The following is a 72089-nucleotide window of genomic DNA, read 5'->3' on the forward strand; positions in this document are numbered from 1 at the left end:
TGCTCGGGTCTGCTGGCCCAAATGTAGTCTTCAATATTCTACCTCCAGTATATATCCGTCCCATTTTTACCCTCTGTGACTCCTGTCGCACTACTTATATTAATTCCTGCATATGCTCCTTCAGTCATACATATTTCCTGAGCAATTTTCTATGTTACTGTGATACCTCCCTAAGGATTCTGTTAGTACACGTACTTGCTAACTGCTGCAAACCCAAAAATACCTCCTCCAACCTCCTTATCTCGTTATGGAACTCCCATACAATGAATGCTAATCTTAATGACCATATTTGGCTAGATAATAACACATCATGCTATCTGGCAAAAAAGACTCCTCTGTCCAGTTGATTATCTTGCAGCGCCCCCAATCCGCCCCAGGCAGATGCCAAAACTGATATTCTTCATCCCTCACCTTTTCTGTACGGCAGTCTGAGGATGGAGGCTGTTATCAGCTCCGCTGCCCCCAGAAGCCTGCTGTCTCCAAACAGCATGTCTCATCACACCAAAAAAAATCCTTACCCTAGCTCATACATTTAACATTACTCCAATAATCTATACGATACACAAAAGAAAATAACCAAAAACACAAAACATATCGACTACTTCCTTAGAGTTAATGTGTACCGTGCATGTGGTACATGAACCTTCTTGCTCCGTTGCTCATTCTCTCGTTTCTTTTCCTTCACTTCCTTGCACGTTTTCACTAATATTGTACATGCAACTGTTTCTGGTGCACTCTTGAACGGCCATAGATGCGTGACACGTACAATCGTTGACCTTGCTAGCAACTGTACCTTAACATTCACAGGTGATGTGGTATCAGTCACTTGATACAGACCTGGCTGGGCACCATGTCACAAACTTTTTTGTTGTTCCTGGCCGACTTTGTACTGCTTCATTGCTTCTCTTGCTTTTCTAATCCCTTGGTGTTTGCTTGCTCAACCTTCTTCCAAACCTCTCACCATTTCCATAAATTCTCAGACTGACTCTCCATTCCTGCTTCCTTTTGTGACTAATCATGTCGAATGTCGACGCCATTTTCTTGCCATACACCACTCTGAAGGGCGACAACCCTGTGCTAGCGTGTATTTCTGATTTACGCGTGCTCCTCACAAAAGATAAATATGTATCTCAATCTGAATGGTGGGCATTTATGTAACAAGTAATCATATTCCCAATCGTCTGACAAACCCATTCTGTCCTGTTTGCTTAAGGATGAAATGGACTAGTTCTTAACTTCTTTACCTTCAACAACTGACATAATTCCTTCATCAGGTCTGACACGAAGTTTGTCCCTTGATCAGTTATTATTGTTTCTGCCACTCCAAACTCCAGTATACATCTAATCACCATAGGTTGTGCTGCTGTAGTTGCCTGCAGGTCCATTATCAGCAACATCTCGACATAACGAAAAGGAATGATCCATGATGATTAACACCAAATTATTTCCTGCTGATATTCGGTTGAACGGTCCTAGCACGCCCCCCCCCCCCCCACCCTCCCCCCAAATAAAACTAAAAGGTTCTGGTGCTTCTGGCAATCTTTGCAATAACATCTGTTTCTGACTCAAATTCTAACCCTGCACACACTGTCACAACTCCTGACAAACTAATGGATCTCAGTTATCCCTCCTCTCCACCAGTTCTTCCTGCCATCCTCCGATTCGTCACCCTGCAGCCCCGTGGCAAATAAGATGTGGTCATGAGCTTCACTCAGTAATTTTTCCTTCAGCTTTGCTGGCTCAGTAATGTACATGCTACATTGCTGTTGCTAACTGTACTGTTTACACTCCTCGTCGGCGCTCTGTGTTGTTCGCAATTCAGCTAGGTCTTGATCTAATACTTACATCACTGTTGTTTTCCCGCTTAGAGCATCTGCATTTTCGTGCCTCCTCCCTTGTTTGTGAATTACTTCATACTCATATTCACTGAGTTTTAATTCCCACCTTGTCACTGTACTGGATGGGTCCTTCAAACTCTCTTTGTGCAGTTGAATACTATTTCTTCGCTTCACTCAACTATCTTAACTCAAAGGCTATAGGATGATCTTTCTCATCGACCTCTTGACTCAAAACAGGCTTGAGAGCATCGATGCATCACACACCAATACAAATTCCTTCTTAAAATCTGGAAACACCAACACTGGACTTGACGTCAATATTTATTTCAATCTGACAAACACTCTTTGTCACGACATAAACTTGATACTTTTCTTAAACAACTGTGTGAGGGACCGTGCTATATCTGCAGTTTTCTGTAATAGTTTTCGAGGCCCAGAAAATATTGTAGCTCTTTGCTACCAGAAAATCTTACACAGTCTGACTCATTCTGGGATCAGTTCCCACACCATCATTACTAAGTACATGACCCAAATAATTGACTTCTTCTAGTGCAAAGTTACGCTTCTCTGTACTTAGCTTTAAGTGAGCTGTCTGTAATATCTTATATACTTCCCTTAGTCGTTGTCTACGTCCCTGAAAATCTCTTGAAAACCCTATTATGTCATCCGGATACGCCAGACACTCATGGGGTTTCAATCCTTTCGTCACTTCATCCAATAAACGCTGGAATGTTGTCAGCACATGTTTCAAACCAAATGGCATTCTTCTATACTGATACTTTCCCCAAGGTGCTGAAAATGTAGTCTTCACTCTATCCTCTGGAGCCACTAACCACCTCTTCAAGTCAATTCTCGAGATGTACCGGCACTGCCCAAGATTATCAATCGTTTCTGTGATATCCGGAATAGGGTGACGGTCCATAATAGTCTTATTATTTAAATGGTAGTAGTCGCAACAGAAACGATATTTTCTCAAACTGTCTGTAAAATTTTTTGGTACAATCACAATTACTGCTCCCCCCCCCCCTCCCCCCCCCCAAGGAGCTACTGCTCTCTTCTATTACACAGTTGGTCAGTTGTTGATTGGTGATCTCCAAAATTTGTTGCAGGGGCCATGGTATTCTGTAGGGCCAGCAATAAACTGGTGCTTCATTCCCATTTGGATTCCTGTGTTGCGCCAGGGGTACTGCTGGCAACGGCCCTTGCAAAATAAATAAATAAATAAATAAATAAATAAAATAAAAATAAATAAATAAAAAAAATCTTGATATTCTAAAGATACGTTTACACTGGGATACATGTATCGCGACATGTCAATTTGACATGTCGCGATACATCACCTCATACAAAAATTCACGGAACTTGTATGCGGACCCTCGAGCTCATACATGTCACGTATACATTTTGTATATAGCTTTTTGGCCATATACGCGGAGCGACATTTGAAGAACTCGCGCATGCGCAGTACTATCATTTCCTGTCGTCTTGTCGCCTGCCGCTTATTTTGACGATTAGCGCTTGAGTAGTACCAGGCTCCTTGGCGGCTGTTTAAGTTTTGGAGGTGCCGACTGTCGTTTGTTGTGTAGGTATTTGTGTATTGTGTCGTGTGTTGTGCCCGCGTGTAATACTTCAAAATTTGCCATGACTTCTTGGTCAAAACAAAATACACTGCATTTTATAGAGGCAGTGAGCAGGCATCCCTGTATATGGGATGTGAAACTAGGAGACTATAAGAACACTCAGAAAAGGTACGACGAGTGGGAGGAAATTGCTAAGGCATTTAACGTGTCAAGGAAGGAATGTGAGAACTAGTGGCATAATTTAAAAAGCCAATATAGTCCGAGTTAGCGAAAAGAAAGAGCAGCAAAGGAACTGAAGTGCTACAAGCAGTGTGTACCACTCTACATGGTATGCTTTTGAAAGTATGCAGTTCATAAGACACAATTACAAACCACTCTCTCATAGGAGCACACATGAAGTAGTACAAGTAAGTAAATTCGTTATATAATTTTATTAATCATATATTTGGCAACATTTTTTCGTGCTAATGCTTTACATAATGTGAATATTTGCAATTATTTACAATTTCACTGAAAAACATGATTCTCCTATGGTTTGAAGTCCTGAATACTGCAGAAGAATAGAGCATATTCCTGTATGTCATCATTTTACAAGGATGTGGAACTTATATTCCATACTGCCATGGGATGGAGCCCTGAATACTGCAGAAGTATTCAGCATATTCTCTTCTGTTGTCATTCAGCAATGAAGTTCTTCGGCCAGTTCTGGGCAGTGGCTCCAGCACATTAGGGGAGTCCCTCCAGGACCAAGGTATTACGTTGCCATCATCTCCCTCTCTGTCGTATGTTCCTGCTGGACAATACCTTTGAGATTTTCTGTTTTTAAGAAAATTGTGTAAATAAACACAGGCTAGTGCCACCACTGTAGCCTTTTCCGGACTGAGAAGCATTTGCTTCCTCAGCACTCTGTAAACAGCACTTATAATCCCAAATACATTTTCTATTTCTCTTCTTGGTCGGCATGCTCTATAGTTAAAAATACGTTGCCAACTATTTTTTTCATGCAGACCTGGACACCACCATCTGAAATCCTCCCCTGTGTGCCAACATCAGCGTAAATTATTCTATAAGTAGCATCAGCAATTGCTAGCAAAACAACGCTGAAGCGCTCTTTATAATTAAAATAAACTGTTCCACTGTTGGGTGGTGCCACAATGTCAATGTGCCTCCCATCTATAGCTCCCAAACACCAGGGGAAATTTCATTTTTCTTCATATTCTTTGGCAGTTTTCAGGCATTCCTCTTCAGTAGCAGGAAGCTGGAAAGAAAATTGTTATTTTTTTAATTTAATTTACGCATGGACACTCAAAAAATTCTCAATACATTAAGATACTTTGATTATAACGTATGTATAACATATAGCTCACTTTACCTTAGAAATGTGTTATGTATTTTAAAGTTCATGGAAGCCCCATCCACAGAAGGGGATGTTGAAGCAGAAGGAGAAGGAAGCATTAGTTTCCCTTTCGATGTAACAGAAATGGAGGAGGTAATATTTGCCACGCCCCCACAAGACATTGTGGAAGTGGAAACCACTCCAGTCATCTCTGTGCCTCCACATGAAAGTGGATCTGCAACCGTGTCACCCTGTACCACTCCAAGTCCGAGTGGAAGTGGTAGATCAAGTGCACTGAAGAGAGCCAGGAGAGACCCGGATGAAGACCGAGAAGGTCTTTTACAGACCTTAAGAAAAGTTGGCGACAATTTAGCAGGCAGAAAAAGGGACCAGTTTACCCACTTGGGTGACTTTGTCGCCAATAAGCTCAGTTTTCTTTATGAAAATGGCCATACTAGAATTATGGCAAGACTTGAGAACGGAATATACAGATGTTTGCAGGAGGCAAACGATGAACTAATAGATGCAAATGCAACATAATTTATGGATTCTTTAAAAACATGTATAAATGTTGAAATATGCATGTCATGTGCTGTCAAGTACTACTTAATAAAACTAAATACAAATTAATGTTGTTGGATATCTTTACTGTGCAGAAAGTGTCCTCAGAAATTGTGATATTGTATTACTGAGTGAAGCATGTCAGTCGTTCCAAAGAACTAAAAGCTAACCCATTTCAGCAAAATTTGAGAAATTTATGGTGCAAAATGTATGTGCCGTTAAAATTTTAGTTCCTATTCCAGCAGCCTCACATGGTTGTGCTAGCAACATCAACGACGCGGTAGAAAATTTGTGCTGCTGTTCCTGGTTGACAGTTACTTGTATGTACCCTCGTGCGCTCGTTAAAAGTAATTGCCCTCGTAAAACGAAGATCTCATGACAAAACATTTCCATTGTCGCCCGATTGCTAATGCCAACGTCTCACACACGATTGTCGGCATTAGCATCCGTTGTCAACATTATCACGCGAGGCCGTCGGAATAATAGCAAAAAATTGATATATGTGCCAGATGCATGAAAAAATTATATAATGTGTTACATACTCTGATATATATAAAACTTTTACCTTCACTTCTTGGGATTTTTGATATTCTATGCAGATACATTAACGTCGAAAAGGAATCCCCAGTGGCCAAAAAACAGAGTGTTACTGCCAACTGATCCTCTGGTGGAATCGCTTCCCGAAAGTTCGTGTTGGTTTTGGACACAAGAGGAGCCACAAGAGATAACAAACGGTGGAAATCCTCCATACTCATCCTAACACAATTTCTAAAATATGCGCCATCCTCTACCGTTAATTCCTGAACGAGCATTGCGTAAGCTCCGTGAGTAGCGCGTTTGCGAAGAAACTCTCTCTGCCACCATCTAAGCTTCCTCCGCCTTTTCTTCCTATCATCTTCCAAAAGAGCAAGCGTACCAGCACATAAAAATGTGAAATCTTCCAAATCGTAGTCGGAAGCGATCGCACAGTGATACAAATCAACCAGTGTAAACGCACGCTCATACATGTATGAGGTTGATACTTGTCAACTCATACAAGTCGCGATACATGTCGCAAAGTCGCATATACATGTATCTCGTACATGTGCCGATACAAATCGCAGTGTAAACGCACCTTAACGATGACTTTTCCATCTGCCCTCTCGCAGTCTCCTTTAATTGCTTCACCTTCCCATGAAATGTAGTGCTACAAGCGTCCTCTGCCCTCTTACAGCCCACACCACCTGTGGAGCACTCTTCCTTATCCAGAATTTCCAACGTTGCGACTAATATTCCCTTCAACAACTTAACCTCCTCATCACCAAAATTATCCACATTGACAGGGTATCACGTTCGTTGTATGTGTACAGCATTATATTCCACTAACCAACGCGCCAAATTTAATACCTCATTATCTGTCAGTGTCTGCCCCTGGTAGCTGAGTGCTCAGCGCGACTGAATGTCATACCTAACGGCCTGGGTTTGATTCCCGGCTGGGTCGGAGATTTTCTCCGCTCAGGGACTGTGTGCTGTGTTGTCCTTATCATCATCCTTTCATCCCCATCGACACGCAAGTCGCCGAAGCGGCGTCAACTCGAAAGACTTGCACCAGGCGAACGGTCTACTCGACGGGAGGCCCTAGCCACACGGCATTTATCTGCCAGTGCTTCCACTACATATAACATACCAATTGGTAAGTCAGATTCCACATTCGCCTACAGAAACTTCCCTGTGGCACTTGACACACATTCCTACGAATTGAGCCTTAATGTCATTGTCTGTAATTTAATTGGATTACTTCGCACAACAGATGCTACTCACGACAGATAAAAATCGACAACCGCTTCCTGTAGCCAGAATGTATTCTCAGTAAGTTCTGCTATATGTTGTCGAAGGTCGGTTATAGCATGATGTTGATGCAAAGAATTTACCCCTATGGTCATACTGTAGCCCACGCTTACGTGAGACGCTACTTCCACTCCCTGCTTAAACTTGATTATCCCGAACGAAAAATATATCGATACCGACCCAGTGGTCGTATATCACTAACCCTACCCCAAACAACTCATAACATGGGGGGTTCCATTGCCTCTCAGCCACAAAATCTCTCGAGGCCACTGATGTATGTGCCCCTTTGCCAGACTAAAAGCTATGCTACCTATCACCTATCACACCCATTGCGGCACATTCTGCATCAGCATTTCTTTTAACTGCATTTATTTTTACTATGAATGGCTTTCAGCGGGTCTTGTGTCCATTCTTTAAGTTTAATGATTGCTTATTACCACTCAGATCATGCCTAACATTACTCCTATACCACGCTCAGGCTTGCGACCCTGTGCCGACTTGTCACTGACTGGATGCCTGTTGGGCCATTGTTGCGGTATCTATCGTTGTGCACATTGTTATACTATATGTTATTGTGCAGTGTGTACAGTTGTCTGTTTTTCGACATGTCTGGATTCAAACGTAAACACTTAACTCTTTCACTACATGAAAAATTAGCAGTGCTGCAAAGACTGGACGAAGCAGAATCGCTCCAAAAAATTGCAAAGGAACTGAACGTAGGTGTTACGACAATTAACGATTGGAGGAAGAATTGGAAAGACATTGAATTCTATACAGTTACGACTGATGGTGAAAACACTCTGAAGAATCGCAAAACATTAAAAAAGCCTAAACTTGAACTGTTTGATAACGCATTGTGGATGTGGTTTTGCCAAGAAAGAAGGAAATGAGCTCCAATATCCGGGCCAATTCTCAAAGAAAAGGCGATAGTTTTGCACAAAAAACTGGAAGCCGAAAGTAAATTTGCTGCCAGTGAAGGCTGGATTGATCGTTGGAAAACTCGTCACGGTGTCTGATTTGTTTCTATTTCCGGTGAAAAACAATCTGCCGATGCCGCAGGTGCTATGGAGTTTTCTGTTAAGTTTCAAGAAATTGTAGAAGAAAATGAACTGTTACCCTGCCAAGTGAATAACATCGACGAAACAGGGCTGAACTTTAAAATGTTGCCAACAAAAACTCTCGCAGCTTCAAATAAATCCGTGGTAGGAACGAAACTTATAAAAGACAAAATAACAGTCATCCCTTGTAGCAACGCAGATGATACCCACAAGCTCCCCTTGTTCGTCATTGGCAAATCTAAGAAGCCAAGGGCATTCAAAAATAAAACTTATCTTCCTTGCCGGTTTATTACCGCAATCAAAAATCTGCTTGGATGGACTGCAATCTTTTTAAATTCTGATTTTTCGACGAGTTTGCGCCATCGGTCGAAAAAGACTTGAAGCAAAAAAAGTCAGCCTGTTCGTGCTCTACTGCTGTTGTATAACGTACCATCACATCCATCTGAGGAAGATTTGGTGAAAGGGGACATAAAAGCTCTCTTTCTACCTCCTAATGTGACCTCACTCATCAAACCAATGGATCAGGGCGTTATCCCGTGGTTAAAAAGGCTATATCGCAAAAAGTATATCAGCTCAGTCTGAAAGAGGTCATAACTTATTTGAGGCAATGAAATACCTGAACATCAAAGATGCTATCTACACAATCGCTGCAGCATGGGATGAACTGAAACCTGACACACTGTGGAAATCGTGGAGTAAGTTTTGGCCACAAGTTATGGCTGAAAATGAGCATACCAAAGATGAGAAAAACAACGACGCACTGGAAATCGTTAAAGATCTACAAACTCTGGAGCCGAACGTTCCTGCCAATGAAGTTGAAGAGTGGATCAACGAATGTGACAAAGACTGTGACACTTTTGAAGAGCTCAATGACGACCTGATTGTTGCCACTGTTAGCCAGGAAACTGTGAATGAGGACTCGGACGCCGAAGACGAACCCCCCACGCGGATTTCACACAACGATGCAAAAAACCGTTTTGACATCGAGCAGAATCCAACTTCAACTCCAATGGACGTTTTGTGGATTAAAAAAATGAAGGGACACTGCAGGTAAATCTAGAATAACATCTGCTAAACAAAAATGTATCACTGACTTTTTTCCATGTAATTTGTTTTCGTTTTTACTGTAAAAACAATGCATACAGTATAATCATTTCTTAGTTTATACGCACAGTAGTTCATTTCTTTGTAAAAAAATTTTTGTTATATACAGTGCTATAAACATTTTTTAGTTTACAGTATATATCGTTTATACGTTATGAAGTACACCACAATACTGTAATTTGTTTGTCGTTTTTCCTTATAAAACCAATACATATTATAGTGTGTGTAGACGTTTTTTCGTTAGTATATTGTTTAACACTGTGTAAAAAACATCTTTTTATATTACCATAGACGTCTTTTAGTTCTTAAATCGTTTAATTTTTGTACTAAATGTCTTTTTATATTTTTTGCAGTAAATATTAGATTTTTCGGATAATCCGACCTTTTTTTCGTTCAACCATGGTCCCGGTCCCGAAGGTGACGGATTAGAGGGGCTCTACCGTACTATTTCCACTAACTGCTGGTAGTTCATACCATCCCTATTACTCCATGGCTGGTGGCATTGCCTCTGCACATGCCCTATATGCCCACAATTAAAACATCTTACACTTGATGCAAACAAATTTCTCTGGTCCCATACTTCAGTGCCAACCTAACTGCTGCATGCAGGATCCTCCTGGACGTCTCTGGTGCTAAATCCTTGAGGAGAGCATCAGGTGCCCATTGCTTCACTTCCTGTAGCAACACTTTATTCACCTCATCATCACGGTTAACTCATACATATGCACATCAAGTTTCCTAATCTTATCAATGAATTTCTCCACAGCTTCATTATGCCCTTTCAAAATTATGCTTAACTGGTCACAGAAAAACCATGCACTGTTTTGCTTCCTATATGTCTTTTCTAATCCTTTCCCAAGTTGTTCAAAAATCTCCACCTTCTGTAGTGCTTCTGTGTACTGCACAAATGACTACCTCTTCTAATAGACTCAACCTTGCTATATGTAATAACTGTTTATCTGACCAACCCTCTATGCCAGCCAATGATAATAATTCTCTATAAATGCCAATACATCCTCAAACGATCTACCAGAAAACATAGAAACAAGGTTTACAGGCGGTGGATCCACTCCTGGAATCTGCAACTTCAGTAATTCTATTTCCTCATCCTTCTCTGCTGGCTCATTTTTCACCAACGTATTCTCTGTCCTCAACAGAGCTACCTGATTAACCAATGATTGGGCAGCTTGTCTCTGATTTTGGTATTGCATCGCCCTTGCTCATTTTCATTAACCTAGAACCAACAGTTCAACAATCACACAGATAGAACACTCCATAGGTACTTCTGCTATCACATTCACTTCTTCTGTCCAGTGGTGAGCCACCTGGACTCGCTACATTGCCTCGCCATGCGGCCAAAACGATTGCATTTAAAACAAGCCGGCCATAGTAGCCAAGCGGTTCTGGGCGCTTCAGTTCGAAACCGCGTGGCTGTTACGGTCGCAGGTTCGAATTCTGCCTCAGGCATGGATGTTTGTGATGTCCTTAGGTTAGTTAGGTTTAAGTAGTTCTAAGTTTAGGGGACTGATGACCTCAGCTGCTAACTCCCATAGTGCTTAGAGCCATTTGAACCATTTTTTCAAAACAAACAACAGCCATAGATTTGACACAAGGGACAAAATGCCCAAGTAAATTGTACAGTGTAAATCATGCAGGCTCTAGCCATTCATCCCTAGAATTACCTTCAAACTGAGAGATATCCACAAGCTCTTCTGATCTCTCAAATGTATCTCTACGTTTATGATTAGTGGTGGTGACAATAGGCTGGAAGGCCAGTGGAAACACTGCTGACCAAAAGAAAGGCGTTTATTCGTCTTTAATTACACATTGCATCATTAGCTCAGTGAGGTAAACACAGCTCATTCTGTTTACCTTGCCAAGTGCTGGTTCATGGCTGGTTGCTTCCACTCAGTGCTGATGACAGGCCAGAGGATGGCTAGCAGCTTCAGTAGACCATGATCATGGCATTAGCAGCACTGCATGTTGTGCTATGATGGCATTCCATCAGGGAACAGCCTCTTCTTGTGACTCGGCATTGCATATGCTCACCATGGCAGTGCACGATGACTGCTGAGGGCAGAACGTGACCCGCTGTTCTTCGACAGGAGTCATATGGTGGCTGGTGTTGAGGCATAAAATTCTGCAAGGAACTCAGCGCTGGTGTTGGCTGGTGTGGGCATGCGTCAACAGTGCTGTGGTACCAGGTCCCAGAAAGAACTCATTGCTGGCAGTGACTGACCCAACCTGGACTCAAATTCATGACTGTTATTGATGATGTCCAGTCGTCCCTTTGTCTGGGGTGGTCCTGGTGTCATGGCAGTGCTGCTGGACTCTAAAGAGGTAGTTCTGCATCAAAACTCGGAGCTATGTATAAGGGGCATTCAAATGAAACCCAGTCATTAGTGTAAAGTAACGGTAACAATTTTCTTAACTGAAAAATGAAATTATACACAATACACATACTCACCACATAGTCACCAAAACGGTTGGCACATTTATCCCATTGCGAGACTTGCTGGTCGGTTCCATCCTTGCAGAAGCTAGCAGGCTGCTGTCGGACCCAGACCTGGATCCAGTCACACACTTCATCATTCGTTGCGAATCGATATCCATGAATAGTTTGTTTTAGATGTCCAAACACTGATGGATCTCGTCCACATTGATTCTGCAGTTGTCCATGACTAAAGCATTCACTTCCACAACCATTTCTGGTGTGATGACATGATGAGCCTATTCAAGACAAGCATCATCTTCCAGTGACTTGCGCCCCTCAAGGAATCGTTTGCGCCTTTCCACAACACTTGAGCTACTCTGACTGTACTCACCATACACAGCCTTCATCCATCGATACATTTCACGGCCTCTGACTCCCTCTGTCACCAAAAATCGATTAACTCCTCGTTGTTCGTGCTTACTCGCCTGCTTGTTCAGTAGTGGATGATAACTTGTGACCTCCTTCTCTTCGCCGTGAAACCACACTGGCGCTATAGAACATCAAACGGTGTGCACACTTCAGTCTCTCTACCAACAGATGAAGCCACCATACCCGCAGTTACGTGGTGCTACCTTAAATGCAAGGCAAAGGTAGATGCACTGACCAGGTTTCATTTGAATGATATACGGCTCTGGCATGCACTTAGTCACTTAGCCCACAATAAGAGTCTTGCCCTGGTGTGGTGACATCAACCTACCTACCATGGCTATTACCTCTGTGCTTTGGAGTTTTCTTCTGAGTGCAGCTACCCCTTCTTGTAATCTGTCTGCATACATGTTATTCTGACCCACATTCACCACACTGCGTTGTCAGCCCACGCCCACTACTGCAATACGCTAAAGTGGCTTTCTTACCACTTCTTATTAATTATACTAAAACTGGTTAGATGTCATGTTGAAAATTTTCTACATCTGCTTCTGATATGTGATAGGGAGCTGATGTCTAGTGGTAGAACACTTGGTCATAATTTTTTTAAGAAATTTAGTAAAAACAAAAGATCTATAATTCTCAGAAACTACGACCAGAATTTAATTTACTTGTGACGTTTTTCTTTTGGAAGCAAGGCAACTTGTGGTAGAACTTACAAAACCTCTAAAATAACATTTCAGTAAAAATTTTAATAAAAGGATCTTACTTGACATCAACTCCAAGCCTTAACACAGATGTTTAATAACATCAATAATGTGACATTTAACGAGAAATTCTAAATTTAAGCTTTAGAAACCTACAGAAATGATCCAAATCCACTGGAAAGTAAAACGGATCACATGTAATTAGGAAAAACGAGCAACCCAAGTAAATAGGCTGATGACAAGTTCTCATAAAATACAATAAGCTGGCCATGCAGACAAGGTGCCCATTGATATTCTGTCCTTTTGTTTATGAAAACTCTACACCTAGTTGGCCAGCTGAGATTTTAGACTCTCGCTTTATTACAGTTAGCAGAGAGAGCAACCACTTAAGGATTAACCATTTCTTTTACCCAAGACCCTTTTAGCGGAACTCACAATAATACCACATGTGTACTAAAGCTATCCTGTAACATATAAATTATTAGATAACAATTTTAGAAAAAATTACGACGTCAAAAGACACTGGAGAAAATTTGGAAAAAGTGAGCCATGCACTGAAATCACGTTATCTACTGTTTAATTTAGATAACGGCAGTTAGCACAGCCAAACCCAGATAAGAGTCTTCCACACTGTCCTTTTAATAGTCCAAAATACACAGTAAAATGACTTGAATGTGATTACTTCAAATGTTCACAAGAACTGCTTTACAGACGACGATTGATAACCACGATGCCAAGTAAGAGAGTAGCCTTTTCACACATAAACTATAATGGTAGTGACCGTAATTGAATACTCACCATAAATTCCAGGAAGTATGAATATAAGTCAACAGTCAACAACTGCCCGATCAATGGCTGCAATCAATTGACCATATCCACCAGCCGCACTTGCATTTAAAAAAAAAAAAAAAAAAAAAGAAAAGAAAAGAAAAGAAAAGATTGGAACTGGCTGAGAGGAAACCAAGCCAGCTCCACAGTGCACACAGGTTTCTTCTAAGTGATCCAAATCCAAGTACAGATAAGTGCATGAGCAACACACCGACACAACTTCTACATATGGCAGTCTCCACTGATACGGCCAACACAGGACATCACGAAACCCACTCTGACTGACATCCCAAATGCAGCAGCAAGCCAATGGTCTTCTCACCCGTGACGTCACGGCGCTTACTACCCACCATCGCCACAAAACAGCTAGACACCTGAGAGAGCAACCGTCCTCGCTGTTGCGCTTAAATCGACCTCGTCTCCACTTCCCTCTGGCGGCGGAAAATCGCTCCAACTCTGCCACCGCCAGTGATGCTGCAAACCAGATGGCTCTAGCTATATTTAACTACGCCACGATGTACCCGCACGAAACAGCTTTGTATTCTGTGAATGACTGAAATATTTCGTTCCTGACTTTTTGTAAATGTATTATCACATGTCTAGACTAATCATCAATGAGTGTGACAACATATTTCGCTCCACGACGTGATTGTGGGCCAGAGATACACATTACATCACTGTGTACCAAACGTAACAGTTCATTTGTTCTGTTTTCAGTCTGTGTGGTGAAAGGACTGGCTTTCATCTTGCCTTCAGTGCACACACTGCACAGCTGATTTATCCAGTCATCTAACACTTCGAGAGTTATTTCACTATTGACCTGTTTCTTAGCTTTATTAATGTCAATGTGGCCTAGCCTTTGGAACTATAAATCCACTTCCCGACTAGTGGTAAGATACATGACAGGGTCACGTACTCGCATTGAAATAGTGGAGTTATCTTCACTAACATAATACAAACTGCCTTTCTTTGAAGCTTTCGCTATTATTTCCCCACTTCATTTGATGATTCTAGCTTCAGTTTTTGTTAAAGATAGCATCACTCTTTCGCTGGTAACATGAGAGACTGGTATCAAATTACACATGATGTCTGGAATGTACAACGTGTTGTGCGAGTCGACTGTTTGCCTTCCACAGTCTTCTGTTACGTGTGTGAGCACAGTTGCAAAACCAGTACTTTGCAAATATCCGCCACCAGTTACTTTTGCTGACGCTTCGTGTTCAGTGACGACTTTTCACGCTGGGAAGTCGTATAGTCTGATGCTCGACTGCCCTACCCGGAACTCACACGTCTTTCCTTTCGTTTTCTCAGAAAGTAGTGAATGTCACATGTGAATGTGCAACAGTGCCCAAAATGGACTACATTCAATTTCAAGGTGACATTTTATGTCACTGTGTTTGGGGGTGTTAACTGGAATGAGTTCGTTGTCAGAGCAAACTAGGGGTACTGATATGTTCCTTCGACTCTTAGAACAAGGTGTCAACAATGATTTAGATCTTGTAAAATTGGCAGGTATTACAGCTGATGAAGCGCCCTCTATTATGGGAATTAATTCTGGACTGGTCTCGTTATTCAAACAGCATTGAGGACCATACAGAGTTGATTTGATACTGTTGTAATGTATAATCCGTCAGGAGATTTCATACCCAAGGAAACTAAGTTTTGAGTAAATCATTAAAGCTATGATTTCAAGAATCAGTTTCATAAAATTTCACGGCTTGAATCATCGACAATTCAACAACTTTCTTGAAGATATTGACAGCAAATAGGCTGATTTGATTTTTTTACGCAGAAATAATGGGACTATGCCACAGTAAAATGTTAGAGCGGATTAGCAATGCGTAATAATTACATATAGTAGCAACTACATATCACGGTAACTTAAAGAAATATCAACTGAACTGTTGCAGGGATAACGGCAGCGGACTTGAATATGGAGGCTGGCGACTTAAACTTCTGAATGGTCAGCCAGGCTCAGATATCGATAAATCACTTCACGGAAACTCTGGAGTGATTGCGTTCAATACGCCACGATCGATTTCCTTTCGGATCGTGTTAGCTGATGATCCACGCTAATGACCGTACGTCGACGAAACAAATACTAATACTGAAATGCTTCGCATTGGAACACGAAATAAACAGTCAAACAGGTATACAAGTCGCCGGTTACCAGCCAACGAAATGTTATTGGCACCCTTATCGCTGCAGTTTCCCAAGCATAAAATCAAAAATCTCGCTGTCAGCTCCTGAAATTTGCGTACAAAAAGTCGCCGTCACTTTGAATTTCTCGTACCTCAGTTACTGAGACGCTTTTTCCCCTACTGTCACCTTCGTGTTTTCTTTTTCTGTCTGTTTCTTCGCAATAAACACAGCACAAACTCCCGAGCAAAGGGAGCACACAGCTACTACTTGCCCAATGAGGATAACGTGTGCTTAGGCTTGTATTCTCGTGCGTCTGCGATTGCACCCGAGGACGGGGGTATCGTATGGAAATACCTTTACGCCATAAAGAAATGAGGAATGTCACTCTAAAGAAAAGAATTTGTTTTTTGAATATCCTTAATATCTGTGTCACCTTTAGTCTAACGATTTCTAAGAAAAAGATAGTAAGGAAAAGAAGGGAGCATCAACAGTGTCGAGTACAAATTAATTTTCGCCCTCTCATTCAAATGAAATAGATGTTTTAAGAAATGAAAGCGCGATCTGGTTTGGACGACAATAACAAAAAGCAGTGCGCTTATATTACCACCGAAAATGTGTTACCCGTTCTCCATTGTTGAAAGTGGTAACAGCGAGAAAATTTGGTTTTAAATTTCGCCTTTTTAAAAAAAAATCAAATACTTCTCCACTAATGATACTTCGAAAATGTTTATACAACTCTCGTCCTAATACAGCAAAGTGAATCTGCTAAATTTGGTACCCCCTAGCTGAGATAAAACAACGCGATAAATAGCGAGTTACTGGTACAGAGGCACTGACGCGGGTAAGTTCCGTTGGAGGAATGTAAATAGCGGCATAAGTGGAAGGTCAACGCACTCTGACAGGTGATAGCTTTTAACGCAACTGTTGTGATGTGACGAAGAGAGGGCCGACTTCCAAGGAAGTAAGTCTAGGTCGTTTTTACTTTTTTCCAGTTATGATAAACAGATATGAATTGTTATTGCCTATTTCGTCATAAATGGTGCCGGTTTTTCTGTAGTCCTACAGATTTCCTTTACTTATACTCCAGCCTTTCTCACACTTAAAGATCTTGATTCATTAGCATGTATTCACATATCGCTTTCTTTAGGCATAAACACCGTGACATGAGCAGTTAAATGTTCTGTTTAACACGCACACGTCACGCCCACTTCAGTACAGAAAAATTAAACAGCTGGACCTTACTGATAATACGTTTTCATAATATCTTTGTGTACAGATAGCGTGATGTCAACGGCATCTTCGTGGTGTTTGTGGAGAGTAAAGAAGTGGAAGTTTTCCGGCCGGCATGCAGAGATATTTAAGGGTTGCATACCACCTGCGCGCGAATACATTTCTACAGTGAGATTACCAAGGCCAAGGATAAGCAGATTTTGCCCCGCACGAAAGATTCACAAAAGAATTATGGGACCACATGATAGTGCAAAGCAAGCGGCAGCCTTTAAAGCAGTGGATGAATACGTGAAAGTAAGTGATACTTTCTCCCGTAAATATTTATCCATGTAAAGCTATAGTTTACAACCCAGACGATAGGTTAAGTATAAGGTGCTCATGACGACGTATTTTGGCTGTAGCCAAGACAAAGGGTATGTTTCTTTTATGTGTTGTTACTAAATGACATACTAACACAACGTCTGTGCCTTGTACGTGTGGTACCAAATCGCATCTCTAATTTTGAAATTTGCATCACGGGAAATGTTGATACGGTTAACCGTCTTATAATGTAGCAACTTCTTCTCATGTTAAACATCCAAAGTTAAAGTGAGCCGTAATGTAATGATATTTAAAACCAGATAGCGCTTTTTTATGTATTCTTGTTATTCACGTATTCACTAAGAAATATAGCAAAACGGGTTCCAAATATTAACAGAGAGTCGTTTTTGACGAGCAGCCTAATTGTTTCATCCTTCCAGCAAGCAAAATAAGTGAAGCAAAAAGCCGTACAGATTGGTAGTGTCAAAATATTGAGAAGAATCAGAATGTACTATTTACTTGTGGAATGTAGAATTAGTTTTCTGTGGGTGAAGAGGAGGGGAGTGTTTCCTCGACTGCAATAAAATTACTCGCCCCCCCCCCCCCCCCTCAATCCTCCTCATTCTTAATATATATAGGTAGATTGACTTAAATATTTTGTTTGTATTGTGCTTAATGTATCTTAGCATTTTCAACAAATACAACATTTAGATCTTAATGTTAAGTTCAAGAATGTGTAGTACTATTTGGAAACAGTGCAATTAACAAAATGAAAAAGGTATAATATCAATGAATCACAGTTGGAATTGACAACTCTACAAATACCTGGGAGTAACACTTCGCAAGGATATGAAATTGAATACCAAGTGAGGTGGCACAGGGGTTAGCACACTGGACTCGCATTTTGGAGGGCAACGGTTCAAATCCGCATCCAGCCTTGCTGATTTGGGTTTTCTGTAATTTTCCTAAATCACTTCAGCCAAATGCAAGGATGGTTCCTTTGAAAGGACATAGCTGATATCCTTCCCTAATCCAAACTCGTGCTCTGTCTTTAATGACCTCGTTGTTGACAGGATGTTAAAACACTAATCGCACTAAACTTGCTAATGAATGATCACATAGCCCCTGTTGTGGGTAAAGCAGGTGATGGACTTCGATTTATTGGCTGCATACTATGGAAGTGCAATCAGTCTACAGAGGATATTGATTACAAATCACTTGTATGACTCATCCTAGAATGTTGCTCAGGTGTGAGGGACCCATACCAAATAGCACTAAAGGGGGATGTGGAACGTATACAGAGAAGCATAGTGTGAATGAATGCTCACTGATTTGTTTGACCTGTGGGAGAGAGTTACATTGATGCTGAAGAAACTGAACTGGCAGACTGTAAAAGATGGATGTAAACTATCCCAAGAAAGCCTGCTAACAAAGTGTCATGGACTGGTTGTAAATGATGATTCTAGGAATATAATACAACCAATATGTATCGCACACACAGGGATCACGAGGACAAGATCAGAATAATTACAGCATGCACACAGGCATTCCGTCAATCATTTTCTCATGCTCCATAAATAAATGACTGGTACAACAGTTCATACCCCCGTCATGCACTTTGCGGTGGTTTGCAGAGTATGGATGTAGATGTAGGAAAAATACATATATTCATTGCCATTTGTATCATTTTCCCTTTGGCATCTTCTTCAATTTTAATATAATTGTCATGAATTATATTATCGTGCTCTTCCACTGAGGTAAACAGAAATTAGCCCAAAGAAATCTTCCAGCACAATTTTGGATCATTTGTAGTTTTCTTAATGACAATTTCACTGGAATTTGTTTACAGGATGATTCAAGAGGCCCCAGACTTTTTATTCACACCCCTATGTAGCCATAAGACTGCAGTAGTTTCGTACAATTGTGATACATTTCTTATGTAAGAAAGTGTGGGCTTCCACAGCTATTGTCATCTTCAGTAGCCTAAAGTATTTCTGTGCAGGTACATACATTGTCATGTTTATAGAACCAATGTTTTTGTTGCTGTTGCAAGTGGCGTTTATCACCTAAAGCTACTCACTAGTCTGTAGCATAGCCTGAAGTCATAGGTTGGAGAGGGACAATTGGCAAAAGCGGTGAATATAAATCGAAAATAAGAGATTGATTTGCAGTGTAGCCTAATATATATATTTGTACCGTATTTAAGTGGCTTTTCTTATATAAAACAAAAAACTAGGTCAGTTCAGAAAAGACACATTACATAATAGCAAAATCCCTGGTGTCTATTTTAATGTAGATTATGTACTTATATTGGACATGAAGTATGAAAAATGCAACATGGACCCTTTACGCAGCTTTTTCTGTTTCTCCTGTGAATAGTACTTAAACACTGATTAGTGATTTGTAAACTGTTCAGAGATTAAAGAAAATGTAATCTATTTATAGGTACTGTCATCATGTGTTATCTTTCTTAAATACTTACTAAATATGTATGAGTTTTCAGCTTAAGGCGATGTTAATTGAGCACTGTTTATAATAAACTGCCTCAATCTGTTTCCAAAATGACTTATTTAAGAAATCAAAAGCTGAGCATTGAAGTTGTTTTGGGACTTACCGCACTTGATGCAAAGTAGGACTTTGGAGGGTATTATAACCAATAACTTTCTTCCCTATTCCACAGCTCCTGAACAACTCAATTTCATTCATGTATTCATTGGAGAATAACATGCTTTTTGCTCCAGTGCAGTTTTGCAATTCATAGACCTAATCTTGTGCATTTAGTATGTGCAGTTACCCACAGGCACTCTTTGTAGGCCTACAGCTTTATCAGTTGGCAGAGTGTCTGTCAGCACATCAGAATTTCACTTTACTGCATTCAGTCAGTCATGTAGAGCAAGACTAATCATGAATTAATCAGCACCCAGTTTTGAATCTGCATTGGACAATGTGCAACATAATTTCCTGTTGCCACACAGTTACCACTCTCTGCTTTCTTCCCTTCCAGGTCCACAAATGCACCTGCATCAATCTTTGTATTTCAACAGTACTGCATTTTGATATCTAAAGCATCTCTTGACTGTAAAAAAAGAGAAATTTTCTTTCTTATAGATTGATTTTTGAAAAGTACCATGAATATTCCATGCTGTTCTTGAGAGACAACATGCGTAGTTTAAATATTGTAGTTCTCCTTCATTTCAGCCATAATAAACTGGCTTTTGAGCTAAGTTTCCATATATTTATGAGTGGCTGCTTAATTTCTAAGAGTTTAAATTTTCAGCTCGGTGTACCAGTGTTGCTTTGCTGGTAACATCATGTGTAGCTTACAAGAACTCACAACTAAATGTAGATGTTGTTCTTTAAGTGGTATAAAGAATTCTCATTGCTGCTGATTAGGACCTGCCAATCTGAAAGTTTTAATAATGTTGGCCAATAACTTTTTTTTACAATTTGGTAACCCATGGACTTATTCAGAGTGATACTGGATGTTGGCTTCATACCTTGACACATTGATTTTGAGACATGCAATATAATACACGTGCAAACAGGAAAAGAACAGAACACTGGCAGTTTTATTTACTTATTTTTAAAGTAGGTTTTACTTATATCTGGATCGGCTGTGTAGCTTGATGTGTAGATTAGGTTGTGAGATGGCAATATGATTTTGAGGTGGCAACGCCAACAAATGTGAATACAGAATCTTATTTGTAGTGACATACTGATCTGCAGCATAGCCCAAGCCTATGATTAATTGGAAGGTTTCAGTTAATGCTTTCTATCAATAGAACCCATGGTATGCCAAGACGTCAGTAGTTTGTGTTGATTCATAGCAGAGATCTTTTGCTAATAATTTCAAAATTACAACTATCCAGCTTTGACATGCACTTACTTATTGCTACAAATGAAGCTCCCATCTCTCATATTTCTGCTATATAATGGAAAAAAAAGTATTGAAAACAGTAAAGGCAACAAAAAATTGAAACTGTGAATTTTTAACTTTCAATTTTACTAGGACATGCTGGGGAAATATATGTGGATAATGGCAGTCCCATATACAAACAAAAAAAAAGTTAAATGCTCAAGACTATCATGGGTTACAGCTTCAGATCTATACACATGTACCACTGAAATTTTGTGATTGTAATGTGCATCTGATGATATTCTGCACCCAACTGGTCCAATGGAAACAGAGAAGCTCAAAGATGTTTATATTATTGCAGGATAAATCAGTTATTGGAGTTGGAAGTGGATCTACTATAGTGTATGCAGTTGAAAGGCTAGGTAAGTTACATAAAATTTTACTATATTACTTTGATGAAACATCTAAAGCTCTGTGACCTTCTATAGCTATTGTATAGATGTTGCTAACTCCTGAGATTGGATAATTTGATCACATCATTAATGTTGAAGAAAATGCTTTTCTTCATTTTCAATCAATTGTGATGAAGATACAGAGTTTAGTGTAATGGAGTGGCCCTGTGTCATTTTTCACATGTGCTATCCTGTCTTGTAAGTACATGTGATGTGAGAGAGTGATTTTTAACATGACTCTGTCATACCTAGAGATGTATCCCAGCCTGAAAGGCACTTTGTTTCTTAGACTTAGACTGTAATTGTGCAAAATCTGTTTCTTGTTACAAAACAAGTTTCCTCAAAAACTGCAGTAATTCAAAAAGTAAAGTTACTGTCTCAATTGTCGTCTTGCATGTTTTGAGGTATCTGCACAAAGAAAAAGTACAAAATCTGGCATATAAAATGCATTTCAGAAAATAAATGCTATAATACGCTTAGATTCCAAAGTATCAGAATATGTCTCTGGACAAGTTCTGATAAAAATTTGTATTTGAACCTGAGAACCTGTTACATAAAATCCTGCAAAGACAAGATTGAAAATAAACCTTCATCACTTGTACGTATGTTAACTAGACTTCCTCTGAGCTGGTAGATAGTTTGTATTTTCTTAGTATCTACTGATCTTGGACTTTCTTAAAGTTAGTCATCTATGGTATCCCAAATGGGATTATTAAAATCTCATCCAAATACATCGTTAAACCCATGATTAATATGATTAACAAGTCCTCACAGAAGGAATGAAGGACTGTATCCAGAGAATTTAAAAATTGCTTGGGAAGTGCCACTGTACAAAAGGTGACTTACAAAACCCAAAAATTACAGACCTGTTAGTGTTATGCCAGTAGTGTCGAAAATCTTTGAACACATTCTTTAAAATAGATTAATAAGCTATCCTAACCAGAAAGCAACTTGGATCCCCCCCCCCCCCCCCCCCCCTGCAGGCCTGAGGTATCCCTACCTGTCATAAGAGGTGACTAAAAGGAGTCTCACACCTTTTGGCCTTTATGTGATGGTCCCCTGTAGGGTTTGACCTCGATTTTTCACTATTTTCCCGAAGAACGAGCCGACTGGGGAAGGGCACCTTACATGGTGCATCGTGTCCATCATGCATTGAGATCTTTAGCCCACTTTCTCATTGTGGCATTGCAGTCGCGCTCATCCTCCATCTCTTGGGTGAGGACAACTTCCTGGGTGCGTTTTCTTCTACCCACTATGCAGTGTCATTTTCTGCACCGAAGATAAACGTGGAATTCTTTGCACATCATATCCAGCATGGTAGCCAGTCCGTTGTGGTGGGGCTGCTGTGTACCCTGTTGGTTGTAGCCCCCTGACTACACAGGGATCACTCTGCTGATGCCTGCGCCCTGAATTCCCCATGTATACCATGGAGTAGATTCCTGTCAACGTGGATATCGGGACTCCCGACAATGGCCATCCTGCCAGGTGACCTTTGCTGTGGCTGCGCTGCGCCCATAGGAAGGGTCCCTGGTTGGAGTGGGTGGCATCAGGGTGGATGATGTGCGACGAAGTGTGCCACGTCATCACTTGCAGGTGATCAAACGCCAGCAGTCTCTAAGCGTTCCAAGTCTCAGTACAATGCAAGGAAGTACAATCCTAAATCGTTCCCCTCCCTGGCCACACCGTCGGAGGAACACCAGGCTAAGGATAGCAGCGAACCTTATTCGCCCCAGTACCTTGTGTATGTACGAGAGCTGATGGGGACTCCTTTGTCTCGACAAAGCCTCAGTATTTTGTAAACCATTTAGAGGACAAGTTTGGGGAGGTGGAGGGCTTGTCCAGAATGCGGTCAGGGTCAGTCTTGATAAAAATGGCATCCTCTGCCCAGTCACAGGCATTACTCACTTGTGACTAGCTGGGAGCTGTTTCTGTTACCATCGTGCCTCATAAGAGCTTAAATATGTTCCAGGGTATTATATTCCACATGGATCTTCTTTTGCAGTCTGACGATGAGCTGCACACCAACTTAGAGTGGCGAGTAGTTTATTTCATCAGGCTTGTCCATCGGGGTCCGAGGGATAATCAGGTTGCCACCGGTGCCTTTATCTCGACCTTTGAGGATGACACATTACCCGAGAAGGTCAAGGTGATGGTCTACCACTGTGATGTCAGGTCATATATCCCTCCCCGAATGTGGTACTTTTAAGTGTTGGAAGTTTGGCCGTATCATGTCGAGATTGTGGACGTCCATGCTATCCCAATACTCCATGTGCCCTGCCTCCCATCTGTGTCAACTGCAGAGAGCCTCATTCCCCTTGCTCACCAGACTGCAGTATTTTACAATGAGAAAGGAAAATGATGGAATACAAGACCCTGGACAGACTGACCTGCACTGAGGCTGAGAGGAAATTCGAGCGCCTACATCCTGTGGCTGTGACCTCCTCTTATGCTGCTGCTACAAAAACAGTTGTAGCCCCATCAGTTCTGCGAGTTCCAGTCGGCTCTCAGAGCCGGAAGACTATGCCTGCCCCCTTGATGGTGGGAGGGCACTTCCCTCCTTGTTGCTCCCGCACTACCTACTTCGGGAGCACTGTTCCCCCAACCACCGCGGACACCAGTCCCCACTTCTCAGGTGGAGAAGCGTAAGTCTTCTTTGGCTCCTCTTGCTAGGAAGGGGTCTTCTGGGTCACTCCCTTCCCAGGTTTCTGCTAATGGGAAAGATGACACCTGTGCCATTGGCTGAAGTGCCCAAAAGCAGCTGGTCGTAGGGCTTCACGATTATCCTCCGTCCCAGAGATGGAATCAGTGAAGCCCTCCCAGCCAGAGAAACCCAGGAATCAGTGAGACAAATCCAGAAAGAAGACCCCCAAAACCAAGGGAATTGCAGTGGCACCCTCACCATTGCTGCCTACAAGCTCTGCGTCTGAGGATGAGGTGAAGAGTCTGACGTCCGCTGAGGACCTAGATCTTGCCAGACCCTCAGACACTATGGATATAGCCTGTTCAGAATATAAGTCGGTGACAGCAGGTGACCCTGAGGTGTAGACTGCCTCATTGAGTGTTTCATGCCTTCCCAGTCTCACGATCATGTCATCCTACAGTGGAATTGCGGCAGTTTTTTCCACCACGTGGCTGAGCTACGGCCACTGTTAAGTTTTACACCTGCTTTCTACATTGGCCACCAGAAAACCTGGTTCTCAGGAATGCGGACCACTGCCCTTTGGAGCTACAGGGGATATTACAAGAACCATAGCGAATATAATAGTGTGTCAGGTGGAGTTTGCGTCTTATGTCCTGAACTCAGTATGTAGTGAACCTGTGCCCCTTCAAACTCCCTTTGAAGCTATGGCCATCGGGATATGAACGATGCAGGAAATAACTGTCTGCAATGTATATCACCCTCCAGATGGTGCGGTACCCTTGAATGTATTGTGTTGTAGCACCATGCTCACTGGCCATGGCAGAGATGTCGAAAATTTACTGTTCCAACTCGGACCTCTGCCTCTGAAATACTGGGGCCACCACACATTTCAGTATGGTAGTTACTTGGCCATTGATTTATCAATTTGCAGCCCAGGACTTCTCCCATCTATCCACTGGAGAGCACATGATGACCTGTGTGGTAGTGACCACTTCCCCATCTTCCCGTCACTCCCCCGGCATCGTGCCCACGAACGCCTAGCAGATGGACTTTAAACAAGGCTACTGGGTAGCCTTGACCTCTGCTGTCACCGTTGAATCACCCCCACATGGTGCCATCAATGTTGTGATTGAGCAGGTCATTACAGTGATCATTTCTGCGGCAGAAAACGTGATCCCTCGTTCTCTGGGGTTCCCTCAGTGAAAGACAGTTCCTTGGTGGTCGCCAGAAGTCGCTGAGGCAATTAAAGAGCATGGGTGAGCTCTACAGCGACATAAGTGGCACCCTCCTTAGAGCACCTAATAGCCTTTAAGCTGCTCTGTGCCTGCTTTCACCTACTTATAAAATGATGGAAACAGGAGTGTTGGGAGATGTACTTGTTGAGCATTGGGTGCCATATACCACCTTCCCAAGTTTGGACAAAGATCAGATGTCTTTTTGGGTACCAGATGTCCCTGGCGTTAACATCGATGCAGACGTGACTGCCGAGCACTTTGCTGAGCACTATGCTTGAACTTCTGCATCAGAGAACTACCCCGCAGCTGTTGCACCTTCAAATGGTGGATGGAAAGGAAAGTCCTCTCATTCACTACACGCCACAGTGAACTATATAATGCCCCCTTTACACAGTGGGAGCTCCTCAGGGCCCTTGCACATTGCCCCGACACAGCTACTGGGCTGGATTGGATCCCCAGTTAGATGATTAAACATCTCTCGTCTGACTACAAGCAATATCTCCTTGTCATCTTCAACCAGATGTGGCGCGATGGCGTCTTTCCATCGCAATGGCAGAAGAGCACCATCATTCCAGTGCTAAAACCCGGTAAAAATCTGCTCTATGTGGATAGCTATCGGCCCATCAGTCTCACCATCATTCTCTGTAAGCTGCTGGAACGTATGGTGTGTCGGCGGTTGGGTTGGGATGGGTTGGGTCCTGGGGTCATGCAGCCTACTGGTTCTGTGCCAGGGTGGCTTCCGCCAGGGTCACTCTACCACTGATAATCTTGTGTCCATCGAATCTGCCATCCGAGCAACCTTTTCCAGTTGCCAACACCTGGTTGCCATATTTTTTGACTTACGTAAAGCATACGGCACGACCTGGCGACATTATCTCCTTGCCACATTGTTTGAATGGGGTCTCTGGGACCTGCTCCCGATTTTCATCCAAAACTTCTTGTTGCTCCATACTTTCCATGTCCAACTTCGTGCCTCCCATAGCTCCCCCTTTATTCAGGAGAATTGTTAGTGGCCATTAATGGCTTATTAGCAGCTGTAGGACCGTCGGTCTCCCCTTCTCTGTATGCAGATGACTTCTGCATTTTGTATTGCTCCTCCAGTAATGGTGTTGCTGAGCGGTGCCTACAGGGAGCCATTCAAAAGGCGCAGTCATGGGCTCTAGCCCATGGCTTCCAGTTTTCAACTGCGAAATCATGTGTCATGCATTTCTGTCGGCGTCATACCATTCATCTGGAACCAGAACTTTACCTTAATGACGATCCACTCACTGTAGTGGAGATATATCGATTCTTAGGACTGGTTTTCGGTGCCCGATTGACTTGGCCACCTCACCTTCTTCAGTTTAAGCAGAAGTGCTGGCAGCACCTCAATGCCCTCTGCTGCCTTAGCGACACCAACTGGGATGCAGATCACTCTATGCTGCTGCAGCTCTACAGAGCCCTTGTTCAATCCCACCTTGACTATGGGAGTCTTGTTTACAGTTCGGTGGCACCCTCAGCGTTGCGTTTACTTGACCCAGTGCACCACTGTGGCGTTCACCTAGCGACGGGAGCTTTTAGAATGAATCCGGTGACCAATGTCCTGGTGGAGGCTGGAGTCCCTCTATTGTGAATCCAATGTGCACAAATGCTCGCCAGTTATTTTGCACATATTCTCGCATTGCCGGCCCAGGTCAGGGTTCACAATTGTGGTTCATGTGTGATCCTGTCTTTCCCTTTACCACTTCTACTTGAGGTCCATTCACATACACCTCTCGACCACAGCTTTGACTGCATGGCCATAAGGACTCCTTTAACCCCACCGCTCTCCGCTGTGTCTTCCTCTCGATTCTTGATGTTTTCCGGGGCTCTGGAGTTGTTTACACGGACAGCTCGATGGCTGATGGTAATGTTGGCTTCACCTATGTCCACAGAGGCCATATTGAACAGCATTCCTTACCTGCTGGCTGCAGTGTATTAGCTGCAGAGCTTGTGGCCATATCTCGTGTACTTCAGTACATCCGTTCCTGTTCTGGTGAGTCGTTTCTTCTCTGTTCTGACTCCCTGAGCAGCCTACAAGCTATCGACCAGTGCTGCCCTCGCCATCTTTTGGTAGCGAACATCCAGAAGCCCATCTCTGCCCTTGAATGGTCCAGTTGTTCAGTGGTGTTTGTGTGGACCCCAAGACATGTCGGAATCCCAGACAACGAATTTGCTGACGGACTGGCCAAACAGGCTACGCAGAAACTGCTTCTGGAGATGGGCATCTCTGAAACTGACCTACATTCTGTCTTACACTGCAGGGTTTTTTGGCTTTGGGAGACGGAGTGGTATAACAGTATGCATAGCAAATTGCATGTCATTGAGACTGTGAATGTATGGAGGTCTTCCCTGCCGGCTTCTCACGAGGAATCAGTTGTCCTTTGTCGCCTCCACATTAGCCATACATTTCACACACGTGCTTACCCCCTCCATCGCGAGGACCTGTTGCTGTGGCTCCCAATGACAGTCCTCCACCTCTTGCTGGACTGCCTGCTTTTAACCACTCTGCAGCGGACTTTTAACTTTCCCAGCACCCTCCTTCAGTGTTGGGTGACAGTGCCTCAACAGCAGCTTTAATTTTATGTTTTATTCGTGAGGGTGGGTTTTATCATTTGATCTGAGTTTTAGAGCATGTCCTTTGTCCCTCTGTGTCCTCCAATCCAGGACTTTTAGGGTGGAGGTTTTAATGTGTTGCATAGTGGCTGGCTTCTCCCTTTTATTCTCATGGTGAGCCAGCCAAGGTAATCTGCTTTCTTGTTTTTAATCTCTTCTTCCTGTTTCTTGCGCTTCTCAGTGGTTTTCTTGTTGTGTTTTGTCCGTTGTAGTTTTTGTTGTCCTTCTGTTCCTTCCTTTCTCTTGTTATTGTTCCATACGTCTTCTTTGTTTTCTTCTTTCCCTTGACTAATTGTTCTACTGGGAACAAGGGTCCAATGACCTCGCAGTTTGGTCCCTCCCCTCCCATTTTAAACCAACCAACCAAACTTGGATTCCAAAAAAATAAATACACTGCTTTAGCAACACGTGAACTTGTGGACAATGTGCTACAAACACTTCACAGGGAAGAATCAATAATTGGGATAGTATGTGACCTATCAAAAGCTTTTGATTTACTTGATCACAAGGTTCTAAAATTCTATGGAGTGAGAGGTATTGCATTCAAAGTAATAAAATCTTACTTAATGAACAGATACTAAAAAGTAGAAGTATTAGATGAAGAGAGAAATAAATACTACTCAGACATGGGGAAGATCCTAACTGGTGCGTCTCGGGGAAGTGTGTAGGGCCACTGCTGTTTTTGGTATATATTAATGGCCTTTCTCATGAAATACAACAGAAATCCATACTGTTTAGTGGATGACACAAATGTTTTAATTAAGAGGGTGGATCTAGAACAAGCTGCACTTGGAGCTGAAAGTGTTACATTGACTCGATAACTGGTTTAGAAACAATAAACTGATATAGATTTTTTTTTAAAAATCATAAGCTTTAGAAACAATTGACCAAAAAATAATGAGTTAATGCTAAAAATCAAGGAGAACAAACTTGATCAAGTACCTTGGGTAAAATTTCTGGGTCTTCGCTTGATGATAGATTAACATGGACAGAGCATAAACAGTAAATTAAATTTGTACTGCTGTGCACAACAGAAGTTAGCCAAACTGTTAGTATTTAAGTCATTGGAATGATTTACTTTTCTCACTTTTAATCCAGAATGTCATATGGAAATGAACTGTGGGAAAGCTCAGTAAATGAGAAGAAGTTCATCATACAGAAAAGGGCCATACACCGGCCAAAATTTAAGCTAATAAAATATTCTAACAGTAACGTGTGTGTGTGTGTGTGTGTGTGTGTGTGTGTGTGTGTGTGTGTGTGTAAGTGTAACACTAGTACATACTAAGAACAACATTAAATAATTTTAAGAGAAATGCAGAGGTTCATCAATATGAAACAAGAAACTGTTGAAAACTGAGAAAATCCAACACAGGACAAGTCATTGTGAGAAAAGTGTAACATACATGGGAATGGACCTATTCAATTGCCTTCTAAACAATATCAATCAAAGTAAAGAATATTGATGCTTTCAATCACACAGTCAAAGAAATACCAGAGAAAAATCTATTGTGTCCCTTAACTGAATTTTCTGATTATTACAAGGACAATCTAGGAATATGCCACAAGCAAAAGCAAGAAAACGGAAGTGATTCAGGGGAAAGATCACGTAATTCTACATGTGAAAATAAACCAAAAAAAGGCCTATGCACACGTCTGATTTTTTTTTTTTATCATTACGGAACTGGAGCAGGTTGAAGACTACACACATCCATGAATGATTATGAAGACAAGCATGACTGTTACTTATTGAAATGCTGTATATGCACTGTGGTGAACAGAAGAATGGTGGGGCAGATGACTGATCCATCCTACAAGATGTGTTCAAAAGGTCCCCCACCCACCTCAGCACACTTGTCAACATGTAGGAGAGTGTGCTGTGTTGCATATGGAACATCACCTCTACAGGCAACAGCATTGCGGATGCAGATGACAAGTTCTTCACATGTATCAACCTTTGTGACATACACATCCCCCTTTAAAGCCCCCCGTAAACAGAAGTCTAATGGTGTCAGGTGGGGTGATCTGGCAGGCCGGTTAATGGGTCTGCCACTGCCAGTCCACTGTTGAGCATATGTGTTATTCAGATACTGGAATACTCGTCTGGTACAGTGTATCAGTGATCCATCATGTTGCAGGTACATTTGCCATCAGTGCTCTAATGTCACGTCTTCCAAAAGTGCAGGTAGGTCTTCTATCGGGAAATGAATGTATGTATGCTGCTGCTGCTGTCATGTGATTTGGCAGCAACACAGGCCCTTTCACCAGGTCATCAGTCTTACGACATCAGACATTCACTGACAACCTGACCTGGATTCTTGTTACCCTAGTGTCATGTAGAGCCTCTATCGCCCATGTGTGATAATTGTGTGTTCATGATACTATTTTGTGTACATGTAACCTCATCTGTAAATGAACTGTATTGCTCTTAACTTTTCTGTGTACAGCCAATCATACACAGAACTGTTGTCTGCTTATTGAGAAACCTGTGAGCAGCAGTTGCGTGGGTTGCACATGGAATGGGTGCAAACCCTCAAGAGTGTAACTTACGCAACATTCGCATTTGTGGAATATTGAGCAGACGGCTAATGCGCCATGTACTGATGGTGAGACTCCATTGTACCTTTGCAGTAATATCTTCCCTTTCCTCAACTGACGGGACAACCTCTCACTGTGATAGTGCACTGGATAGTATTCCGGATTCATGCAATGTTTGCAAAACCCTGAGAAATACCCTGGCACAGGGGGTTTGTTTAGCAGGGAAATGTCTCTGGTACTCTGTCACAGCCACCCGGACACTGCTGTTGCAGTACCTGTACACAAACAACATATCTCCTTATTCTGGAAGGATGAATGTATATGGCATGTTGTTATTCATGGACACAATGGACTTGTTGAATGAAACAACACTCAAGCACGACACATACATGGCCTCATGACTGCTGACTGATCCAACCCATGATTGTGCATTGGGTACACTTGTAGCTGTTGCCTCGATGCTATGTCACAGTGCTGCCATCTGTTGGAGAGCCCTCATATCTCTTTTAGGATGGATCAGTCACCTGTCCCACTAATATTCTGTCCACCACACTGCCTAAGCAGCATTTTGGTAAGTAAGTTTCACACTGGTCTTTACATTCATTTGTGGATGAGTGTAGTCTTAACCCACTCCAGATCAAAAACTGGACACATGTTCATAGGACCTTTTTGGTTTATTTTCATCTGTAGAATCACTTCACAAATTGTGACATTACTCCTGTGTGTGTGTGTGTGTGTGTGTGTGTGTGTGTGTGTGTGTGTGTGTGTGTAAATTTAAACATACTGGAATCAGTCATATACTGTAAGGAAGAACTAAATAAGGTGTAAAGATATGTATTATGCTGTAATATATGCTATAGATTCAGTAAATTGTAATTGTTGTCATTGTATGATCATAATGTCAAGGCCTATATATAATGATGTATGTATCAACTGAATACATCAAATGGCTGAATAAGTAAATAAATTAAGACCTTCAGATGAGCTTTTCCTGTCATGCTGCAAAATCACAAAACCTTAATAAAGTAGCAGATTAAAATTCTTGAAAAGAACCCTTTACAACCAGTAAAACGGGTTATTGTGAACACTTAGTGAAATGTGTGTGGGAAACCGTTTCTGTCATGACGTTTACAGTCACTGTCTGTTAAGAGAAATGCACTTATTAATTTAGTCTTCTCAAGACACAGTATAATGTCTTTATTATTTTATGTTACTTGTTGATTCACTTCTGTTCTTGTGATAAGCATAAATGTTTATTTTAGCTGAGAGAGTTCGCAATGAAAAACTGGAAGTCACATGTGTACCAACATCATTCCAAGCAAGGCAGTTGATATTGGAAAATCAGCTACGACTTGGAGATCTAGAAACTCATCCCAAAGTAAGTGCCTTTTATGCCAGAGCTAATGTATTGGCTATTAATAGAAAAGAAGACAATTATACCTTTGCTTCTATTTATTTGGTTTCAAAATATTCTTTGTGAAATATAGTTTAAAAAATTATTGAAATCCGTGTACACAATTACCTCAATTGTGAGATTTTGTATGTCCTCATGGACATGATGGCTAAAATATTTGTCAATTCAAATCTTGAGTTAGATCCCTGTTTTCTCTGTATTCAATAAACTTTCCAAATTGCTGAATAAAAAATGAGGGTGTTAGCAATCTGACAATCAAAAAGCTCGGTATGTATATAACAGACCAGTACTTATTGTCAGGAGACAAAATGTATAGTACTGCGAGTAAACTCAAACAAAAGTAAAAGTTACACACTATCTATATTTTTGAACAGAGGTTGAAAATACCACTTCAGTTGTAAGGTTCTTTTTATTTTTCAGCTGTTAAAACACTGTCAGTTTTGGTTTTTTACATGCTCATCATCAGGTGAAAACAGACAAGAGACCAAAGCTAATAATATTTTTTTCATGCAGTTGTGCAAGCAAACAAAAAACGAGTGCCATATAACATTTTAGAAAATAGTGGTTGAGCTAGGTGCAGTGAAACCTAAGTCAATGGCCAAGTGACACCAGACAGTACTACAGATGACTGCCTAGATAAAGAAATACGCAATGAACACTGGGACACTTACACTCTGTGCTGTGACCCCAAGCACCACAATGGATGCGTACACGATGCAATGTATCACCAGTGAGAGCAGAGTATAGAGTTACATACACGAAGGGGAAAGCAAACTGGTAAACCAGAGTGGCAAATGTACTGCCATCTGATTGTCGACAGGAAAAACAAAATGGGGCCAACTAGCCCAGCCTGTTCACAATTTGAATTAGTGATTTATATTCAAAATGAAAAACCCATCACATAGAAAGTTACATGAAAAGCATTAAAGTACATTATGAGTGGTAAAGGAACATATTGAACAGGGCATTACTGTAGTAAAACTAACAGGAAGCCAGTGACATAAAATTTATGTATAAATTGTAAAACACATTGAATAACATGCCACAGACCTGAGTTAAAAGAAGATACATATGTGCCACTCCTATTAAAAAGCACCTTGCTGCTGAACAAAAGTGGAAGGTCACATCAAATTACAGGCATGGAAAGGGAAAAATTTTCATTGTGCTTGATGATTTATACATAAATTTTATGTTGCTGGCTCTCAGTTATTTTTACTAAAGTTCTGTACTGCCATATTCAATGTGTTTCCTTACCACTCATAATGTTCTTTTAGCACTTTCGGTGTAACGTTGTATGTAAATTTTTTTCCTTCCGTTTTGAATGTAAATCACTAATTCAAATTGTGAACAGCCGGGCTAGTTGGTCCTGCATTGTTCTTCTGGTCAACAGAAGGCAGTACTTTTGCCACTCTAGTTTACCAGTTTGCTTCCCTCTTTGTGTATGCTACACCATGCTCTGCCCTTGGTGGTGACACATTGTGTCCTGTACTCATTCTCCACAGCTCTCAGGGTCACAGCACAAAGTCTAAGTGTCATGGTGTTCACTGCACATTTATTTACCCAGGCAGTCATCCGTAGTATTTTCGGGCGTCACTTTGCCATTAACTTTTAATGCACCTAGCCCGACCGCTGTTTTCTAAAATGTTATATGGAACTTTTGTTTTGCTTTTTTATGTATGTTATTGTGTATGAAAGCTAGTACTAGCTCTGGTCTCTCGTTTATTGTCAGTATAACACCTGATGATGGGCATGTAAGAGCCCAAAACCAGTCACATATTAACGGCTGAAAAATAAAAAGAATCTTACAACTGAAGCAATATTTTCAACTTTTGCCATAAAGCTCATTTGTGGATGTTCCTCTGGCAGGATTTCTTTTGTATATTTTGGAATTAATAGTTCCTTTGTCAGGGAGGAGAGAGGGATAGGAAAGGCAGGTTACTTGGACCCCAGGATGAGAGAGACCCCTTGTTGTGGGAACAAGGCTAGACAAAGAGGTGTTAGGAGGAGTTTAAAGATGATGCATTGGTAAGAACTGTGCCAGCTCCGGTCTAAAAGATGATAATGAAAGAGTAAGAAGTAAAGGTTAGATTATGGGGAGAAGAGACGAACAGTGCAAATAAGAAATATGACAAGAAAAGTAAATCTGTCTCATATTTGGTAGTTTTCTTAACTGAATTTTTCTTTGGTACAAGTGAGTATATAAACACTCTCATCATGTTGAGTTTAATGGTAACTAGTGATATCTTACCTTTGTGTGAAACAATGAATTTTGAATATTATTATTCTGGTATTTATTAAAGGTAAGTATTGCTTCCAGTGCCAAACTACCACTTGATAACACCATAACTATGGATAATATATCAATATATTGCAAAACATTTATATCTTTCAGTTGGACTGTGCTATTGATGGAGCTGATGAAGTGGATGCTGACTTGGTTCTTATCAAAGGTGGAGGGGGTTGCTTAACGCAGGAAAAAATTGTAGCTTCCTGCGCCCAAAAATTCATTGTTATAGCAGATTACACGTAAGTAATGTTAGAAAATGTGTGTTTCCTCTTACTATGCCATTAATGTAAATTATGATTTAAGAACATATAAGCTCTTAACATTAAAGCAAAATAGTGAGTGGGAAACATCAATCACATAAGGACTCAAGGTGAAAAGCTCTCACCTTTCACATAGATAGAACTGATACCCAGGGAATATTCATTTATTGTAATGATGGTCCATGTTGCACAGCAATGTAAGTAAAGTGTCAACTTGGTCTGTGAAGTAATTCAAAGGGATGAACAAAGAATACTGTAATATTGTAAAATTAATTTGTTTTGGATTTCCATTGCAGTGCAAATTCATACAAACATCATGAAGGTTTACAAGGAACCTGCTCTTTCATGTTCAACAATTAAGGAATGGATAGGTAATTAAAACATAGTCATACGTCTCTTGAAGATGATCTACATAAAGGATATGAGAGTGAATTATCGATAAAGTGCACAATAAGAATCCTGAGGACTGGCAGTTGAAGATGCATCTCGAAAGAAATATATGATGTCATCGGGTGGAATACTTGTAAGAGATATACGACTATGCACCTACTCACAAAAGTGCTTTGCTAACAGGAATCTTAGGGTTTTAAAATATGAAATGTTGAAGCTGCCACCTTAATCAGACTGTTTGGCACCCATCCACCTTCTCTAAAGAAATTTCTGTCTGGAATATATTTTGGATCCAGTGAGTAGCTTGTGGTAGCTGTAGATATGTATTTTGCTGAACTTCCAGAATAGCACTTCAGGATGGATTCTGTTCACTGCAGAAACATTGAATACAGCATATAAAACCAGATGAAGAGCACATCAGGAAGATAATGGATTTCTTCTTATCCAAAACGAGTCTTTGACTATCAGTCCTAGAACTTATCACCTTGCTCCCAAAAAAAGTGGTGAGATTGTCTGTTCGACATTAATTTTACTTCAGAGAAGAAGCAGAGTTTACAGTGTAGGAACATATACCTGTATACACGTGCAGAAAATCTTTCCTTCCCCACTCCCTTCTCCTCGCCATACACACTGTGAAGGCCAATGTAGGTTTCAAAGGCTATGTGTCTGTCTAACAAAATGTATTTCTTAAAAGTAGGTGGCAGTCTTTTCTCTCAGTCACTTACATTCCATTAGCAGTAGGTGTAAGAGGTACACTGGATGCATGTTAAGATATCACTCATCCGCCACAAGTATTGTACTGTTTTCTTTCATTCTGTGTCCTTGCTGGTTTTATTTTGAAAAGAATCAGCAGTATAATATTTCGTCCCTTTTTTAAAAAATATATATATCTGTTTTCCCCATAACAATTTACAATATGGTCTTCTGAGTTTCTTTTCATCACTGCCTGTCTCAAGTGAAAATTTCATAAGGTATGGGAAAGTGTATGAAAGAAAAGGAAATAGTTGTAATGAATCGAGTCCATTGAACTTTAAATTTAGTTTAGATATTAAAGTTTTTCCAAGTCATTTGTAAGGACTAAGTGGGATTAAAATAAACTGTCTTTCAGCAAAGACTCCAGTAACTTGGGAGACCAGTATCATAAAGGAATACCAATTGAAGTTATTCCCATGGCCTATGTTCCTATCCAAAAAAAGATAGTTGAACTTTATGGCGGTCCCACAGAATTGAGAATGGCAAAGGCAAAAGCTGTAAGTAAAATAAAAATTATATGTATCATTCTTACAAAAAATGTATTTCATTATGTTTGGAAACATATTTAATGCGCTCTCTCTCTCTCTCTCTCTCTCTCTCTCTCTCTCTCTCTCTCTCTCCCTCTCCCTCCCCCTCCCTCCCCTCTCCCTCCCCTCTCCCTCCCTGCCTCTCCCTCCCCTCTCCCTCCCTGCCTCCCTCCCTCCCCCTTTTTTTAAACCATGTAGGGCTACTAACTTAACAACGAACCACTTTCTTTTATTATATGTTTAAGACATGTTGTGATGCCAGCTAATGATTTACAGCAGTCATTGTTCTCCCTCCCACCTTACACTCCCCTCACCCCAATTTCCATATCTCATTCCTTGTGGTATTATGAAGATGCTTTCTTTTGTTGAACCATTTCATTTCTATAGGTAAACATGTCCCTTCATCACTTGGGAAACAACGGAAGTGGCAGAAATACCGGACTGTTTTTATTTATGCACATTATGGCAGTCACATGGAGGGGGCTGGAGGGGAACATAGCATAATCCAGGTTACTCGAGGCAGTCTCAGTTGCCCTGGAGCAGTGATCCAGTGAGCATCACGTGTTCTGTTGTCACACAACGTCAGTTTCGCAGACATTTTCATGTGAGTATTAGGGGTAAATTCCATCCCGTAACACGTTTAAATTGTGGGTCAAGAACTTCAGATCAACTAGTTCAACATTAAAACAAAAGCCTAAAGGATGTTTGAGGTCAATCAGAACACCAGACAACATTGAGCGTGTGAGGCAAACCATGCCGACTAGCCCGCATTGACCTCTGCGTAGACAAGTTGCTGCTCTTTCAGTGTCTGACCGAATACTGCATGAGGAACTACACCTTCACCTGTGTAAAACTGCAATTGTTCAAAAGCTTAAACCTCATAACTACACTAATCGTCAGAGATTTTTGGAACAAATTAGTGATCTGATGGATGATGATAAAATTCTTGTAAAGAGTGATAAGGCTCATTTCCATCTTGAAGGATATGTTAACAAACAAAATTTTCACTATTGGTCAGACACAAAACCACAAGAGTTACATGAACAAGCCATGCATTGTTCCAAAGTAACAGTGTGGGTTTACAAATAAATGTGTTACTAGGCCATACTTTTTGTGGAAGGAGGGCGAACAGATCCAGTAAACCAAGAATGTTACTTGAGAACGTTGGACACTTTCTTAATTCCTGAACTAAAAAGAAAACATCGTAGTATGAAAAGATTTTGTCCCAACAAGTTGGAAAAACTGCCCACACAGCAAACGATGTGATGGGCTATTGGAGGAGGAAGTTTCGTGGCCACTTCATCTCTTATAACGGTGACGTTGCTTGGCGTGCCTGTGCCATCTGGATCCTTCCTACCAATACCAGCTTTTCTGAACTGCAAAGCCTGCAACTCTCCCTACAGCAAAGCCTTTGTTCTTGTAACTCCCCTGGCCACAACCTATGCTAGCCCCTGTCCTCCACTTACCTGTCCCCTTCCACACTCCCACTCTAGCATTATACACACACCCTATTCCGCCAATGAACTCACAGTCTCTCTCATTCTCTACTTCTCTCTTCTCCTTCCTCTATTTTCCAACCCCCACTCCCACCCCCCTCCCCAGCACAGCCTCCTGACTGCATCTGATGGCCCTATCATGTCCCCTCCGTGTCCTTGCACTCTATGGACAACACATCATCTTTCTCAGACACCTATCCTGCCCTACGCCACTTCCTTACTCCCATCACCATCATTGGATTACTGCTCACATCAGTTGCAGTCTGCACTTAGGCCACACTGGCTGGAGACACTCTCTCTCTCTCTCTCTCTCTCTCTCTCTCTCTCAATATTGTTGATATTCTGTCCTGGACTTTCCATTGTTCAGTTTGCTATTTTATCACTTGTGCATTAAGAAATTTAAAAAAAAATCCCAGAGTTGAGGATTGTGAAGTATCATACCATGTTCACCTATTTAAAAATATGCAAACCTTTTTTGAGTATTCAACACCATTGCATGGAAAATTTCAGCTGAGCATCTGCAGCTGTTTTCAAGGACAATGAAGGATTGATACCAGAGTAATAATTAATGCTCATGTCAGGTTAACTGTGACAGAGATTTCTTGATCTGATATTATACATGTCCAATTTTTTAAAATACAGACTGAGGCTGTAACAGGTTATATAGGGAGTTGCCAATATACCGTGGTACAACATGCATGGTGTAAACTAAGTTTCTGAGAACACTCCTAGGCTGCAAAGTATTGAGGCAGCTGAGCAGCAGCAGCAGGTACAAAACTGTCTTTGATTTTGAGCAGGGAGTGGGGAGGGCGAAGGCGGTAAATAGAATGTCTAACCATGAAACTAGCATAACCAAAAATTAAACATATCCATTCTTCTCATGTATCATGGTGAACTCAGATTCATATGGATGGAGCTTAGATGTTTTAGAAATTTGATCAATTTCTTCTCATGACTAAACTGTCATTGTTTATCCAAAACACCATCTGTTTCAAAACTGCCAAGTTCACCACTTTCACCTGTCTTCCATAAAAAGTTAAACCATCAGACAACTACACTAGTATGTATTCATTAGCAGGCTAAAAACACTTTGATTAAATTCAGTTTTTTATTGACGTCAACAAGGAAACATTAAAGTGAAATATTTCTTCCCACTTTGTCAACTTGATTCATATTCACTTTTTACTCAAGCACCTCTTGTTAATTCCTTAACATTGATGACAAGCAAGTTCAAGTCACACACAACATAATTACTTGAATCATGTGCTAACTTCTACTTTTTTGGTTTGTAAAGAAATGTATTATTGTTGAGCATTGTATTAATTTCGATGACATGTGGTCCACAAATCCCGGCCACAACCACACCTTTTCAGATTTTGATGGTTAATAAAGTGATGGAAATAAAATTGTCAGATAATTTAATGAGCTTGGATAACCATTTTCATTCAAATATTATATGGAATTCTTATATTACAGTCACTGCGAAGTTTCCAGCTTTCCATTGAAGCAACATTTTTCTTCATTGAATGTGTGATCTGTTTGATGCCTTAATTGCTTGTAATACATTTTACCAGATTCAAGTAGAATGGTACTGAAGTGTTTACATTTGTTTGCAAGGGTCCTGTGGTCACAGACAATGGAAATTTTATTCTTGACTGGAAGTTTGAAAAGGGAAAATACGATTGGGCTTCCGTCAACTCAACCCTGAAAATGATTCCCGGTAAGATGTATTTTGTTTTTTTCAGTCTGATTACAGATTATGGATTGTGTTCAGTTTTTCTCCTGTAGCTCCTGCCTGATCAGACATTTTGCTTCCATCTGTCAATCAAGTCACTAAGTTTTATGTCCTTTATTGTAAGGTTCGAGGCGAATAATTGATAATTCATGAGTGATGATTCCTAGGTATTATATCAGTACTCTTTATTACAGAACCACAGAATTAAGTACGGTTCAACTTGATGCATATTTAGAAATACACCACTAAAAGATCATCCTGATCAGATACAAGTAAAACACAATCAAAAGTCTGTAGTGATGCTGGTCGCAACAGTCACTGCTAAGCACAAGTACCACTAGTTAAATTCCATCCCTGCTGGCTGCTGGAGCGGTATCACGATGTGGTGCAGATGCAATCCCCAGGCTGCATGTCGACTGACAGCTGTTAAGGTTGAAGAAGTGGGATTGCAGGAAGAGGTTGGCGTGGGCTTATTGGGAGCCCAACATGAAGCTGCAGCATGGATGCAGCTGGTGCCCAGTGTGAACTCGATAGAAGCTTGGCATGAGTCCAGTGGGAACTTGGCAAGAACTCTAACGTATGGACCACTGGAAGTAAAGCCCAGAGCTGCGAACAACCGCATGCTAAATGTCTGGCGGTGACTTACATATGCAACAGCCAGATGAATGTGTGCGAACTCTTGACGGGCATGTGACTCGCAGATGAAAACTAGTCCCCTCAATTGCAATGTCACCATTGCTGAAGCGTGCACTGCACATGAGCGATGATGGCGCACCTGGTTGTGCCTGGTAGCGATCATGGTCTCAGCAGATTGTTTGTCAGCAGTGGAGTATCCGTAACATGTGATGCACTTACAATTCTTGTAAACAGACTTTAGAAGGAGAAGTGCCTGTACCACTGAAAACAGGCTACTCGCAGGTTGAAGATGTAGTGCCGAAAACTAACATGGCCAGCAAATGGCCCGGTGACAAAGTAAAAGTTAATTCCCAGCTAGCGAACACTACAACACTACATTTTTCAATCGTTTCTTTTTTCCACTTTCAGTGGCTGGCCAATGTAAAATACAATCAATCTTCGATATATACGAGGGTTGGAACTTTAATAGTGGCAACTATTTATTTAAATCTCTTACAAAATTTACATGTTTCAAGGTTTTACTGACATTCAGAGTAGTCACCAGCATTCCGGGTTGTACGGCCGTGGCCCATGGAATTCCGCTATCCCTGACGTTTCATCTAAAGCTACGTTGGACATCTTCGGAAGTGCTCCTGGTTGTGCTGAGTCTTGCCGAGTTGGAAAGACGATGTCTAACGTAGCTTCAGACGAAACATCAGGGATAGAAGAATTCCATGGACCACAGCCATACAACCTGGAAGAATTCTCAACACCTGCAGAAAGTGTCGTCACTTCTGTCTGTATGCCGTTCATTTTTGGAACACAACCTACGACCAGCTTAGAGACAGAAGTGATGACACTTTCTGCAGGACTTGACCATCATTTTGCAGGACAATGCTGAAGCACGTAGTGCAAGCTGTTACTGATTTGTGACTGGTAGGGCTGCTAAGTGCTGTACCAATTACTGCACTCCCCCGACTTAAGACCTCGTGAGTTCAACTCACTTTCTAAACTGAAGGAAACACTTCACGGCATTCACTTCAGAACTGCTACAAATTCGTCAGGCAATAGACCATGGTGCTCCAACTGTCAACACAACTTGCACTGCTAAAGTATCCTACGACTTCCACATCGCTGGCAATGTGTTATACGCAATGCTGGTGACTACTTTGAAGGTCAGTAAAACTTTGAAGTACGTATCTATTTTGTATGAGCTTAAAAAAAAAAAGTTGCCACTATTAAAGTTCCAACCCTTGTATTTTGCATGGATGAGTCTTTCCTGTACTGAGATTTGGAACTGTTTGGCTGGCAGTTCTAATGTTATATTCCTTCTCAGGCTATATTTTTAGTTTTGTTCAAAATAACAGTGTTTCACAGAGGAATACTCCAAATGTAATTGCCTGCTATCACTATAAGTAAAATAAAAAGAAGACCCAAACACATGTCAACAATATTTGTGCCTGTTAGAACAGACCTAAAAATTTAAGTAATTCTGTCTCAATATGAAGCTGGCCTGGGTGGTAAGCATGCTACCAGAAGTTCCATTTGAGAGCAGAAAAGTCATGTAGAAGCGGAATTTGGTATGGTTAATAATGTATCTATGGGGACCAGGTGTGCATTTGGTAGGAATGAAGAAATAATTGATTTCTGGAAGTGGTTTTCCTTGGTAAAAGGTAGATACTTAAGATTACGAGTTGTCAGTATTGCTCAAAGGCTGGAAGCCAGCAGTGATAGAAAACCAAAGTTGTGTATTGGGATGCAAGTAGATAGAGATGTGTGACCTGTCAAAGCCTACTTTGGCTCTGCTCAATTTCTGCAAGATGTTTAGTAATGTTGATTAGATCATCAGTACTTTTGAAATAAGGCAGTAAAATTTATCAAATAACTCTCTGAAGTTATTCAAAATATACCTGAGAAACAATGTAACACTGTTCCACATTTGGAAATGAGGAGAGATCTTGAAAGTATTTTGTTTCAAGAGGTGTGCATGCTGAACTTGCCCACATTATTTGTTGCACTTTGTTAATTGAATCTGTACTATTCAGAAATCCATAAAAACAGAATTGCTGACACTAAAATGCCAGAAGCAGATAGTTTTAAAACCCTTAGAAGCTAGAACTGGAAGACCACAGTTGATGATTCGTAAGCAAAGGAGGAAGAGAGTGGGAATATAAATATTGATGATACAAAGATGGACTATGAAAAAGAAACAGTAAACTGTAGAACCACTACTTGCAAGAGTATTTAATGTGAAAATGAAATTGCAAGAGGGAGCAGTGTTAAAAGAAATTGGGGTGAATGGGGGAGGGATAGGAGAGGAGGAGGGGGTAGGGGGCTTTCAGGAGTCGAAATAAAGTGTACAGGAGAAGATATATCAGGAAAAGCCAGACAGGTGAGAGAAACAAGCACATGCTATCAACTATTTTCTCACTTCTGAGAAACTGAGGCTTTGGTGCTGGAAGGAGAAGTCCAAATTTCTCAGTTGATGAAGCTACCACCAAGGCCAAGACTATTAAGCTGCAAGGTGTGTGCTTGATGCAGTGTTGAATTTTTTTTTTTTTTTTTTACATATACCAACTGACATGACATGGTACTAACTTATCTCTGCGCACTTTCCTCTTTGCTATTTGATATATTTTTTCCCTGCTTCATATGTAGACTACCATACTTTTCTTTGCTTTTCGTTGTGCTCTAGAATCATCATTCAATGCAATCTTTTCTTGTAGTATTGTTGTTGCAGTGTTTCCAGATTACATGTGACTTCTTTTGACATTTTAAACTTCTATTTTTTCAAAACCACATATTTTAGTGATTAAAAAACAAGTTTTTCAGTAGTAACTTTTATATTCCAGAAAAGGGGGCTCTGTTTCTCATGCTGTGGTTAAAACTGTGACATGGCTCGGTTTCCTGTGCTATGATTAAAATGTGACATCAGTTCCTAGTTTGTGAAGACATGGTCAGATTCTCTTATGCTAGTCGTAAAATGCTACTTTTGGGAATTATGTTATGTGGGATCAGACAGAAGTGTTTGATTAAACTATTTTTCTGTTCTAGGTGTTGTCGAGACTGGCTTATTTGTGAATATGGCAACCAAGGTATATTTTGGAATGGCTGATGGGAGTGTGAAAGAACGTTTACCTGCTCAGTAGGGTATGATGACTCGTCACCAGTAGCTTGCCATATTATGAAGACTGACAAAATGAGTGACTCTGAATCTCATAAAAGGAGTGCAGAGCATTCTGACAATTTTAAGAGTAATTTTTTATATATATTTTTTTTAAGAGTGGTTGACAGTTGTGTTAGTGGGAAAAATGTTCAGAGCCTTATGGATGATACTGCAGGATATATTGATTTTGCCAGTACAATTTTTTAAAACTACTTAAAAGTTCTATGTCGAATCAAAATAAAATGTTATCATTCCTTTCATTTTCAAATGTCCACACATTTTCACTTTCATAAATGTCATTGATAATTTTTTTACATATTTCGTGACTTTTTATTGCTCATGTGGTAAGTATTCAGTTTCCTTTAGTGTATAGCAATGTTAGGTATGACTGAAAGTTAACGTATCCAACGACTGTTCGTGAATTCATGCAAGGGTAAAACACTTTGTGAAGTTCATAGCAGTGAATAACAGAGCTAGGAACAGGTACATAAATAATTTGTTTCATGTCTGGCAGATTATATATTCTTATTCAAATACAACATGTTTAGGTACCTTTCCTTCTCTTACGTGCCCAGGGGTTAAATAAACAGATTAGTACCAGAAAAGGAATAAAAATAAAAACTGTTAGTGATAAATACAAGCAAATAATATGGAAACAATGAGCAACAAGTTGCATAAAAGAAATTTAATTTCTTTACTGGTTTTGGTCACTTAGTAACCTTCTTCAGAAGGTTATGCCTATCGCATTATTTGCGAGTGTTGGCGATAACGTGCTTACAGAATAATGCCATGGTCAAGTAGTTCAGTGTCTGCATAACACTAGTACAAAGAAGTGAAGCAAAAAGTACAGACATCATGCCAGATGGCATAAACTTCTGAGGAAGGGCACTGAAGTGCCAGAGACCAACAAAAAAAAATTAAATTTCTTTTATGCAACTGGTTTATTATTATCTCATTATGTATGACTATAGTTGCTGGAGGTGGATAAAATACTAAGCTAATAATAAATAAATAAATAAACATTTCTGTGAGATGTTATTGGTATTGTCCTCAGGACAACAGCAAATCATACCTTGATATTACGTTTAAAATGTGAAAATACATTGTCCTCTTGCATGTTATATGTATATGAAGATTATGTATATGAAGATAGATAATTATTTATAACAATATAAGGGTACTAAATAGGGAACACACACAGGAAGGACAAAGAGTTGCATAACAGTCTAATAGCACAAGTCTTGAGAGCTTTCATACTTTTGTGTGGCTAAGTTAGGTGTGTGTGTGTGTGTGTGTATATATATATATATATATATATATATATATATGTGTGTGTGTGTGTGTGTGTGTGTGTGTGTGTGTGTGTGTGTGTGTGTGTGTGTGTGTGTGTGTGTGTATATATGGTACATTTATTAGAGCCTCAATGAGTAAAACCTCACAAGTCATACCTCAGACGCACAGCCAACGGCCATCCTAGAAAATGGCCTCACGGGTAGTGAGGTCTCCTTGTCAGGGTAAACCTAGGTATAGGCTTGTGAACAAGTTGGAAGCAGACAAGAAAAGATGGCAATGTACATGTAATTATTCTGCAGCTGTAATTGTTTTGGAGGAACTCTGGTATTATAAGCCTAACTTAGAAGAGCTGGTGGAACAATTTAGGGTTGCATATAGAGAGTATGTATTCATGCCAAATGGTATAAGGTGCGCCAACAGGTACTTTGACTTTCGTCAGGGTAGATATAGACCTCTATGGTACATTTATTAGAGCCTCAATGAGTAAAACCTCACAAGTCATACCTCAGACGCACAGCCAACGGCCATCCTAGAAAATGGCCTCACGGGTAGTGAGGTCTCCTTGTCAGGGTAAACCTACGTATAGGCTTGTGAACAAGTTGGAAGCAGACAAGAAAAGATGGCAATGTACATGTAAATACGAGTTTTGTCTACACTATAGGTGGCAATTGTTAGCAAGGCTCTATTATGTATTGGATATTTCAGGATGGCATACAACCTGCGTCCCGCTTTGGGATTCACAAGAAATGGCTATGAAGTTGCAACCCGTGGTGTACAATCGTCCAAAGCCGGCCAGCATAACAGTACTTCTAATTCAGAGGAGCATGGGTGTTCGACGGAGACTTCACAACCTGAGTTTGATGACGGATGGGAGGTGCCGCTGTCGCGCATGCCAGCGCACTTAATCGGAGCTTCAGGGCCATCCTCTTCGAGTGACCCCCTTCTTCGGGCCCCAGTAGAAAGCCACGCGAGCCCACCTAGTATTACTTGTGGGCCGCGTCCGCGTTTTCGCGATGACGTAACTCGTTCAAGGCCGCCAGCCGGTTTAGACGTGCCGGACAGGCTTGGACACGTTCCAGACGCTTGCGCCACTACTAGTAGGGGACCGTATAAAAGGCGCAGCGAGGTGTTCCTTATTACACTTGATTCGTTTTCTGTTGGAGGCAAACGCCATTTTATTGACACTGTTTTGTCGATTTGGAATCTTTTGGAGTATTGCGTTGCCGAGGAGTTATTTGCGAAAGGTAATAGTACTCACATACATGCATATCTCAAATTAGCTGAAGCTAAACTGTTGACCGAAGTTAGGTCCGGATTGGAATTTATGTTTGGGTCTATTAATGGTGTGTTTGATGTTCAAAAATGTCGTAGCAGAAAAACTGCGTTAGCATATATTACGAAATCTGATTCCGAACCTATTTCCAATGTTAATGAATCGGCACTTTCATTTAATGTACGTTTACGGCGTTGGGCCGAACGTACGGACTATATAGATTATACAGATTCGTTTCTTGTAAATAATTGGTCACGTGTACGGTTTATCGAAAAGTATTTCGAATCTTTCCAGGCCAAGAAGTGTGTTGTCCGTGCATTTACCGAGTGCCATCTAAAGTACAATGGCTGGGCGGGCCGCGTCGTACGGTGGTATAATGAGGCCTTTCGGTCCAAAGCGGTAAGGAAGAAGCAGTTATATTTATACGGGGACACAAATATTGGCAAGTCCACACTGATCGAAAAGGTTATTTCCAGGAAACAACATGTGTACATGCCATTTTGTTCCGAATTCGGATTTGGTGGCTATGATGGCCGTATACATAATGTTATTTTGTTTGAGGAGTTTGATTGGATGCGCTGGCGGCCTTTTGCGTCAATATTGAAACGTATAGTTGAAGGCAGGCCTGTCACAGTTAATGTTAAGAATAAACCTGGCATGACTATAAAGCACAGGGGCCTTGTTATATTTGTGTCGAACGAATTCAATATCGGAGATGAAGCATTAATTTCACGTCTCCGTGTTGTTCGTGCAGATTGCCATATACTTCATTGTATGAATGTTAAGCAGGAGGTGGCGTCGGACAGTTCGGACGTGGATGAGGAGGCGGAAGCCATATATTTATCGTCGGATGAGGATGAGGAATCGGTATCGCCGTGCGCGCCCGAGGCGTTGGATACGCCGTCGTCGCCCAACTCTGACTAGGCCGTATTTCGGTCGTATGTGTAAATGGCGGACCGAATACACACAGGCCGATGGATGTAGATTTGAGTATGGCAAGATGGGGGTTCAAGAGAAATTTGATGACCTTGCAAAGAACTTTTCTACTTTGAAACACTATGACATATCCGATGAGTTTAAGTTTTTTTCTAACAAATATGCTGCTGTAATCATTAATAAAATTGTAACCTATGTGTATAGAGTAAATATAAGGATTGAAAGATTAACATTAGATGAAAGGGCTAATAAGAAAATATTTGAAGACCAAGGTGCTTTAGAAAGAGTTAGAATCGCTTGTACTAACAAACTTGGATCGTTTAGTTTGAAACCTGACAGATCCTCAGGAGTACCGTGGAGGAAGTATAGTAGGCGTAATGCCTTTAAATTTGTAACATATTGTAAGCCAGAAACAAGTGCAGATATCGATAAAGTTAAGTCATGGGTTGATCTCGAAAATCAATGTAAATGTAAGAACAAAATATTTCAAGGTACTAATCCGTATTATATTGGTGTTCAAATTGCTGGAGATGAACCTGCAAAGAATGATAATATTCAGAGTGAAGTTAAATATGTAACATTTAATGTACGTAATCGAGTGTATATGACATTTTGTAAGCGTAAGGGTACTGTCACGTTTTGAATAAAGTTTATTGTTTACAGCTAATGTCTGCGTTGGAATTTTTCTATGCTAACTGGGAACACATAAGGAATTATCCTGACGATCTCCGCCTTGCATTCCTGGTACCTACTACCCAGCAACGTATCGACGAGTTGGCCATTACATTCTATGGAAATAAAATTAATTATTCTGCAGCTGTAATTGTTTTGGAGGAACTCTGGTATTATAAGCCTAACTTAGAAGAGCTGGTGGAACAATTTAGGGTTGGGTATATATATATATATATATATATATATATATATATATATATATATATATATATATATATATATATATATATATGCAACCCTAAATTGTTCCACCAGCTCTTCTAAGTTAGGCTTATATACCAGAGTTCCTCCATATATATATATATATTTAAAAAACCAAGATGATGTGACTTGCCAAACGAAAGCGCTGGCACGTCGATAGACACACAAACATACACACAAAATTCAAGCTTTCGCAACAAACTGTTGCCTCATCAGGGAAGAGGGAAGGAGAGGGAAAGTCGAAAGGATGTGGGTTTTAAGGGAGAGGGTAAGGAGTCATTCCAATCCCGGGGGCGGAAAGACTTACCTTAGGGGTAAAAAAGGACACACCCTCATATCCATCCGCACATACACAGACACAAGCAGACATTTGTAAAGGCAAAGAGTTTGGGCAGAGATGTCAGTCGAGGCGGAAGTGCAGAGGCAAAGATGTTGTTGAATGACAGGTGAGGTATGAGTGGCGGCAACTTGAAATTAGCAGAGATTGAGGTCTGGTGGCTAATGGGAAGAGAGGATATATTGAAGAGCAAGATCCCATCTCCGGAGTTTGGATAGGTTGGTGTTAGTGGGAAGTATCCAGATAACCCGGACGGTGTAACACTGTGCCAAGATGTGCTGGCCGTGCACCAAGGCATGTTTATCCACAGGGTGATCCTCATTACCAACAAACACTGTCTGCCTGTGTCCATTCGTGCGAATGGACAGTTAGTTGCTGGTCACTCGCACATAGTATGCGTCACAGTGTAGGCAGGTCAGTTGGTAAATCACGTGGGTGCTTTCACATGTGGCTCTGCCTTTGATCGTGTACACCTTCCGGGTTACAGGACTGGAGTAGGTGGTGGTGGGAGGGTGCATGGGGCAGGTTTTGCACCGGGGGCGGTTACAAGGGTAGGAGCCAGAGGGTAGGGAAGAAGGTTTGGGAATTTCATAGGGATGAACTAAGAGGTTACAAAGGTTAGGTGGACGGGGGAAAGACACTCTTGGTGGAGTGGGGAGGATTTCATGAAGGATGGATCTCATTTCAGGGCAGGATTTGAGGAAGTCGTATCCCTGCTGGAGAGCCACATTCACAGTCTGATCCAGTCCCGGAAAGTATCCTGTCACAAGTGGGGCACTTCTGTGGTTCTTCTGTGGGAGTTTCTGGGTTTGAGAGGATGAGGAAATGGCTCTGGTTATTTGCTTCTGTACCAGGTCGGGAGGGTAGTTGCGGGATGCGAAAGCTGTTGTCAGGTTGTTGGTGTAATGGTTCAGGGATTCCGGACTGGAGCAGATTCGTTTGCCACGAAGACCTAGGCTGTAGGGAAGGGACCGTTTGATGTGGAATGGGTGGCAGCTGTCATAATGGAGGTACTGTTGCTTTTTGGTGGGTTTGATGTGGACAGACGTGTGAAGCTGGCCATTGGACAGGTGGAGGTCAACGTCAAGGAAAGTGGCATGGGATTTGGAGTAGGACCAGGTGAATCTGATGGAACCAAAGGATTTGAGGTCGGAGAGGAAATTTTGGAGTTCTTCTTCACTGTGAGTCCAGATCATGAAGATGTCATCAATAAATCTGTACCAAACTTTGGGTTGGCAGGCTTGGGTAACCAAGAAGGCTTCCTCTAAGCGACCCATGAATAGGTTGGCGTACGAGGGGGCCATCCTGGTACCCTTGGCTGTTCCCTTTAATTGTTGGTATGTCTGGCCTTCAAAAGTGAAGAAGTTGTGGGTCAGGATGAAGCTGGCTGAGGTAATGAGGAAAGAGGTTTTAGGTAGGGTAGCAGGTGATCGGCGTGAAAGGAAGTGCTCCATCACAGCGAGGCCCTGGACGTGTGGGATATTTGTGTATAAGGAAGTGGCATCAATGGTTACAAGGATGATTTCCGGGGGTAACAGATTGGGTAAGGATTCCAGGCGTTCGAGAAAGTGGTTGGTGTCTTTGATGAAGGATGGGAGACTGCATGTAATGGGTTGAAGGTGTTGATCTACGTAGGAGGAGATACGTTCTGTGGGGGCTTGGTAACCAGCTACAATGGGGCGGCCGTGATGATTGGGTTTGTGAATTTTAGGAAGAAGGTAGAAGGTAGGGGTGCGGGGTGTCGGTGGGGTTAGGAGGTTGATGGAGTCAGGTGAAAGGTTTTGTAGGGGGCCTAAGGTTCTGAGGATTCCTTGAAGCTCCGCCTGGACATCAGGAATGGGATTACCTTGGCAAACTTTGTATGTGGTGTTGTCTGAAAGCTGACGCAGTTCCTCAGCCACATACTCCCGACGATCAAGTACCACGGTCGTAGAACCCTTGTCCGCCGGAAGAATGACGATGGATCGGTCAGCCTTCAGATCGCGGATAGCCTGGGCTTCAGCAGTGGTGATGTTGGAAGTAGGATTAAGGTTTTTTAAGAAGGATTGAGAGCCACGGCTGGAAGTCAGAAATTCCTGGAAGGTTTGGAGAGGGTGATTTTGAGGAAGAGGAGGTGGGTCCCGCTGTGACGGAGGACGGAACTGTTCCAGGCAGGGTTCAATTTGGATAGTGTCTTGGGGAGTTGGATCATTAGGAGTAGGATTAGGATCATTTTTCTTCGTGGCAAAGTGATATTTCCAGCAGAGAGTACGAGTGTAGGACAGTAAATCTTTGACGAGTGCTGTTTGGTTGAATCTGGGAGTGGGTCTGAAGGTGAGGCCTTTGGATATGACAGAGGTTTTGGATTGGGAGAGAGGTTTGGAGGAAAGGTTAACTACTGAATTAGGGTGTTGTGGTTCCAAATTGTGTTGATTGGAATTTTGAGGTTTTTGGAGGGAGTGGAGCTGGAAGTGGGAGATTGAGTAGATGGGAGAGACTGGGTTTGTGTGCAATGAGAGGAGGTTGAGGTTTGCTGGAAAGGTTGTGAAGGGTGAGTGAGTTGCCTTTCCGGAGGTGGGAAACCAGAAGATTGGATAATTTTTTGAGGTGGAGGGTGGCATGCTGTTCTAATTTGCGGTTGGCCTGTAGGAGGATGCTTTGAACAGCCGGCGTGGATGCGGGAGAGGAAAGATTGAGGACTTTTATTAAGAATAGGAGTTGACGGGTGTGTTCATTGGCTGAGTTGATGTGTAGGTGAAGGATTAGGTGGGTGAGGGCAATGGATTGTTCAGTTTGCAACTGGTATAGGGACTGATGGAAAGAAGTGCTGCAGCCAGAGATGGGAACTTTAAGTGCGAGGCCTTTGGGGGTAATGCTAAATGTCAGACAAGCCTGAGAAAATAAAATATGGGAGCGTAATCTGGCTAGGGCGAAGGCTTGTTTGCGGAGGGAATGTGAATAAAACTTAATGGGATCGTTGTGGGGGTGTTGTGAGGGTGACATGGTATTAGAAGGTGGAAAGTGTAACATGAGGCTGAAATGAAAATGGAAAAAAATATATATATATATGGGGAGAGATAAAAGTGAACTAGAAAGCAACTGGAGATCTGGTGTGAAAAAAGGCGAAAAAGTGTTGGTTGTGTTGATCCTGCGGTGAACTTGGGTTGGTAGACAATGATGTGCATAAAGGTTAGGTGGTTGTGTTGCCGCCAAAACACGTTAAAGGGTGGAGAAATTCGGGAAAATTTCGAAAAAACTACGTGTAAATGTATTAAAAGGAGTGGTTTTGTGGTGGCAGATTATGAGAATGAGGCTAACAATTGTCTGACGAAGAAATAATGACGTTAAAACCTGTGGGAAGCGGCTAAAAATGATCAATGATGTGTGAAAAAATGGAAATGGAAATAAAGCGAAAGTTATTAGGACTAGCCGAAATGGTTGTTTAATAGGTGAAAGGAACTGTTTGTGAACTAGAAACGGTGGATTTTATAGCGGCGGTAGTGTTGAAAGCGGGAAAAAAATTTTTTTGGTTATGGTTTGGAAGTAGGTTACGTATTATTACGTATTATGTATTATTTATCTGCGGGATAAAATTGTATAGTAGATTACGCTAAAAAGGAGAAGGTGAATACAAAGTGAAACTACTGGCAAAAAACAGAAAGAGAAAATAAGATGACAGAAAAGATTTCGAAATGCAACAGTGACAATAATAAACGTTATTGTTGGGTTCAAATTAATGATATGAATATAATAGGGAAACATTCCACGCGGGAAAAATATATTTAAAAACAAAGATGATGTGACTTACCATACGAAAGCGCTGGCAGGTCGATAGAAACACAGACAGACACATACATACACACAAAATTCTAGCTTTCGCAACCAACGGTTGCTTCGTCAGGAAAGAGGGAAGGAGAGGGAAAGATGAAAGGAACCTGAAATTTGAGACTCGAAGTTCAAGGGGAGAGAAAAGTTTTAGGCTGCATCTCCATGTCGAAACAAAGTTGGTCCATTTTAGTATGAGACACAATGTAGGTCGAATGAATGACGATACAGCTACAGTAGTTTGGTTCAAGTCGTGTGTTTAGCAGTGTAGCTTTACCAGGTAGCCATTGCTATGCGTCAGGCGCTCCGTCCGTATTTATATGGCTACCCTTTCTTTTCCACGTGCTTCGTCTGGTTTGAATTGATTGCTTATTTTTCTTTGATCTGATAAGCACCGCATTCTTTGTTATAGGTGTTTACGTCACTTTAAGCTGAAAATTCATTACTGTACTGTGTCGTGCATTGTTTGTCGCATTCTGATAGTGTGTGTTTACGGCCTGTCACCGCTCACGGGATGGCTTGCTTTTGTGCGCGCTGTCTCCGCTTACAATTTTTTTTTTTTTTAAAAAAAAAGAGAGGAATCGTCTCATTAGCGAAACAATGGCAAGAGACTGCTATTTGTTGTTACTTACACTGCTGCTTTCTTCGATAATGACCAGCAAGAACCAAATAATAGACTGTGTATGATAGAAGATGTTCTGAATGACAGTTTAGCGAAAATTTTTCTCAGTTTGAAAATCTTTACAGGCACCTCTTTAGTACATTACATTCTGCACAGAAATTAGAATCATCTTAGATTTAAAAATCTAGTCAATTGCTGTGCTTCATTTCTGACTGTATCACTATCAGGCATAAGAATAATATGAATATAAACATGACATGATATGTATATTCTTCCGCGTTTGCTGTTGTCTCACTCTAGTTTCGTAGTTTATTAGGCAGACGGGATTTAAATGAGATAGCAGCAAACATGAAACAATACATGGCAAATAGTACTGCATGTGATTCACAATTCATTAAAGTTCCTATTAGCAACCATCTCTTCTCACAGGTAGGAAAAAATTCAGAACGTAGAGTTGGCCATATTGACAAGTAGAGTTGGCCATATTGACAAACATCCCAAACAGTCTTGCCAGTCGGATTTTCATAGTACATTGAAATGCTGCTACATTCAAAGATGAACAATACGGAATTTGTATTTACTTCGTTGGATAATGTATGAAAATGCAGTGGTCGAAACTAGGGGCAGAGAAAAAAAGCTAGTCTTCCACCTTTTTTAAAATTTATTTACTGACGCAGAGGATTTGGTGCCAGTATTTATCTTTGGGCCTAGAAAGCATGCCTGTGTAGCGCTACATATTTCGACGGCAGAAGTTAGTTGTGGCAGCACCCATCAACATTTTTCTGAACTTCCGCTTACTTTGCACTCGATTCTAAGCCGCAGGTGGTTTTTTGGATTACAAAAACCGGAAAAAAAGTGCGGCTTAGATTCGAGTAAATACGGTATTTGGACAAGCAGTTTTAGGCTTATCCCCCCCAGTCAGTCACTGCTGTGATCGGCCTGAATATTGCATGCGCTGATGATGTTGAGCCGGCCGGTGTGGTAGAGCGGTTCTAGGCGCCTCAGTCTGGAACCGCGTGACCGCCACGGTCGCAGGTTCGAATCCTGCCTCTGGCATGGATGTGTGTGATGTCCTTAGGTTAGTCAGGTTTAAGTAGTTCTAAGTTCTAGGCGACTGATGACCTCAGATGTTAAGTCCCATAGTGCTCAGAGCCATTTTTGATGATGTCAATTTGCCTTTGATGGAGTGAGAAGCAAATTCAAAATTTGGCGGATAGTGGCAATTGTGCACACTGTGTGCGTTATAGGTGTGGGGAGTCATCCCTTGTTTGGAATGGGTTTTGTCGTATGCAATGAAGAGCACAGAGCACGGTCAAATGCAGGATGTAGCTTGTCAGGGTCAACAGTGTGTCACTTCTGATCAGAAGCAGTTCTTTCTTGTTCCTAAAAGCTATCTCAGTTGATAAAGATTGCCAAGCTCGCAAAGCAAAGGCAGAGCTCACCATTCACAGCGTCATTGATAGGCTTTGCTTTGAACCTCTGCCACAGGGTAGAGAACAGTGGAGGATCTAAATCATAGGCTCTGACATTTCTTCAACAATATAGGCTACAGATTCTTCACATCAGAGGCTCAAGATATGTTAAGTTCCACTATGTACATCAGAAGCCCACTACTCTTGGGATATGGCTATATGTGAGGCCAAGGCTTTGTGTGTATTGGGGGGGGGGGGGGGGAGGACTGAGCAGTGGGGGCTGTGTTTTAGTACCTTGTGAAAACTGAAACAATGTTATAAATTGAAAGAGATCAAATTAAATGCTAGGTAAGAACAGACCAAGAAAAAAAACATAGTTGTTCATTGTTGTAGCCATATTGTGAAAGAGCTTCAAAATCTCAAAGGTAATACACAAAAAAAACAAAGGTAATGAAACTGGCTGAAGCTGGAGATAAGGCAAGCCAAAAGTTTTACTAGGGTTTCATTACTGACAGGAAGTGTGTGCGCGTGCGTGTGCATGCGTGCGTTTTAAAGTGAAGTAGAAGTAAGTTATTGCTGTACACCCAGTATTGGAAGTAAATTAACCATTGGTTCTTTCTACTGTTCCACTGACTCAGATGATATTCACAAAAACACTCAAAGGCAAACTCAAGTCTGATTCATATAGGTACGGGTCATACAATTATGCTTGGAGGAGATTTCAGTCTTACCAGGATATATTGATGAAAATAAATCTTTAAAAGCAGTCACAGGAATAAAAGATTTGTGTAATTCTACTAAATGCCTTCTCTGAAAGTTACTTATAGCCATAAATAATCCGTGGCAAGTCAAGAGCATCATTATGAAGTGAAATAAAAGGGTTCTTTTTATTGATTGTAACAATCCTGGGTCTGTGACATTTCCGAAATGGTGCAAGCATTCGAGATAGTATGTCAAAAAAAATTTTAAAAATTAATTTTTCAAAAATATGTTCATTTTCTAGTGCACATCTTTCTGGAGAGTTTGATATATAAAACATGTCATTCGGTATTAAATGTGCTACAGTGCAGTGTCATGCCTCTTCACACAGCATTCTTCTATCGCACGTCTCTATAATTCACTGTGTGGAATTCAAACGTGTACATTTTATAATGGAAGCCATTAAAAGTCCTGTGGTGCCTCTCCTGCTCCCAGTTGGCTGGCTGGTTTGACATCCAAACCCCCTTTTAAAAAACTCACAATTAATATTGGGTGGAATTATTTGTGACTGGTAGAATAAGAGCTCTTCAAAAAATTTCCACTCTTCATTGCCTATTAGCTAATAACTTTCTCTTTTGTGTGACATAAAATTAAGTATAGGAAACGTAAAAGCAGTAAAGACAAGAGACAAGCAAGATAGTATAAATTTCTTCAATCCTTAGGTCCCAGCATTTTTTTCTCTCTAATCTTGCTACTGCTTTATCCAGTGTGCTTTCCTTTCTATGAATGAATCTATTACCTCAACAAAGTTTGTAAAACATTTTGCTATATGAAAAATCAAAATGTCATTGTCTAATACTAAAAAGTTATTGATAAGAATAGTACCTAGGACTGATGTGGTTCCTCAATGTGATTACATCTATATTGTCATTGTCTGCTAAATAAAATGAAATAGGCCTTTCTAATATTGCAGCAATTGTAACAAAGTCCAAATACGCTTGACTGTTTTGCACAAGTGGTCATTTTTATCTACATCATTTACATAAATAACATGACAGAATATAATTCATGAAGTACCATTACCAAACACTTAAGGCCTACTACAATCAAAAAGTTTTATGTTAGGAACTTGTTTCTGTTGTGACTCGCAGATCTTTCAAAGTGCCGCCGCGCAGTTACGCGCGTCCTCTACATGCGACGCTGTCTGCCAGCCATGCAGCAGTAGCGCCACCTAAGTGGCCAGCCAGCCAGCGGCCGCTAGACTTGGACTCAGTTATTATTTGACTGTTAAGGTGTACACACGTCTTACTCTGTTTACTTGATCTGTGACTTTCATGTATTGCGTCTTCCTTGAAATATATTTGTTCAACTTGAAGTTATTACAATTGGTGACGAGGATGGGATTTTTCTTTTCCATCGTTGACCCACATGTTCCCATGGCTACTTTAGAGCAACTATTGCAAGGTCTCATAGAACAGCAAACACTTCTCACAAATGCGATTTGTGATTTCGTCGCAGCATCAAATGCGGGGCGTCTCTCGTCATTGTCTCTACCTACTTTTCCTCCTTATGGTGAGACGGCGGAAGACTGGTCTGATTACGAAAAACGTCTTCGACAGCACTTCTTGGCATTTCATGTCACGGACGAACAAACATGTAAGTGTCTGTTCCCTTCATGGATTTCACCTCAAATGTATTGTCCTTTGCTGAAATGTGCTCACTTCTATCCGTCTATTTTCAAAAGCGAACACGTGTGGTAGCCTCTCGTGTTGCCTTTTATCATTGTCAAAAACAACCGAATCAATCCTATCACGCTTGGGCTGCTGAACTTCATGGCCTCAGTAGAAATTGTCAATTTGTTACTGAAGTTCACAAAGAATCCTGCACCGATTCCATGGTACGGGATGCTATTATCCGATCGGCGCCCGACAAAGAAGTTAGGCAATGTGCCCTTCAGTTGGCAAATCCGACTCTAGATGAAGTCCTATCCATCGCTCAGTCTTTTGAAATTTCTCGTGCTGCTGGAGCGCAAATAGAGGCATGGGGTGACGTCGGGGAAATACAACCTCTGTGCAATGTTGACGAAGCGTGTGGCTTGTCCCCGCCGGGAGACATGGCTGCAGTACGCTCCCAAGCGCAGCCTCGGCCTAACCGTAAATAAACCTCTAAGAAACTGCAGCAAAACCCACGCCAACTTCCTTCATGTCCGCGGTGTTTTACGAAACATTCACAAGAAGATTGTCCACAATGTTGGGCCGTATGTCACAAAAAAAAGGGGGGGGGGGGTCATGTGTCATCCGTTTGCAAATCCGGCTGCATACATGATGATGTTCATGAACATTACGCTGATTCTGATTCTGTGTTGTCTGTCAATTGTACTTCTTCCCTTTCAGGGAAGTTATTCCTCACTGTCCAAATACTTGGTTGAGATGTTCGCATGCAGGTGCATATTGGTTCTCCTGCCAAGATCATCGATTCTCAGGCGTATCTTCAGTTGGGTTCTCCAATCCTGTCACCTGTCACTAGGCAATTACAGACTTACAATAAACGAAGATTTCTCTCTTGGTACAATTTGCTGAGGTATCTTGCAAATCTGTCGTTTGCACTGTTCCCCTATTTGCGGTCGACCATAGTAACGTGGATAATCTTTTTGGTTTCGGTGCCTTTCACGTTTTTGGGTTCTTCATAGGTGACTGTGTCAATATCGTCTCTGATGCTATTACTTATGTTCAATTGGATTCCTTGTCGACGACATTTTCGTCCCTTTTTTCTCCTGGGTTAGGCCATGCAAATGACTTTGAAGCTCATATCACTCTCAAACCCACTGCTCGGCCTAAGTTTTTTCGGGCTCGGCCCATTCCTGTAGCCCTTTGTGATCAGGCCAAACGGAAGCTGGGTCATCTCACTGCTTCAGCTGTCTTGCTTCCTGTCACTTCGAGTGGGTGGTCCTCACCTGTTGTTGTCGTCGCTAAGCCAAATGGTGATATTCATCTCTGTGGCGATTTCAAAGCCACTGTAAATGCTCAATGCCTTATCAACACTTACCCTATGCCCCATCCTGAAGAACTGTTCACTAAACTTGCTGGAGGCCAGTATTTTTCTAAACTTGACCTGTCAGAAGCTTATCATCAACTTCCTCTCAACGCTACTTCCTGGCAGTTTCTGGTCCTTAACATGCCTTTCGGCCTCTATCAATACCAACAATTGCCATTCGGAGTCGCCAGCACCCCTGCTCTCTTTCAGCAATTTTTGGAACAATTATTGCTCACTGTCCCTGGGTGTATAAATTACCAGGACAACATTGTTGTCACTGGCTCCACCACTGACGAACATCTTTAAAATCTCCGCACAATTTTTCATGTTTTACAGACTGCCGGTCTTAAGTGTAATCTTCAAAAATCAAAATTTTTTTTCAGGCATCTCACACGTACTTGGGGTTTCAACTCTCTTGGAATGGTATTCGTCCGCTTCAGAAAACTGTCGCTGCGATCGATGCCCTTCCTCGCCCTACATCTGTTAACGGACTGCAGATCTTCTTGGGGAAAATAGCATACTATCACAAGTTTTTACCATCTGCTGCTTCGGTGGCTCAACCGTTGCATCGCCTGTTGCATAAAAACGTGCCTTTTCACTGGTCCGCGTCATGCAATGCGGCTTTCCAGAAATCGAAGGCTGTGCTGAAACAGGCCCCATGCCTGGCTACTTATCGACCTGGCCAAAATCTTGTTCTTACCACAGACGCCTCTCCATACGGGGTCAGTGCAGTCCTTGCGCACCATTTTTCTGATGGTTCTGAATAACCCATTGCTTATGCCTCCAAAACGCTCATGGATGCCCAACAAAAGTATTCTCAAATTGAAAAAGAAGCTTTGGCCCCTATTTATGCTCTTCATAAGTTTGGTGTTTTTCTCTATGGATCCAAATTTCATCTTGTTATGGATCACAAACCACTTGTTTCCTTGTTTCATCCATCAACATCACTTCCCGACAAGGCTGCACACCGCCTCCAGTGTTGGGCTCTTTACTTGTCTCGTTTCAATTATGAGATTCATTTCCGGCCGACGGCTCAACATGCGAATGCTGATGCACTGTCTCGCCTTCCCATGGGTCCTGATCTGGCATTCAATAGGGATGAACTTTTGTGTTTCCACCTGGATGTTGCCGAGCAGCGGGTTGTGGACAGGTTTCCCATCACCGGGGACAGGCTGGCAGCTGCTACGGGTTCTGACCCTACCCTCTCCCGGGTTTTACGCTGTATTCAGAAGGGTTGGCCAGATCGCCCGTCGGCTAAGACTTCTGATTCGTTGCGGAACTATTACGCTTTGCGTTACCAGCTCACAGCTAGGGATGGTGTTATCCTCCTTTCCACCAAAAATGCTTCGCCGCTTGTTGTGATACCTGCATCTTTGCATGCTTCGGTCTTGCGCCTCCTTCACGAAGGGCACTGGGGTGTCTCTTGCACAAAATCACTGGCGTGCTGTCATGTTTACTGGCCTGGCATCGACTCTGAAATTGCACACATGGTCGCTGCCTGCGGCCCTTGTGCGTCAGAGGCTGCCGCCCCGAAGTCATCTTTGTCACCGTGGCCTTCGCCTGAGAAGCCCTGGGAGCGTATTCATGCTGACTTCGTGGGACCTTTTTTAGGTACTTATTGGCTTCTCGTTATTGACACCTACTCTAACTTTCCTTTCATTGTCCGTTGCATGTTGCCTACCACCGCGACAACCACCAATGCTCTAGCTCGCATTTTCTCTTTGGAAGGCCTTCCCTCTACTCTTGTTACTGATAATGGTCGGCAATTTGCCTCTTCCGATTTTGCGGATTTTTGTGCCCGTCACGGCGTCATGCATGTCACGGTCCCTCCATTACACCCAAAGTCAAACGGCGAGGCTGAACAACTGGTCCGCACATTTAAGGCTCAGATGAGGAAACTCCTGACTTCTTCTGATGATGATGTGCTTCTCCAATTTCTGGCTTCTTACCGTTTCACCCCCATGGGCGACCACAGCCCGGCTGAGCTCTTACATGGCAGACAGCCCCGCACGCTACTTCATTTCCTGCGGCCTTCCACCTCACGGCCACGGGTGCCTTCATGTGGCCAGTTCACCACCGACGACCTTGTATGGGTACAGGGATATGGCAGGCGGCCAAAATGGAGTCCTGACCGCACCTTACGACACCATGGCCAACGCCTGTATGAAATCCAGATGGACACGGGTGTTGCAGTGCGTCATTCCCACCAGCTTCAGCCTCGTGTGCCAGCAACACCTGTTTCGGATGCTGCTGCACCACCTTCGGCTCTACCTGACGCTAGGGATACTGGAATCTCTCGTTACACACAGCGCAGTCCTCTCACCGTCATATCGGTGCCAGCACAAGAGCTGACGCCACCAGGAGACGTGCCCATGCAGGAACCAGATGACCATCATCTTTCGGAGCAACTCTACTCACCTCCTTCTCCTACAGACGTGGGCACGTCGCCCATGTCTCCTGTTACAACAACCGGACTTGTCGGAACGGGCAGATTGGTGCACGGGGCCCCAGCAGATTCAACCACGTCTCCTGTCATCTCAACCCGTTATCATCGGGGACACTTCCGTCCGTACAGGAAGCCTCCTCCTCAAGGCTTTACGGCCACTCAAACAACACCTGTGGAGCTTCCTGGCAGATTAAAACTGTGTGCCGGACCGAGACTCTACATCTGCATCTACATCCATACTCCGCAAGCCACCTGACGGTGTGTGGCGGAGGGTACCCTGAGTACCTCTATCGGTTCTCCCTTCTATTTCAGTCTCGTATTGTTTGTGGAAAGAAGGATTGTCGGTATGCTTCTGTGTGGGCTCTAATGTCTCTGATTTTATCCTCATGCTTGACTCTTCGGTGAAGGTATGTTCTCGAAACTTTAACAAAAGCCCGTACCGAGCTACTGAGCGTCTCTCCTGCAGAGTCTTCCACTGGGGTTTATCTATCATCTCCGTAATGCTTTCGCGATTACTAAATGATCCTGTAACGAAGCGCGCTGCTCTCCGTTGGATCTTCTTTATCTCTTCTATCAACCCTATCTGGTGCAGATCCCACACCGCTGAGCAGTATTCAAGCAGTGGGCGAACAAGCGTACTGTAACCTACTTCCTTTGTTTTCGGATTGCATTTCCTTAGGATTCTTCAAATGAATCTCAGTCTGGCATCTGCTTTATCAACGATCAACTTTATATGATCATTCCATTTTAAATCACTCCTAATGCGTACTCCCAGATAATTAATGGAATTAACTGCTTCCAGTTGCTGACCTGCTATTTTGTAGCTAAATGATAAGGGATCTATCTTTCATGTATTCGCAGCACATTACACTTGTCTACATTGAGATTGAATTGCCATTCCCTGCACCGCGTCAATTCGCTGCAGATCTTCCTGCATTTCAGTACAATTTTCCATTGTTACAACCTCTCGATACACCACAGCATCATCTGCAAAAAGCCTCAGTGATCTTCCGATGTAATCCGCAAAGTCATTTATGTGTATTGTGAATAGCTGTATATTGTGATAGACTCGAACTCGGGACCTTTGCCTTCCGCGGGCGAAGGTCCTTCCGCGACAATAATTATTTCAGAATTTGAACTGAGGGCAACTGTGAACTTGAGCAATTTAGACTCCAAGGTAAGCAGTCTTCAGTGTTTCTCAGTTCTCTGCTGAAATGTATAGTCCATGAGAAATTTAGTGCAACAATTATAGAAATGGAACTGGAGACTATTGATAGCATACATGTTGCACAACAGAACATCAGTGTAAGGATCTGAAATACCACATGTAATTCTTATAATCTAACAAGCTATTGTAGTAGAACCACTATGAGAGTTGGTGGATCATGCATATAATGTGGCACAGAAAATGGTAGGAGTGGGAAGTGGCTGGAGGTTGTGTGGACATAAATTCTTAACAATATTTTAACATATTTATTAACCAATTTAAACAATTCCAAGTGCATATACCAGATGCAGAACGTAATATCTAACAGAATAGAACACATAATAAAACTTCCCTCATTGAACTTCGTTATGTTCACAATAAAGGGGACAAGAAATATTATACCAAAAATTGGAACACACTAGTAAAAGGAAACAAGAAACCACATTAATGAATCTTAGCCCACTAACCAACACTAAACAAGCAAGTTACAAGAAAGTGAAAAATCAGCAGTAGAATAAACTAGCCCAAGTTACCCTTGCTGGACACAGTAAATGATAACAAGACATTGAATTCCAGGAACAGGCAGAGATAAAAATTTCACTGAACACTTTGACAATAAAATACAATTTTCCAAATTTAGTACATTAGGCTGTGTAGTGACTTCACCATACTTGAACACTGTGATATCTTGGTAACTTAATTTGACCAACCCAGAGACACTTGTCTGCACTGCAAGACTGAAGACTGTACTGATTATAACCAGCACAGTTTCTTTTAATCATCGTAACCAAAACACAGCTTAGCTAACAACTCTAGACTCCTAGCTGCACTGCATTCCTTGGATCCATGAAGTCAAGGTCTGCCTGCTGCTCCAGAACAGAATGATGCCCAGTGCTGACAGCAAGCTACTACCAGCCTCAGCGGCAAGTCCACCAGGCTGCCAAACTGCTTTGCAGTGACATCCTGTTTCAACACGTCCATCTGACTGCTCTCTTCACATTGCTAGCTGAGTTGCCTCCTAGCTGACATGGTTGATACTGCCTCGTGTAGCTGATGACTACAGTGGTAGCCTCATCCTCCATCTACATGGAGTTATACTATTGCTAGCAACCCCTGGGCCAGTCATGCTGGTACTTAAACACACCCTGTGTGGGTCGGTACCAAATCTGAATACTTATCTGCCACTGACCACAGCCCCCATGGGTGCTGGCACCAAGTTGATGCCACCAGTTCACTCCCGAACACCAGACTGGACCTTACTGTGATGCCTTGACATCTCACCACAGTTCTGCAAGCTAATGCATGGCACAATGTAAAAAAGAGTGTGTATAAATTAGAAATAACTTTCTTTCATTAAATGAAGAAATCATGGATTGATGTGCATTATAGAGATAAGAAAGCCAGATACGTTCCGAAGACTGACTGTACGATATATTTACCATTCTCCCATTGGCAACATTGATACTTTCATTACAAAATTAAACCAAGTATTGTACACAGTCTCTAATTCAAAGGCCAAATTCTCTCTCTCTCTCTCTCTCTCTCTCTCTCTCTCTCTCTCTCTCTCTCTCTTCCTTCTTCTTCTTCTTTTTTTTAACTATATATATAATAGAGGGAAACATTCCACGTGGGAAAAATATATCTGAAAACAAAGATGATGTGACTTACCAAACGAAAGTGCTGGCAGGTTGATAGACACACAAACATACACACAAAATTCCTGCTTTCGCAACCAACGGTTGCTTCATCAGGAAAGAGGGAAAGACGAAAGGATGTGGGTTTTAAGGGAGAGGGTAAGGAGTCATTCCAATCCCGGGAGCGGAAAGACTTACCTTAGGGGGGAAAAAAGGACAGGTATACACTCGAGTGCACACACACACACACACACACACACACACACACACACACACACACACACACACACACACACACACACACACATCCATCTGCACATACACAGACACAAGCACACATTTGTAAAGGCCTCTTGTCTGCTTGTGTCTGTGTACGTGCGGATGGATATGTGTGCGAATGTATACCTGTCCTTTTTCCCCCTAAGGTAAGTCTTTCCGCTCCCGGGATTGGAATGACTCCTTACCCTCTCCCTTAAAATCCACATCCTTTCGACTTTCCCTCTCCTTCCTTCTTTCCTGACGAGGCAACAGTCTGTTGCGAAAGCTTGAATTTTGTGTGTATGTTTGTGTTTGTTTGTGTGTCTGTCGACCTACCAGCACTTTCATTTGGTAAGTCACATCATCTTTGTTTTTATATATATATATATATAACGACGTGGAATGTTTCCCTCTACAATGAACCCAGATGGGTTCTGCACTATGTTTTTGATCATTATGTACAGCTATATAATATTACCATTTATTTACACTACTGCTAGGATAAGCTAGCATTGAACGTCAATCGTTGACCACATACTAACACAATGAGAAAGAAAGTTGTGATGGCTCTTCAGATCATTCCAGTTGTATCTTAAAATTAACACACTGACTGCCCAGACCACTGACGGCCACAGCAGTCTCTCACTTGATGCCCTGGCCTGGCAGTGAAATGTCAGTCACTATGTGTGCAGCATTCAATGTGCTAAACATAGCTGTAGAAACGAAACTAAAATAATCATGTACAAAAGGGATTTTTGTAAACCAAAGAGAATTGAATTTTCTGCACAGATGAACAATGAAATATGAGAAGTAGTGTATGCAGAGACTAGTATGAATGGGAATTTTTCATAGTTCCTGTTGACATTTAAATATAAATTTGAAGAGATATTTTCAAAAATACTAATTTACTAAACCATGAAACAATAGCTGGATAGGGAAATGCTCTGTAGCCCTCACCCACTTCACCAGCAAAAATATATATGTGCATTTCAAAACTACTATCACACACATGAAAAAGATATAGGAAAGTAGTACTAGCAGCAAAAAGTCCCAAAATCATTAATATATAGAAAGGGGAGAAAACAAAACCCATGCAGTGTGGAATGTTCCCAGACAAGAGACAAATAGGAAAGAAAGTAAGCATATAATTTGAGCTCGGTGGTATCGCAATAAATGAGCCAAAAAAAAAAAGAGTAGCAAGCTTTGCAAGTCCTTATTTCAGCAACATAGCTGCTAACCTTAAGCAAAAATTTGACATAAAGTAGCCTGTACAAACACTGAATCGTGTACTGAACACAATGATGATGCGTCCCACCACTATGGAAGAGCTAAAGAAAGTTCGTGTGCAACCTGAAAAATAAAACATTAGCAGCTATAGATGAAGTGGCTGTGTGCTTGCTGAAGGCTTGTATAGACAGTATCAAAGACTCTTTAGTGAACATCATAAATGAATATTTCACAGAAAGTCGTTTCCTGGAAAGGCTAAAGCACGCAAGAGTGCTACCTCTACATTTGATGGGTGACTGCGAAAAGATAAGAAATTATAGACCCATCTTCTTACTCTTATCATTTTCAAAAGTATCAGAAATGATAATTAAAATTAGATTCTTGAGATCCCTATCAAAATAGAATCTTCTGCATAAAGGTCTGTTTGATTTCAGAATTGGCTATAGTGCAATTTACAAATATTGTAAATTGAATTAAACCAAAGGACGTCATATAACAGGAGTCTTCCTTGATTTTACCAAAGTCTTTAATACAACTGATTACACAGTTCTTTCAAATAAACTTGATAACAAGTAAATGGTTTTATTCATACTTGAGCAACAGAGTGCAATGGCTGGAGATCTTCCAAAGAAATTGCAGGCATTTCATAAAACACCTCTTCAAGCCAGTATTGGGTTCCGCCCAAGGAAACGTGCAAAGACCAACATTATTCTTGATATATATGAACGATTTTCTCCAGAGTGTAAAGTTGAAAATACTGTTTGCCAATGACAGTAACATTCTTATCAGTGATGAGTCACTAAATGTACACTAAAGGAAGAAACACTGGAAGCTTGTATGCAGGTGGGTAGAAAACAAATTAAGCCTAAAAGGGGGGGGGGGGGGGGGAACAGTCTTGGTTGCCACAAAAAGCAGAAAACCAAATTTAACACTCCAAAAGTGAGAGATGAGCTGACAGAATGAGTATCAAGAAAAAAATTTCAGGGGATGTGTGGCCTGAGCAAATGACTGTCCTCTGGAGACAAATGGCATCAGCATGCTACCTGCTTAGAACAGTAAATTCATGGTGCAGTAACACAGGCACTAGAATAACGTAGTCATATTTTGCGTATGTTTGTTGTATAATTGGTTATGAGACAACTTTCAGGATGAGAAATGAGCAGAATATATGAACAACCTTTAAAAATGTAATGTAATTGGATAGATAAAAAAAAAGTATGAGGGCTGATCAGCAAAGATTGAGACTGATTTTTTTCTCTGCAGCTTCCATGATAATTTTCTATTTGTAACTTGAAAAAGAGTGGATTTTTATGTGTAATAACCATAGGGGGCAGTACTGTTATTGGTAGGATGGTAGTAATGCCCTATTTTGTAGATGCTCTTTGTATTTCCCATAACAAACAATGGAGGTGTGTGAGGAGCAGCACACTGCAATAAAAATCTGTGTGTGAGCCATACAGCCACTGACACTTATGAAGCTGCAGCAAGTGTGCAGCGAAGGTACGCTACCTCATGCAACAGTATTTAACTGGTTCAAGGAGTTCAAAGAAGGCTGACTTGTCTACATTAAGCAAAGTGAGTCTGGTAGTTTGGCTTCTGCTGTGACTGTAGTCAACATCAATACATCTGCTTTGATTGTCTGTGATGATCAGTCCATAACATTATATAGCTATAGCGAAGTGCTGAGAATTTCATATTGCAGTGTATTTATGATCATGCATGATCATCTCCATATGATCCCTGTTTGTGCTTGCCACATTTGTTGACTCCTGAACAACAGGCTGTGTGACTACAGACAAATGATGAACTGCTGCCTCTCTTTGCTGACAGAAGGGACGTGTTTCTGGAATCAGTTATCACCTGTGATGAGTCGTGGCTGTCTCATTATGATCCTGCAGAAAAATGAACCAGCACAGTGTGGAAATTACCAGGCTTTGCAACATCAAAAAAGGGGAAAGTTGTACCATCTGCAGGGAAAGGGATGGTGATCACAATTTTTTACTGTCATGGAACGATATTGCAGCATGTGATTCCCCTCACACTACTGTTACAACAGCTTACTACATGTCAATATCATCTAAACTGAGGTAGCATATTGCAAGGGAATGAGCAGGCCTATCTCAGTCTTTTTTTCATCACTACAGGCAAAGAATTGGTGCGTTCAGTTTGAGAACTCCGAAGCAGTGCTCTAGAAAAGTGAGCAGTTCTCAAGGACCTGATGAGGAATGGCCTGCACTGTGTGTTTGGGGACACAGAGATACTATAAAAATTGCATTCAAGTAGGATGGGAGTACTTTGAGAAAGACATTGTAACAATGAAATTAAAAAAAAACATCTGTGAAAAAAAAAAAAAGGCTCAGTCTTTGTTAATGGGCCCACATATAAAGTTTAAGAATACACTATGTGATCAAAAGTATCTGGTAACCACCAAAAACATATGTTTTTCATATTAGGTGCATTGTGCTGCCACCTACTGACAGGTACTCCATATCAGAGGCCTCAGTAGTTATTAGACATCGAGAGAGAGCATATGGGGGCGCTCTGTGGAACTCGTGAATTTCGAATGTCATCAGGTGATTGGGTGTCACTTGCGTCATACGTCTGTATATGAGATTTCCACACTCCTAAACATCCCTTGGTCCACTGTTTCCAATGTGATAGTGAAGTGGAAACGTGAAGGGACATATACAGCACGAAAGCATACAGGCCGACCTCGTCTGTTGACTGACAGAGATCGCCGACAGTTGAAGAGGGTCATAATGTGTAGTAGGCAGTCATCTATCCAGACCATCACACAAGAATTCCTAACTGCAGCAGGATCCACTGCAAGTACCAGGGTAGTAAGGTGGTAGGTGAGAAAACTTGGATTTCATGGTCGAGCGGCTGCTCATAAACTAACCCATCACGCCAGTAAATGCCAAATGACGCCTCGCTTGGTGTAAGGAGCGTGAACATTGGATGATTGAACAGTGGAAAAATGTTGTTTGAAGTGACGAATCATGGTACACAATGTGGCGATCCAATGGCAGGGTGTGGGTATGGCGAATGCCCAGTGAATGTCATCTGTGAGCGTGTGTGGTGCCAACAGTAAAATTCGTAGGTGATGATGTCATAGCGTGGTCATGTTTTTCATGTAGGGACCTGCACTCTTTGTTGTTCTGCATCGCACTATCACAGCACGGGCCTACTTCGATGTTTTAAGCACCTTCTTGCTTCCCACTGTTGAAGAGCAGTTTGGGGGTGATTGAGTACCAGAGTGAATCGTTTGTCCCCCCCAGAGCCTTTTTAAGGGGACCAAAAATGGCATAGTCACATGGAGAGAGGTCCAGGCTGTATGGAGAGTGGCCAAGAACCTCCCATTTGAATTTCTGTAGGAGTACCGCTACTGTGTTGGCCGTATGAGGCTTTGCGTTGCCGTGGGGCAGAATGACCCCATGGGCAAGATTGCCTGGTCGTTTTGATTAATCGTTCGGCAAAGGGTGGCCAAGGTTTGCGAGTAACGCTGGGCATTCACTGTTGTCACATGCTGCAGGAAGTGAATCAGAAGGGGGCCATCTTGGTCAAAGAAGAACATCATCTCTGAGGGGGCATACGATTCACCTCAGACGATGACGTCCAGCTGTACATGCGGAACTGGTTAACATTGCAGCTCCGGGAATTTTATGAGACAGCCATTCACCACCTTGTGTCACAGTGGGACAAGTGTCTCTACAGTCAGGGTCAATACTTCTAACATACTGGTACTGATTTCTGTAATTATGCCTCAGGCTCGTTTCTTTTTGAATGCCCCTTATGCAGAACTTTTACTATGCACTTGTAGGTCCAATTGGTTTTTTCTTGATTTATTGTAAAAAGACATACTACCAGATCCCTATGCATCCAGACAATATTGCTAAAATGGCCATTGTCAAGCCATTCGGCTTATTCAAGTTTCTGGTTGTGCCGTATGGCTTCAATTATGTGGTGCATACCTCACAATGTTTCATCAACAGGGTATTATTTAAACTGGACTGCTGTTATGCTTCTTCAGATGACATTCTAATTTTTCCCCATGATCATCGGAGTCACGGAGTTCACCTCAAATGCGTCCTCACTGCCCTCCACCACACAGGGGTGACCATAAATGAGGACAACTCACAATTATGTAAAAAGTGAGGTCGTATTTCTCAGACTCAATGTGGAGGGAATAAAGTCCACACAGGATCACACTTAATTGGTTTGACAATTGCTGCTTCCTTGCCCATATCAGGACCTTCAACAATTCTTGGGAATCCTTAATTTTTATAGAGGACACCTCCCAGATGCTGCACAGGATCAAGCACCACTGGCGAACACCCTTGCAGACCCTCACATGCAAGGAAAGTGTAAACTAGTTTGGACACCAAGGAGCATTTGCTCACATGGAGTGCCTAGCAGGTGCAGTTGCTCTGGCACACCTGGTACCAGATGCACAGCTTACAGTTATGAAGCACATAAAAGACACAGTCGTAGGTGCCTTCCTCTAGCAGGAAGTAGCAGATGATACACGAGTTCCAGGATTTTTCTCCAGAAACCTTACAGCCTCACAGACAAAATGGTTGGCTTTTGACCACAAACTTACTCATGGTTTACGGCATGCTGTTTTCATAAGGATATTGAGGGGATTCACATGATTATCTATACTGTTCATAAACCTCCAGCAGACACCATTTGACACGTGTCATCTATGGTCAACCCAAAACAACTTTGATTCCATAAGGAATGTTATGCACAGTGACCATAGACTGTAAGGAAGGAGAGGCACACAGCAGTCAGTTACAATCCCATTAATTTTTATTACTCTTGCATATCTAGATTCCGGCTATAAATAGCATCTTCAGTGCTAAAATACGAGGAAGTTACAGAATCAGAATTAATTTACTTTACATAGAACAATAAGTAAAACATCATGCTATCCAATAACAGCTATCCATTCTGGTCAACATACCATTTGAATTATAATCCAACAAACTTATCACAGTACACGTCACTGTATGATCATAATAGTGCAGAAGCAGTAGAAAACTGAGGCGGTTGTTTACAGCACGTACCGCACCCTTAGTATGCATCTTGTAGAGCAAGTAATGCCCTCAGTGTTATAAATTAACTAACAGAGTTTCATTTCAGTACATTAGTTTAAAACCCCCCTTTTTTTAATATCTAAAATCAACAAGCATATTTGCATATCACTTTAAAATATTCGAGAAATGCCAACTTACAGTGTGCTTCCTTAGTGGAGAAGCGATTCACCAAAACGTATGCAGAGGATCATTAATAGGTTCATAGAACTGTCTTATATAAATCTGTCGCATCACTTTAGAAATAAAAATTAAAAAGATTTTGTTGAAGAGCATCTTGATAAAATCCAGTTGAATACCAACTTGAAATTTGTCAAAAGCTAAAACCTCGTGTAGTCACTCATATCATAGTGGTTAAGTGATCCACTGAATATCTGATATAAAATATAAAAAATATAAGTATAAAAACAAATAGTTTTTATGAAGATCTGTTAACGTCGTAGTAGTAGAGAAGATCAACGTGACAAGGCTGAATTAATGAGGTACATTTAATAAAACATACAAATGCACTCTATTGACGTATAATTTCAGACAAAAACATATGCTGTAGCTCCAGCAGCATTACACAGTGTGCATAAAGATGATTAAACAAACTGCCATTATATCTTCTAGCCTTTAAGGCTAAAAATTGAAAAGTGATTTACTTGTTTGGTGGTGAAATAAATATAGCTTTGGATAGCACCAACAAAATGGAAGATAAATGATCCACTGGCTCCAGTTGTCAGAGACTGCTCATGTGTGTGTGAGTTGCACAATAATAATAAGTTATGTATTCACATACTACTATGCCAAGTGTTGTTCTTTTAAAGGCAGGTCGAAATTCCCATATTACATGCTATGCAAATGTGACGTGGACTTTCGCTCCTCCCTCCTTTTATGTCAGTCTCCAGATCCTCGAACACCATGTGCTCCACCTACTCTTTCAAATGCATTGATCCATCCACTTGCATCCTCTGCCAACTTATAAGATTTTTCTTCCTCCTATTCCAAATATTCTACATTACCTACAAACTCGACGCTACCCACCCTTTAGTTTCCCCCCTGCTCACTGCTCCTGGTACTCTGCTGTACCTTTATCACCACATTTACACAGTGCTACACCTCCACACTCTCCACATCTCCTTCAAATGAAACTTTAATCTTCTTCCCTTACCTGACCATGAAATTTGCCCTGATATGTACCTGTCCTTCCCAATATAAAAGAACACATCCCACCTCCCCCAGTCAGGGATCCCTTCCTCTCAGCTCTTTTCCACTCACATCCTAAGCCTTGGCCCATAAAGGCATCCCTTGTCACTCTCCAGAATTCCTCCTCTATCCATCTGCCCACACAGGCACCCTCTTAAGCATTACCCCAACTGCTACATCCCCATGATACCTCTCTTCCTGTCAGTCCAGGCACCCCCACTACTTCACTGGCTGTTTACTTCCTTTATCTTATGATCCTGTCCGTCTGTCTTTTATCTTTAGTGAAACATTCTGTTACCATTTCATATGTGTCAATCTTTTAATTAATCCACTAATCCGCTTTTTATACTATAAATTAAGTAAATAAATCTATGACTTTTTTATTATGTAAAACATTTGTTTTGTCAACTGCCAAGCCCAGTCCTACACTATATTTTAAACTTTTTGCTCTTATATTGTTGAAGAGAGGTGACTTGTATCCACTGACAGCCCTCCCATACGGGGAAAGGGAACGAAATGATAATAATTTTTAAAAAATCCTATATTAAATCTCTCCTGGTTTGTGAGGTCTCTTGCCCTGAAGCAGGAGATCGTCAAAGAGCTGCTCTTCAACAACACCTGCGCATTGAGCAGGTGAAAGCCAGATGACCTCAGATGGCAGTATATCTCAATCTCTTCCAGGAGGCCCATGAATCTATCTTTCTCTGCCTTACGCAACAACTTGACACCCAACCCCAGAGAGAGAAGGGTATGTCCACTCAACCAGGTGGCTAGTGAAGTTGGATCTCTCAACTATATCCCTCCTACCCAAAGCTACATGCTCACCAAACCTGATCTCAAGTCTTCTACATGTCTATCCCACATCAGAAAAAAGAAAAAAAAGTGTAAGAGAAATGGAAGGTAGCAACAAAATGGAAGATACAGATACCGAATACATATGCTTGCCATACTATGGCACCTTTAGCACAAAAACAGCATCGGTATTCAAAAAACAAACCGTAAAGGTTTCCTTCTAAACTACAAACACTCTTGGGCATATTTTGGCTAATGGGGTTGATAAAAGAAAAATGTGCCACAAATCGGGTGTGTACAGAATGGAATGCCCAGACTGTGATGTCTGTTACATGGGGCAGACAGGTAGAAGACTTGAGTTCAGACTTGGTGATCATGTAACTTTGGGTAGGTGGCATATAGCTGAGAGATTCAACTTCGCTACCCACCTGGTTGGAAGTGCACACATCTTTTCCTCTCTGGTGTCAGGTATCAAGTTATTGCACAAGGTGCAGAAAAGCAGATTCATGGACCTCCTGGAGGAGATGGAAAT

General features: G+C 41.6%; 1 protein-coding gene across 1 annotated transcript; it reads left to right on the plus strand.

The window, feature by feature from the left end:
* The first annotated feature begins 16651 nt into the window (after positions 1-16651).
* Positions 16652-43627, plus strand: LOC126481544 (ribose-5-phosphate isomerase). Its single transcript, XM_050105373.1, has 8 exons — positions 16652-16802; positions 17118-17365; positions 21589-21649; positions 31987-32102; positions 34531-34664; positions 36184-36325; positions 39469-39571; positions 43256-43627. The coding sequence occupies exons 2-8, from the start codon at positions 17126-17128 to the stop codon at positions 43348-43350; spliced, it is 891 nt and encodes a 296-aa protein (XP_049961330.1). The 5' UTR covers positions 16652-16802; positions 17118-17125; the 3' UTR covers positions 43351-43627.
* The last annotated feature ends 28462 nt before the right edge of the window (positions 43628-72089 follow it).

Source organism: Schistocerca serialis, chromosome 5 (assembly GCF_023864345.2).
Source record: "Schistocerca serialis cubense isolate TAMUIC-IGC-003099 chromosome 5, iqSchSeri2.2, whole genome shotgun sequence".
Taxonomy (NCBI): Eukaryota; Metazoa; Arthropoda; class Insecta; order Orthoptera; family Acrididae; genus Schistocerca; species Schistocerca serialis.

Excerpts from the sequence above, each read along its gene's own strand:
- LOC126481544 (XM_050105373.1), top strand. The coding sequence starts at position 17,126 with ATGTCAACGGCATCTTCGTGGTGTTTGTGGAGAGTAAAGAAGTGGAAG. Across the intron at positions 17,366-21,588 it reads CAGTGGATGAATACGTGAAA|GATAAATCAGTTATTGGAGT; the intron begins GTAAGTGATACT and ends ATATTATTGCAG. Across the intron at positions 32,103-34,530 it reads ATCTAGAAACTCATCCCAAA|TTGGACTGTGCTATTGATGG; the intron begins GTAAGTGCCTTT and ends TATATCTTTCAG.